Source organism: Motacilla alba, chromosome 22, assembly GCF_015832195.1.
Source record: "Motacilla alba alba isolate MOTALB_02 chromosome 22, Motacilla_alba_V1.0_pri, whole genome shotgun sequence".
NCBI classification, from domain to species: domain Eukaryota; kingdom Metazoa; phylum Chordata; class Aves; order Passeriformes; family Motacillidae; genus Motacilla; species Motacilla alba.
Genome location: NC_052037.1, coordinates 4,723,886 through 4,790,318, shown reverse-complemented (window position 1 = coordinate 4,790,318; position 66,433 = coordinate 4,723,886). Strand labels below are relative to the sequence as shown.

General features: G+C 58.2%; 4 protein-coding genes across 4 annotated transcripts in view; 3 read left to right on the top strand and 1 right to left on the bottom strand.

The window, feature by feature from the left end:
- The first annotated feature begins 6,843 nt into the window (after positions 1-6,843).
- On the top strand, positions 6,844-25,276 carry LZTS1 (leucine zipper tumor suppressor 1). The gene is made up of 4 exons (XM_038160523.1): positions 6,844-6,971; positions 21,529-21,938; positions 22,283-23,107; positions 24,050-25,276. The coding sequence occupies exons 2-4, from the start codon at positions 21,588-21,590 to the stop codon at positions 24,707-24,709; spliced, it is 1,836 nt and encodes a 611-aa protein (XP_038016451.1). The 5' UTR covers positions 6,844-6,971; positions 21,529-21,587; the 3' UTR covers positions 24,710-25,276.
- Positions 25,277-31,729: 6,453 nt separating this feature from the next.
- On the bottom strand, positions 31,730-44,228 carry ATP6V1B2 (ATPase H+ transporting V1 subunit B2). The gene is made up of 14 exons (XM_038160432.1): positions 44,071-44,228; positions 39,758-39,813; positions 39,059-39,157; positions 38,336-38,429; positions 38,163-38,240; positions 37,337-37,476; positions 37,131-37,232; positions 36,559-36,656; positions 35,505-35,628; positions 34,862-35,012; positions 34,037-34,119; positions 33,849-33,953; positions 33,229-33,358; positions 31,730-33,145 (listed from the first exon to the last, which is right to left on the bottom strand). Exons 1-14 carry the CDS (start codon positions 44,177-44,179, stop codon positions 33,009-33,011), a joined length of 1,506 nt encoding a protein of 501 aa, XP_038016360.1. The 5' UTR covers positions 44,180-44,228; the 3' UTR covers positions 31,730-33,008.
- Positions 44,229-51,652: 7,424 nt separating this feature from the next.
- On the top strand, positions 51,653-64,360 carry SLC18A1 (solute carrier family 18 member A1). The gene is made up of 16 exons (XM_038160184.1): positions 51,653-51,791; positions 53,171-53,380; positions 54,072-54,201; positions 55,123-55,181; positions 55,358-55,441; positions 55,622-55,714; positions 56,070-56,159; positions 57,456-57,499; positions 57,609-57,669; positions 57,783-57,878; positions 61,925-62,003; positions 62,099-62,150; positions 62,907-62,970; positions 63,053-63,172; positions 63,258-63,391; positions 63,670-64,360. Exons 1-16 carry the CDS (start codon positions 51,653-51,655, stop codon positions 63,781-63,783), a joined length of 1,569 nt encoding a protein of 522 aa, XP_038016112.1. The 3' UTR covers positions 63,784-64,360.
- A 62-nt stretch (positions 64,361-64,422) lies between these two features.
- Positions 64,423-66,433, top strand: part of MAK16 (MAK16 homolog) — a 5,829-nt gene continuing 3,818 nt past the window's right edge. The window contains exons 1-5 of the mRNA XM_038160426.1: positions 64,423-64,581; positions 64,914-64,963; positions 65,176-65,285; positions 65,553-65,617; positions 65,945-66,096. Coding sequence (XP_038016354.1) covers positions 64,567-64,581; positions 64,914-64,963; positions 65,176-65,285; positions 65,553-65,617; positions 65,945-66,096 — 392 coding nt within the window. The 5' untranslated portion in view covers positions 64,423-64,566. The remainder of the gene's footprint in view (positions 64,582-64,913; positions 64,964-65,175; positions 65,286-65,552; positions 65,618-65,944; positions 66,097-66,433) is intronic.

Below are 66,433 nucleotides of genomic sequence, written 5' to 3'. Positions count from 1 at the left end.
AATCACCCCCGTGGGACATTTTAACCCAATTCCAGCATCCTGTGGTGGAGCTGGGATAAATCCTCATTTCCTGAGCTCTCCTCCAGTGGAAAAAGGATTTCATCCAGCATGGAGAGGGCAGGGAATCCTGAAGTGGGGTGGGAAGGGCCTCAAAGCTCATCCAGCTGCAGCCCGGGGCCACCTCCCGCTGTCCCAGGGCGATGGGAGCACATCTCCAGCTCCAGGATGAATTATTCAGTCCCCGAGTGCAGCAGCTCTGCTGAATTATTGAGGAGGATTTGGATCTGGAGGCCGACGGAGCAGAAGCACTGAACACCCATGGGGAAATCCAGGCCCTTTTCCTGCTGTTTTCTTTTCCCTGGAAAGCAGCAGGAGAACAGCCTGAGCCATCCTGGGGTGAATCCGGGCAGGCAGAGCCGGGCAGGCTGGGCTCCTGCCAGCGGAACGGGATAAGAATTGCATAAGTGGTGAGTAATGAGGGGGGGAGGAGGAGGAGGAGGAGGAGGAGGAGCAGGAGGAGGAGCAGGAAAAGGCTGAGAAGGAAAAGGAGAGAAAACTTTCCTTCTGAAAAGGAGAGAAAATTTCTGCTCCAGAGCCCCTGGAGTGGGATGGCAGTGGGGTCGGGATATCTCACCCTGCGATATTCCCATTTCTGACCCAAATGTGACACCTGGATTGGGATGAGAGTCTGGGATATCTCACCCACTGATATTCCTATTTCTCACCCCAGATGTGACACCTGGATTGGGATGAGAGTCTGGAATAGCTCATCCATTGATATTCTCAAATGTGACACCTGGGTTGGGGTGAGAGTTTGGGATATCTCACCCACTGATATCCCCAGATGTGACACCTGGATTGGGATCACAGTTTGGGATATCTCACCCTCCGATATTCCCATTTCTGACCCAAATGTGACACCTGGATTGGGATGAGAGTCTGGGATATCTCACCCTCTGATATCCCCAGATGTGACACCTGGGTTGGGATGAGAGTCTGGGATATCTCACCCTCTGATATCCCCACATGTGACACCTGGATTGGATGACAGAGTTTGGGATATCTCAACCACTGATATCTTCAGATGTGACACCTGGATGGGATGATAGTTTGGGATATCTCACCCTCTGGTATTCCCATTTCTCACCCCAGGCGTGACACCCGACTCAAGCTCCCTCCTGCATTTTGGGATCCCCACTCGCCTTCCCACCTTCCTCCCCTGACATTCTGCCCCTCAGCTTCCTCCCCAGACCAGGAGCCCGGTTTGGAGCCGGGTTTGGAGCAGGATCTGGAGCAGGATCTGGAGCAGGATTTGGAGCAGGATTTGGAGCAGGATCTGGAGCAGGATCTGGAGCAGGATCTGGAGCAGGATTTGGAGCAGGATTTAAAGCAGGATTTGGAGCAGGATCTGGAGCAGGATTTGAAGCAGGTTTTTGGAGCAGGATCTGGAGCAGGATCTGGAGCAGGATTTGGAGCAAGATCTGGAGCAGGATTTGGAGCAGGATTTGGAGCAGGATTTGGAGCAGGATCTGGAGCAGGATTTTGGAGCAGGATTTAAAGCAGGATTTAAAGCAGGATTTGGAGCAGGATTTAAAGCAGGATTTGGAGCAGGATCTGGAGCAGGATTTGAAGCAGGTTTTTGGAGCAGGATTTAGAGCAGGATCTGGAGCAGGATTTAGAGCAGGATTTGGAGCAGGATTTAGAGCAGGATCTGGAGCAGGATTTAAAGCAGGATTTGAAGCAGGTTTTTGGAGCAGGATTTTTTAGAGCAGGATTTGCAGCTGAGGAGCTGCCCAGGAGCTGAGCCCAGCTCTCAGAACTTAATTCTAATGGCAAAGGCAGGGATGAATCCCAGATGTGGAAGAGGAAATATCAATCTGCCTCTGAGCAGGGGATGGGACTGGATTTTCTCTGGATTTTTTCTCACGACCTTTTGAGGGTTTTGTTGGGTTGTTTTCTGGGATTGGAGCCAGAGCTGCTTCTCAGGGCTCCAGGAATGGGAGCTGGGAGCAAAGCCTGGCCTAAGTAGGCTGGAACTCCCTGGGAACGCTGCATGGATTTCCCGGAGGAGCTGTGGCTGCCCCTGGAGCCCCGGCAGGGCCCAAGGCCAGGCTGGACAGATTGGGATTGTGGGAGGTGTCCCTGCCCATGGAATTGGATGTTTAGGGTCCCTTCCAGCCCAAATCATTCTGGGATTGTTCTGGGTCAGGTTTCACCCCGAATTACAGAGGGGATGGTGGGAGTCACCTTTCCTGTGGGAAGGACACGCTCCGAGGGGAGGATTGGGATGGATCGGGATGGATTGGGATGGATTGGGATGGATTGGGATGGTTGGGATGGATTGGGATGGATTGGGATGTTTGGGATGGATTGGGACGGGTTGGGATGGTTGGGATGGACTGGGATGGTTGGGATGGATTGGGATGGTTGGAATGGATTGGGATGAGTTGGGATGGGTTGGGATGGATTCCCTCCTCCACCCCAACCAGAACAAGAATTATCCCACCTTTCCATGGGAAGGGGATGGCTGGAATGGTTGGGATGGATTCCCTTCTCCACCCTGACCCATGGGCCTGGCTGGAAATCCCTTTGAGCAGCACAATGGGGACAAAATCCCGGGACATCAGCTGGGGATGAGCTCATGGATCTTCCCAGCCCCAAAGCTGAGCCCTCAGCAATCCCAAAGACACATCCCGGTCCCAAAGTCCCAAATCCCTGCTCTGACACCTCCAGGAAGGCTCAGGCTTTGGGACCAGCCATTGGGATCAGGCCTTGAGCTCAGGCTTTGGGATCAGGCTGGGAGATCAAACTTTAGGATCAGCCTTTGGAGTCAGGCTTGGGCTCAGGTTTTGGGATCAGCCTTTGGGACCAGCCTTTGGGACCAGGTTTTGGGATCACCCTTTGGGCTCAGGCTTTGGGAGCAGCCTTTGGGATCCCCCTTTGGATCAGGCTTTAGGATCAGCCTTTGGGATCAGTCTTTGGGATCACCCTTTGGGCAGCCCCACAGCCGCTTTCTCCCCCCTTGGAAGGGAAATTCCCATCCCGTGGTTTTGGGAAGCAAACCCCATCCTCCAACCCAGGAGAGCTGGGCCAGCCCCGCGTGACCCCCCTGCCCAGCCCCAGGGGACGCCCCTTCCCCATCCCCAGCCCTTCCCACGCCACATCCCGTGCCCGCATCTGTTGAAAATCCAGGTGGAAAAACCAAGGTAGAATTTCTTTCCCTCCAGCCCCGCGGAGCCTTTGGAGGTTTTGTTTCCTTTTCCAGCCTCTGCCTCACTCCTCCAATCTTCCCTCATGGCTCTGTGGGGGAAAAAGTCATTAAACACACACCTACTCCTTGCTTTTATCACTGATCTGATTATCTTGTAATTCCCTCCCCGAGCAGCCAACGAGTGTGAACCGAGTTCTATCCAATTTCAAGGGATTTGTAAATAATCTGGGAGTAGTAAAAAAATGGGGGGGGAAAAAGGGGGGGAGGGAAAATCCTGTCTTTGTCATTTCTGCTTTTCCTTTGTAGCAAAATATGAGGGATTTTATTCCGTGTAGCCATGCAAATCCACTTAGGGCTGCGTCCAGGGTGATCCCAGGAGGAAGGAGGGGTGGAAGGGAAGAGGGAGGGACTCACTGCCCACCTGAGCCACTCCCGGGGCTGCCAAACCTGAGCGAGGCCCGGGAACTTTTCGCTGCCCAAATTCCCTGCAGGGAAACAAATCACCCATGGTTCACCCCCCGTTTGCAGCCAAAGGACAAAAAGTGGATTATTGTGATTTGATTTTTTTCTTTTTTTTTGTGGTTGGGTTTTGCTGGAGGAATTTTTAAACTTAAAAAGCGGAATGGTTTTGCGGGAGGATTTTCACAACAGGTCAGGTCCCACCACGGGGAAATCCAGGTGGATTCAGGGAGGCGTTTCAGGACCTGGCCTTCACCCCACGCTCCTCAGGAACCCAAAGCTCCACCGGGATCCTTTCCAGTTCCTCTCCAGGGCTCCCTTGCCCCGGGAAGGCTTCCAGGTGAGTCGGCAGGTGAAGCAATGCCGCGGCTCAGAGGCGGCGCCGGGGGAGGCCACGGCACCCGGGGCGAGTTCTGACACGACTGGGATGGGATGGGATGGGATGGGATGGGATGGGATGGGATGGGATGGGATGGGATGGGATGGGATGGGATGGGATGGGATGGGATGGGATGGGGCAGCTGGGCAGGGCAAGATCCAGCCCAGGAACAGCCGAGGAAGGCAAGTTCCAGCCCAGGAGGAGCCGGGCAGGGCGAGTTCCAGCCCAGGAGGAGCCGAGGAAGGCGAATTCCAGCCCAGGAGGAGCCGGGCAGTGCGAATTCCAGCCCAGGAGGAGCCGGGCACACCCTCGGGACAGCCCAGGGACAGCCCCGGGACACCGCGGGGCTCCTTCCCCCCGACCCCCCCCCCACGGTGGTGGAACTGCTGAGCTCCCAGCCCGGAGGATTCCTGGCAGCTCCAGCCGCTGGCCCAGCTGGAGCAGATCCCTCCTGTTTGTGGTTTGCTATAGAAACACCGAGCTGGCTGAAAATGAATCATCACCGTGTTCCTGGGCCTTTTCCCTCGTGGAATCCTGCTAAACCCTCTCTGTGCTCATGTGAATTCGCTTTCTTCTTCCTCACCTTCTCCTTGTTCTCCTGTTTCTACTTCTATTTCTCCCTCTTCTTCTCCTCCTCCTCCCTCTCCCTCTCCTCTTCTTCCTTCTCCTCCTTCTCCTCCTCCTCCTCGTTCTCTTCCTTTCCCTCCTCCTCCTCCTCCTCCTCCCCCTCTCTCTTCTCGCTCCCTTCTCCTCCTCCTTCTCTTTCTCCCTCTCTTCCTCCTCCTCCTCCTTTCTCCTTTTCCTCCTTCTCCTTCTCTCTCTGCCTCCCTTTCTCCCCTCTCCCTCTCCCCTTCTCCTTCCTCCCTTCCCTTCGGAGCTCCCAAGCTCTGGCATTCCAGCCGCCGGCCCTGGCGGCACCGCGGGGCTGCGGGAGCTGCGCGGCGCAGCAGAGGCACCGAGGGAGCTGCCAGGAGACGGCGTCGAAAAAAGCCCGGGGGTGGATCTCGTCTGCCGAGCGGCAGCGCCATAAATCCCGCAAATCCCATAAATCCCGTCAATCCCGTCAATGCCAGCCCCGCTCTCCGTTCCGCTCCTGTCGAACCCCGGGAGGGCAGGGCCGGGGCTGGGGTACCGCCTCCCGCCCGGTCCTGGGGAGCTGGCCTGGCTCCCACCGGGGGATGGAGCAAATCCCGGTGCTGAGATCCCCGGGCCATGCTAGAGGATGGAGATCCAGCCGTGGGACACCATCCCAACCCCGTGGGACACCATCCCAAACTGTGGGACACCATCCCAATCCCATGGGACACCATCCCAAACTGTGGGACACCATCCCAATCCCATGGGACACCATCCCAATCCCATGGGACACCATCCCAACCTGTGGGGCACAATGATCCCAATGTCATGGGACACCCTCCTTACCCCATGGGATCCATCCAAATCCCATGGGACATGATGATCCCAATCCCACAGACACCATCCCTACCCCACAGGACATGATGATCCCATCCCCACGGGACACAATCCCAATCCCATGGGCACCCAGCAGCCCAGTGTGAGACTGAACGGGGATCCTGGGCTGGAATTGGGGATCCTGGGCTGGAATGGGGCACTGTCTGCTGAACGGGAATCCTGTGCTGGAGTGGGATCCCGAGCTGGCGTGGGATCCTATTCTGGAGAGGGGATGCTGGGCTGGAATTGGGGACCCTGGGCTGGAACTGGGGATCCTGGGCTGGAATGGGGGATCCTGGGCTGGAACTGGGGACCCTCGGCTGGAATGGGGGACCCTGGGCTGGAACTGGGGACCCTGGGCTGGAATGGGGGACCCTGGGCTGGAATGGGGGATCCTGGGCTGGAACGGGGGACCCTGGGCTGGAATGGGGGATCCTGTTCTGGCTCGGGCGATCCTCCCTCCCCGCATACTGGACCGGGCCACTCCGTGCCCGGGACAAGCCCAGATGTGGCCGGGACAAGCCCAGATGTGGCTCCAGCTGCCCGGTGGATTCCGGAGCGCTGCGTCAGAGCCCCGGCCCCGCGCGGGGCAGGCGGAAAACTCCGGGCAGGAAAACTCCGGGCAGGAAAACTCCGGGCAGGGAGCGGCTCCCCAGGTGAGGGGGAGGAGGCGAACCCCCCTCCAGGGGCCGGTGGGCAGGGACGGAAGGGACGCGGCAATGTCGCTGCACCTCCAGCCCGGTTCCAGGCTGCCAGCGAGCAGCGGGAAGGACACGGAGCTGGAAAGTCAGGAGCAGGACAGACCTCACCTGCGGCCACGCACAGCCTGCTGCGGCTACAGAAATCGGGGCCCACCGGAATGGATTTAGCAGAGACCTTCGGGGTTTCCTTTAGAGCGTCCATCGCACTCCAGGAGAGGTCAGGCCCCCTCGGCCCGGCAGATCCAGCCCCCCGAGCGGGCTGCCGGCGGTCAGAGGCGCGGGGATCGTGTCCCTGGCGGTGCCACGGGGACCGGCTGCGGCGTGAGCCGGGCACAGCCCAGGCCGGGATTTCGGAGCTCAAAGTCCTCTCTCCGAATGCAGCAGAACAGGAACTTCAGGCCGGACCTTTCCCGGCTCCTGGCTGCTCCCCCGCGCCCTCGGCTCCGCTCCCGCAGCGCTTCCCTCGGCGCCGGACCCAACCGCAGCGCCGGGGAGCCCGGAGCCACCCGCGGGCCCCTCTCCCTCAGCATCCCAGCAGGAACGCCGCTCCTGCCCCAGCCCCGGCCCGGGGCCGGAGGAGGGGCCGGGGGCGCGGAGGAGGGGCCGGGGGCCGGCGCACAAAGCCGGGGGCTGCGCCGGGGCGGGCCCGGTGCGCGGGCGCGGGGTCCAGGCTCCTCCTCCGCCGCCGCGCCGGGGATGCTGCGGCCGGGCCGGCTCCGGGAGCCCCGCGGAGCCCCGCGCCGCGCCGAGGAGCCAGCGGCCACCCGAGGTGGGCACGGGGGGACACCGGGGGGCCGTGCCCGGGGGGCTCCGGGCAGGGCCACGGAGGGAACGCGCGGGGGAAGCGCGGTCGGCACCGGGGGACGCTGCCCGGGGAACTGCGGGGACCCGGACGGGACACCGAGGGGACCCGGAGGGGCTGTGATGCGCGGTAGGGGCTCCCACAGTGCGATGGCTTTAGGGTGACCCCCCCGCCGGGCACGGCGGCCCCGGGGATGCCCGCACCGGCTCTCTCCCGGCCCGGCACCGTGGGGACAGGGCTCGGGCTCGGTCACAAAGAGTCGGGATCGCGCCGGGAGAGCGGCCGGACTCGCCCCCTTTACCGGCTCCCATCCCTTTGGCCGCTCGGAGCCGCCCGCGGCTCCCCCGGGGCTCAGCTCTGGCTTTTCGCTTCCCTCTGAAGTCTGGAAAACTTCTTTTCACACGGCAGCGAGAAAATTCTGCCTGTTCAGCACCTCGGTGCGGGCTGCCTCAGGTTACAGAGCCCCGCGCCGCCCGGGAAGGAGGGGAAGGAAGGGAAGGAGCGGATGCCTTTGGTTTGTTGTCATCGGCTCGGAGCCATCCCGGCGAGGGGCTGCCTGCTCCTGCAGGAATTCTTCGCCGCTGGAGCTGCGCGGGCAGCGCCGGGTGCGTGGGAGGGGAGGAAGGAGCGCGGGGGCCGCGCCTGGCGCGGGCAGCGGGGACCCCTGCGGGAAATGCCACCCGCACCTGGGGACATGCGGCAGCGCCGTCCCGCCGCCCCTGCCGGGGGTCCGGCCTTCCCCGGGGCTCGAGGGGCTGCCCCCGCTCCGGGCCGGGCTCTGCGGCCCGGGGAAGGCGTGGGAGGGAGGGCAGAGCCGCCCCGAGGCCGCGCAGCTCCCGCGGGTGCCAGCGCAGCTCCTGGAAAGCCGGGGATTAACCTCGCCTGGAAAAGCGGCGCTGGAGCGCTGCCGCCGCCGGGCTGTCACCGGGTGAGCGGTGACACCGAGTGCTCGGGGACAGATCCGCGCGGCCCGCTGCTCCCTGGGGGGACCGAGCGCAGGGACAGGTCCTGGCAGGCGACATTCCCGTCCCTGCGGAGCCACCCGAGCCGTGCTCGCTCTGTGACATCTCCGGAGGGGCCTGGGCTCTCCCTCCTGCTTCAGGGGTCTCCCCCACGGGACAGGTCTCCCCCCGTGCGGCAGGAGGGTCCCACCCCCACGAGAGGGCCCGGGGTCGTGTGGGACCCCCGGTGCTGATCCCCCCTCCCCAGGGATGCGCCCCCATCCCTCGGTCCCGCTGCAGGGGTGGCACAGCTGCGTCCCTGCTGAGCAGCCCTGTCTCCCGGGGGCTGGGCTTGCTTTCCCGGGGGCTGGCTTGCCCTTCTGCCACCGCCCCCCGTGGGGGCCCCGTCCGGCAGTGCCCAGCCCTGGGCACCCCCTAGCCCGAGGGGTTTCTGTGTCCTGTGCTCACAGTGGGGCCCGTGATCTTCTCCTCCCCCGTGGGCCTCGGGCAGCCAGGAGGAACCAGCTCCAGCCCCATTTTTGGGAGCAGGAGCTCCACAGGAACCCCCACGGCTGCCCGAACCCTCCCCAGAGCTCCTCTTCTACACCGGAAAACGAGCAGGGGAAAAAACTCCTCCACCATCGAGCGTCAAGCAGACACTGATTTACCTTCCCCGGGAAGCTCTGCCGGGGATCGCTGGCCAGCCCAGCCTCCCACGCCAGTCCTGGCCAGTGTCACCCTCTGTCCCCTCCGTGTGTCCAGCTCACCTCTGTGCGCCCAGCCAGGCTTTTCCAGTGTCACTCAGTGTCCCCTGCGTGTGTCCCGGTGTCCCTAGCCAGGCTTTTCCAGTGTCACCCTCTGTCCCCTCCGTGTGCCCAGCTCACCCCCGCGCCCCCAGCCAGGTTTTCCCGGGGCTGCGGAGCCGCTCCGCTCGGGTCATTAATTACCAGGGCCATTAATGAGCGGCACAAAGAGCTGCAAGTGCGAAACCCGCGCGTTTAGCGATGGGGGCAATTAATGGCAGCTGCAAAAGCGCACTCAGCCGCACAATCGCGGCTCCGGGGATGCTCCCGGCTGCCGCCGCGGGACTCCCCGGCCCGCGGAGCCCCCCGGCTGTGCCCGGCTGAGCCCTCCTGGCACGGCGGGGCCGCTGAGCGGGGCCGGAGCCGCTCCGTCCCTTCCCCCCCGTTAGTCACCGCTCCTGGCAGGCAGCGCTGCGAGGGGGGGAGGCGAAGGCAGGCGAGGCTCAGGCAGCAAAGCGAGAGCTCCGGAGCAGCCCAGCAGAGCCCCAGCAGAGCCCCGGCAGAGCCCCCCGGCCGTGGGGGCTGCCAGGGCTGCGTCCCCGTGCCCGGGTGTGCAGGGCAGGAGGGGCAGCGGGGGATGCTCCGCTGTGGAGGGGACAGGGATCTGTCCCAGGGATCTGTCCCAGCTCCTCCCGCGCTCCTCGGCCCCACATCCCTCCTTCCCCTCTCGGAGAGGCTCTGTCTGCAGCGGGCAGGTCCAGTCATGCTCAGGTGAGGCTCAGGTGAGGCTCAGGTGAGGCATCCGCGGCATGCAGAGATGGGCAGCACAGAGCAGCAGGGCTGGGGCGGGAATCTGATCCTTGGGACCATCCCAGAAATCCCCGAGACCCCGAGCCGAGCTCCAGGGGCCCTTCCCGGGACACGGAGTCACCCAGGGCCACCGGCAGAGCTCGGTGCCTGCGCTGCGTGGCCAAGTGTGAAACCGTAGTAGCACTGCAGCTATTCCGGGAGCTGCTGCTAAACCTGCTGCAAAACCTGCTGCTAAAACTGCTCCTAAAGCTGCTCCTGGAGCAGCCCAGCCTGGCACAGGCACGGCTGTGGCCCTGCACGGCTCCGTGGCAGAGCTGTGGGACTCCATCCCGCAGCGCTCAGGGAAGGCTCAGCCCCGACAGGAAATTTGGAGGGGTTTTTTCCTGCTCCCCCTGACCACGGCCTGGCGTGTTTATAAATATCCTCTCTCCTGGGAGGCCCCAAATCCACCCCCTGCCTGATTTATTCGCTGTTCCTCGCTCGCCAGCTGCCCTTGGGGGGGTTTTTCCAGGAGCTGCCGAGCAGCAGGGAAGGAGCAAGGCCGGGAGCAGCAGCCCCAGGCGGGGTTTCCATTCGGGATTAGTTAAAAATAGCAGGGAATGCACAAAGATTCGGCACGTGGGGCTTTCCCTGCTGCCTGCCGGGGTTTTGTGCTGCTCCCCTGGCTGGGAGAAGCCCCTGTGAGCAGGAAAGTCCAAGGAATTCCTGGGGTTTTTTTTTGTGGGGAGCCCTGAGTGGGGCCAGGCGTGGCCATTCCCTGGATTTGGGGACCCAAATCTTGCACAAGCAGCGCTGGGGTTCCTGCAGCAGCAAATGTGGCGCCCCTGCAGCGTTCCCAGCCAGCCCTTCCTCCTCTTCCTCCTCTTCCTCACATCCAGGACTTCCCCCCCGGGCTGGAATATTCCCGTTTCTCCCCTCAGCGAAGGCAGCTCCTGCCTGCAGGGAGTTTTGATCATTTCTGGGAGAGCCTCAACCCGAGCTCTGCTTTGGGAGCAGGGAGGATCCTCCGAGGCCTGGCAGAGGGAGAGGACGCAGCTGGGAGAGAGATCCTGGGAAAGGAAAACCTCCCCAAAATCCCTGCTGCCATCCCGGGTGTCCCCTCCGAGTTGTCCCGGCTCCCCTGGCTGCAGGGCTGTGGATTTGGCGCCTTGCCCAAGCCAAGATCAGAGGTTCCAGCTGAGGATCCAGGAACATCTGGATCTTTAGCTGCCCCTTTTCCCAGCACCCAGCTCCTCCCGATTTTCAGAACAATTCCGTGACATCTCCGCGAGCCGCTGAGGGAAGAGCTCCTTTAAAGGTTAATTAAATATTCCCTGCAACTTTGATGCACATTTCCCTGTTGGGAGAGCTGCTCTAGTTGGCAGCCAGGCATTAAAGGGGTGGATTTCACCACGGGCCAAGTCTGGAAAAGAGAGGAAAGAGGAAAATAGGAAGCGAGAGCTGAATTTGCCTTTTTTTTCCCCCCCTTCTGCTGCTGCATGGAGCACTGGGATGGGATGTGACACTCTGGGAAGCGGGAGAGGAGCTGGGGATGAGGAGACAGCAGCAGCAGATGCTCCTCGCAGCCGGGACCGAGCTTGGCTGCTCATCAACGAGCAGGAGTTGCTTTTCCTCAGCTCTGAGCGCCAGGCAGGCACAAAAACCCCCAAATTTAGACGAGCTGGGTGTAACCGGTACCACAGACAGCACAGGAGGGATCGCAGCAAAGCCCAGCCTAGGCCTGGCACTGGGTTTAGTTTGGGGCGGATCTTTAGGCCCTGCCTGGGACAGGTTTTGCCTCTGGCTCTGTTTCCTCAGGCTGGGGCAGAGATTTGGGCCTTTCAGCTGCTGCCGGGCCAGTGACTCCCCGTCCTGTTTTCAGGCAGTGTCCAGCCCTTGGCTGTGGGAAAAAGCCCCAAACCAGCCCAGTTCCAGCCCTTGTCCCCCTCCCTGGCTGTCCCCAGGGCGCAGGGACGAGGGGACAGCAGAGGGTGGCCCTGAGCCCCTCACGGTGCCCACCTGAGCCCAGCGAGCCCAAATTTGCTTTCTGGTCCCCAGAGAGGCCGGGAGGTGCCCGAAGTGGCCCCGAGAGGGGCTGAAGGAGCAGAGAGGGCACCCGGGGGGGATGGCCTGGCCGCTGTGGCCACCGGGAGCAGGGGGGCAATGCCAGCGAGGCAGTGCCAGCCCTGCTGCTCCTGGCTGCTTTTCAGCCGCTCGGGAGAGGGGGAGAGACAATAAAAGGCGCGGAGATTGCAAACACAGCCCGGTCTCCATGGCAGCCTGAGCACCGCTGCTAAATTTTGCCTGTGCATGGAGAGGATGCTGCTCCCCTCCTGTGCCCGGGGGAGCTGTGCAGCACAAAGAGCCTCGGCCCAGGTATCGCCTGCAGGTTTTGGGGAGCTGGGTGCCTTGTGGAAGGAGCCCTCGGTGCCACCACCTCGTCGCACCTCGAGGGAAACGGGCTTGCTGCCCCTCATCCCGGTTTTATCCATAATTCAGGGCTGAAGCCACGTGAGCAGCCCGTGGAAGCAGCAGGCTGGGAGGAGAAGTATTTCGAGCTCATGCCGAGTTACACCAAGTTCCTGCTATTTTTAGCCGGACAGACAAAGCCCTCCCGGCAGGCAGAGCCCGGGCGCAGCGCGGGGGAGGCTGCGGGACCCCCAGCCCCGCCAGGGTCGGTGCTGCCCGGGCAGGAATTCAGGGATCCATCCCCGAAGCCTCCCGGGGCAGAGCAGCCCCTGGAGCGGGGAATTTCAGCTCGCACCGCGGCAGATTGTGCGGGGCAGGGTCGGGAAGAGAAGTGTGAGCAGGGGCCTGGCGGCTCCCGAGTGAAAGCCGGGCTCAGCTGCCACCGCCCCGGCACCACCTGCCAGCCCCAGACGGCTCCCAAAATACCCCAAAACACCCCAAAATATCCCGGCCAGTGCCGGGGGGCCGGGCAGGAGGGGCCGCTCCTCACCTGCAGGGATGGCACCTCCAGCGAGGTGTCCCCCACAGCATCCCCAGGAGGCCAAATTGTCCCCAGATTTGGCGCTGTGGGCTCCCCGCGGATCGAGGGTGCCTGGCATGGGAGGGGGGTGAACTCCCCAGGCTGGCCGCGGTGCCACCGTCACCATTCAGGTGTCCCCAAAGCGGAGCAGGGAGCGGCGTTTCTGCCTTGCCAATTAGCGGGGCTCTAATTGCCGTCTCAGTCGCTCATTAGTGCGAAAAGCCAGATGCTGGGAGGAATTACCGGAGCTGAAAGGATCTTTCTCTCCGCCCCAGGAATATTTAACGGTGTCTCACACGCGTTCCCTTTGTAGCCCAGCATGACTGATGTGGCTCGTGTGGGTGCTCCGTGAATCACCGAGCTCCCAAAGCCCGGCGACAGCAGCGGGGACAGAATGGGGAGCTCCGGGTGGCACTGGGAGGCTCTGGCACGTGGTGGAGCCGGGGCTGCCAGCTGCGGGGGGCTGGAGTGGATTTAACCCCAAAAAAAAAAGGGGGAGGAAGAATTCGGGGTCTGCTCTCACAGGCAGGGCTGGGGGCTGCTCACACAAATGTTGGTGTCGGGAGGATGGACAGGACAGGGTTTGGAGGGCAAAACCAGCAGGGTTCGGAGACCCAAATGAGAATTTGGAGGGCAAAAGGAGTAGGATTTGGGGAGCAAAAAGGGCAGGGTTTGGAGAGAAAAAATAGCAGGGTCTGGAGGGCAAGAGGAGCTGGGTTTGGGGAGCCTGGCCCCAGCTGGGCTCAGGCCGAGCCGAGATGGATGGAGCAGGGATCCCCAAGCTCCTGGGATGTTCCCAGGCTGCCCTGAGCTCAGGAGGGAGTGTCCATCCATCCCGGGGGGCCGGCTGGGAGCAGCCCCTGCCCCAGGGACACGGGGCTGTGTCCAGGCCCGATTCTCTGGGCTCTGCGGCTCTCCAAGTGCAGCTGTGTGGGGAGAGCTGAGGGGTTTGGGGCTCCAGGAGTCCCTCCTCGCTCAGGGCACACACACGGGGCAGCTCCAGGGCCGGCCTGGGAGCAGCAGATTCCCAAACTGACTTTGGGGGACGCCGTTCCCGGGCTGGCAGGAGGGAGGTGAAGATGTTCAGTCCCTCATCATCATCACCATCTGGTGGCATCCCAGTTAATTCTGGGATCTCAGAACGTCCCGAGCTGGGAGGGACCCGCAGGGGTCAGAGTCCCAGCCCTGGCCCTGCACGGACCCCCAGCAATCCCATCCCTGGAGCCCTGGCAGCCCCGGGGCCGTGCCCACTCCCTGGGCAGTGCCCGCCACGCTCTGGGGGCAGAGCCTTTGCCCAGCCCAGCCCTCTCCTCAGCGCGGCTTTCCAGGGCCTGTGACCCTGCAGGACCCCAGGGGGTTCCATCCCAGGGGACGCTGGCTGTGGCTGTGGCCTCTCAGGGTTTGTGTCCCCCCCCGCGTCCCTCGGGGGCTGCGGGCGGAGCGGAGAGGAGCAGATCCCCTCTCTGGGCCGGGGATTTGCTGGGCCGAGGCCGCAGAGAGCAAACGGGAGCCGCGGCAAGTCACGGGACGCTGCTGACACCGATTTTCGGCGCGTTGAGCAATCGTCCCCGGGCAGGGCCGGGAGCCTCTCCCCGCTGTGCCCGGGGAGGGTGGGGTGGCACCCCCGGAGCTCGGCCTGGCTGTGAACCAGCGGCACCGCGGAACCCCCGCAGCTCTGCCCCAAGCGCGGCTCGGAGCGCCCGCGTCCCGCCGGGGATGGGCCCCCCCTGCCCGCCCGGCACATCCCGGGCGGGATCCGCGCCTCGGCCTCTCCCTGCCTGTCCGCGGCTCCTGCACAGCCCTTCCCAAAGCTGCTGCTGAATTCAGCGATGATTTTTGGCTTTCTAAGTGACCTTGACCTGAGCCACCATCCCGCAGGGGCTGGGGTGGTGCAAATTGCCCTTTTCTTTTTTTTCCCCTTTTTTTCTTTTCTTTTTTTTTTTTTATTTTGCTGTTGAGCAGTCGCACCTCCACCCGCAGGCCTGCAGCGGGGCGCCCAGCTGCCAGGGGACGGTGGCAGAGCCGCACTGGCACGGAGCCCACCCAGCCCCTGGCACCGGCTCCCCTCAACGAGCGGCGGCTGCGAATTCTCCCGGTGTTCATTGACAGAACATCGAGTGTGATGGACTCCCGGGCCACTCGAGTGCCTGGAACGTGTCACCGAGGCGGGTTATTCTTCTCGACGAGTGTGTCCCCCCCCTCCTCGCTAATGGCAAATCGGGGCGGAACGCATGGAGAGCGCTTTGTGCCGGCCCGCGATCAAAACCAGCCCGGTGGATGTCACTGAATGAGCGGGGACAATGGGTGGCAGTGAATGAAAGCCTTGTTGTGGGGCCCCGAGGCACAAAGCAGCGGCGCCCGCCCGGGCAGGGGCTGAATTCAGCCCCGGCAGCGCCGGGAGGGGCTCGGGCACGGGCTGGGGGCGAGGTCGGCTCAGCCCGGAGCTCGCCAAGCGCTGGATGCTGCTGTTTGTTTGGGGAGCAAAAAGAGCAGGGTTTGGAGGGCAAAAAGAGCAGGGTTTGGAGAGTAAAACCAGCAGGGTTTGGGGAGCAAAAGGAGCAGGGTTTGGAGGGTAAAAGGAGCAGGGTTTGGAGGGCAAAAGGAGCAGGGTTTGGAGGGTAAAAAGAGCAGGGTTTGGAGAGAAATAAAGAGCAATGTTTGGAGGGCAAAAGGAGCACAGTTTGGAGAGAAAAAAGAGCAGGGTTTGGAGGGCTAAAAGAGCAGGGTTTGGGGAGCCTGGCCCCAGCTGGGCACGGGGAGAGCAGCAGGAGCTGCAGCTGAGCCAGGCAGATGCTCTCACACAACCCAGGGGGACTTCGTTGCCTCAGCCCAGGGGGGTTCAGCAGCGTTTGGGCTCCTGGAGGCTCAGTCTGGGTTTGGAGCAGCTCCTAGGCCCAGCTCAGGGGGTTCAGCAGCATTTGGGGCTCCTGGAGGCTCAGTCTGGGTTTGGAGCAGCTCCCAGGCCCAGCTCAGTGCAAATGCTGCGCTCCAAGCTGTGCACGGAGCCATTCTCTTCACTAAAGCCCAACTCAGGTGCTCCAGGCAGCACTTTTCACCATGGAAATTCCCAGTTTTCCCCGCCAGGGCCACATTCCCGGTGTCCCCAAGGCCCAGATGGCCGGGTGGCACAGGGGCACAGCGCCTGGCAGGGCTCGAGGGAAAGGGGAAGGCTCAGGCTGAGCCCCGAGCCGGGCTCCTGGCAGCTGCTCCGTGCTCTCCGAGCATCTCCCAACAAACACCCGAATGTGTGGGAGCATCTGCACGGCGAGGATGAATAATAATCCAGGAGGGAAAAGGCGGGGGCGAGAGCTCGCGGGGAAGAAGGAAGCGCTGGCATTCCAGAGGGGGGGAAGAACAGGATCGGCAGGGAGCGGAGCAGCACCGCGGGGCCGCCAGGAACCCGGGGCTCCTGCCAGGGCAGCCTGCTCGGGAAGGCGCGGGGAAAGCTGCAGCGGGGAAGGGGGAAAGCTTCAAAGGCTGAGGGAGACGAGATTGAGGGAGATAAGACTGAATTCCGGGGGGAAGGAGGCAGGGGAGAGCGGCGCTCCCACGTGCGGGGTAGGCATGACTGCGCTGATGAGATGCCATTCATTTTTTCCCCCCTCTCTCTGCACAAGCCCGAGTGGGTGAATCCACGTGTTTTCCCCCATCCCGGGGTTCAGCCCGCGCTGTTTGTCGGGATCAGCCCCCCGGGACCCCCACGCTCCCAGGAGCTGCTCTGGGTGATCTCCGCCGTGACCATTCCGGGATTCCCCGATCCGGGGGGAGCTGGAAGCCCCTGGAAGGGTCACAGACCTGCTCGGGGAGGGGACACGGGGCTCGTGCTGCTGCCACCGTGGCGGTGCCACAAAAGACCCTTGAGGGGCTCGTTTGCTGCAGGCAGGGAGCGGCAGGGACACCTCTGTCCTTTGTGGCTCTCTGTGCTCGCGTTGATCGGGGTAATCACCTTCACCCTGGGGACAGCCGGGCTGTGCGGTGACATCACGGGACCCACCGAGGACACCGTGACCCCACCCGCAGCTCCAGTCACCCCTCTCACTTTTAGGGGACAGGTTGGACTCCATCTCCAAGGTCTTTCATTTTAATTCTGTGGTTTTGTGGCCTCTGGCCGTGTCACACCCGCAGCCCCCAGTGCTCTCCAGCTGTGCTCCCCCCTCCAGCTGTGCTCCCTCTCTCCAGCTGTGCTCCCCCCCTCCAGCTGTGCTCCCCCTCTCCAGCTGTGCACCCCCCTCCAGCTGTGCTCCCCCTCTCCAGCTGTGCTCCCCCCTCCAGCTGTGCTCCCCTCTCCAGCTGTGCTCTCTGTCTCCAGCTGTGCTCTCTGTCTCCAGCTGTGCTCTCCCTCTCCAGCTGTGCTCCCCCTCTCCAGCTGTGCTCTCTGTCTCCAGCTGTGCTCCCCCTCTCCAGCTGTGCTCTCCCTCTCCAGCTGTGCTCCCCCTCCAGCTGTGCTCCTCCTCTCCAGCTGTGCTCCCCCCTCCAGCAGTGCTCTCTGTCTCCAGCTGTGCTCCCCCTCCAGCTGTGCTCTCCCTCTCCAGCTGTGCTCCCGTCTCCAGCTGTGCTCCCCTCTCCAGTGGTGCTCCCCTCTCCAGCTGTGCTCCCCTCTCCAGCTGTGCTCTCCGTCTCCAGCTGTGCTCTCCCCCTCCATCTGTGCTCCCCCTCCAGCTGTGCTCCCTCTTTCCAGCTGTGCTCCCCTCTCCAGCTGTGCTCTCTGTCTCCAGCTGTGCTCCCCCCTCCAGCTGTGCTCCCCTTCTCCAGCTGTGCTCCCCCTCTCCAGCTGTGCTTCTCCTCTCCAGCTGTGCTCTCCCTCTCCAGCTGTGCTCCCCCTCTCCAGCTGTGCTCCTCCTCCCCAGCTGTGCTCCTCCTCTCCAGCTGTGCTCTCCCCCTCCAGCTGTGCTCCCCCCTCCAGCTGTGCTCCTCCTCCCCAGCTGTGCTCCTCCTCTCCAGCTGTGCTCTCTGTCTCCAGCTGTGCTCTCCCCCTCCAGCTGTGCTCTCCCCCTCCAGCTGTGCTCTCCCCCTCCAGCTGTGCACCCCTCTCCAGCTGTGCACCCCTCTCCAGCTGTGCTCCTCCTCTCCAGCTGTGCTCTCCCCTCTCCAGCTGTGCTCTCCCCCTCCAGCTGTGCTCCCCCCTCCAGCTGTGCTCCCCCCTCCAGCTGTGCTCCCCTCTCCAGCTGTGCTCTCCTCTCCAGCTGTGCTCTCTGTCTCCAGCTGTGCTCTCTGTCTCCAGCTGTGCTCCCCCTCTCCAGCTGTGCTCCTCCTCTCCAGCTGTGCTCCCCCCTCCAGCTGTGCTCCCCCTCCAGCTGTGCTCCCTCTTTCCAGCTGTGCTCCCCCTCTCCAGCTGTGCACCCGCAGCTGCCCGCGGGACACCCCCACTTTCGCTCTCGGCATGGTTTCCGTTCCTTTTTCTCCCTTTTCCCCCCGCTCTGAGCCAGCCCGGCCCCCTCGAACGCCCGGGCCCGATTCATCCCCGCGGGCCTCGTGTGCGGGGGTCCGCAGGGACGGGCTTTGGGGGCTCAGCAAAGCCCTCGGCATCCCCGCGTGTCCCCCAGGGAAGGAGCGAGGAGAGGGGACGGCTCTGACCCCTCCTTGGGCTCCTGGGCCCTGCCAGCTCTGCTGGCTCCTCTTGTTGCTCTGCCCGTGGATTCCGACTCCCCCACAGTTCATTTTGAGAGGGAAGGAGAAGAAAAACGTGCTCAGCCCTCTCGGGCGTGCGTGGGAGGTTTGGGGCTGATGGAAATGCCTCCTGCCAGGAGGCTGGAAAGTCCCAGCGCCGCCTCAACCCCGTCTCCCATCTCCCACGGGCACCCAAAAATCCGCGGGTGCATCTTCCCGGGGGGGCAGCGAGCAGCTCCGGCCTCTGTGGGGGCTCAAAGCCCCGCACCCCGCCGTGCGAGCGCGTGAATCCCCCTGGGTGGAAAATAAATGTACAGGGATGGGCTGGGGGTGCGTGTGAATCCCCCCGGTGGAAAATAAATGTACAGGGACGGGCTGGGGGTGCGTGTGAATCCCCCCGAGTGGAAAATAAATGTAGAAGAATGGGCTGGGGGTGCGTGAATCCCCCTGCGTGGAAAAGAAATGTACAGAAATGGACTGGGGGTGCGTGTGAATCCCCCCGGGTGGAAAATAAATGTACAGGGATGGGCTGGGGGTGCGTGTGAATCCCCTCGAGTGGAAAAGAAACGTACAGGAACGGGCTGGGGGTGCGTGTGAATCCCCCCGTGGAAAATAAATGTACAGGGATGGGCTGGGGGCGCGTGTGAATCCCCCCTGGGTGGAAAATAAATGTACAGGAAGGGGCTGGGGGTGCGTGTAACCCACCCCGGGTGGAAAATAAATGTATAGGATGGGCTGGGGGTGAGTGTGAATCCCCCCGGTGAAAAATAAATGTACAGGGATGGGCTGGGGGTGCGTGTAACCCCCCCTGGTTGGAAAATAAATGTATAGGACGGGCTGGGGGTGCGTGTGAATCCCCCCGAGTGGAAAATAAATGTAGAAGAGTGGGCTGGGGGTGCGTGAATCCCCCGCGTGGAAAAGAAATGTACAGAAACGGACTGGGGGTGAGTGTAACCCCCCCTGGGTGGAAAATAAATGTACAAGAATGGGCTGGGGGTGCATGTGAATCCCCTCGAGTGGAAAAGAAATGTACAGGGATGGGCTGGGGGTGCGTGTAACCCACCCTGGGTGGAAAATAAATGTACAGGGATGGGCTGGGGGTGCGTGTAACCCACCCTAGGTGGAAAATAAATGTACAGGGACGGGCTGGGGGTGCGTGTGAATCCCCCCGGTGGAAAAGAAATGTACAGGGATGGGCTGGGGGTGCGTGTCACCCACCCTGGGTGGAAAATAAATGTACCGGGGCGTGTCACAGCCCGGGGCTGAGCGCCGAGCGCTGCCCGGGGAGAGCGGCCGCAGGTGGCACCTGTGTCATTGTCACAGCGCCTTCCACCCCCCGCAGGCACCGGCACGGGCTATGCGGGGACAATTGCGGGGACAACTGTGGGGACAACATTGGGGACAATTGTGTAGACAATTGCGGGGACAATTGTGACAATTGTGGGGACAATTGTCGCGTCCCCCGCAGCGATCCCTCCCCTCCTGCTCTTCCCGAAGCTGGTGCGGTACCTGCAGCGTCCCGGCAGCCGCTCGGGCCTTTCTCGCTTCTCCTGATCTCCCAAAAATGGCTTTGGGGTTTCTGCGGGCCCGCTGCCCTCCCTCTGCCCTTCAGCCATCCCGGTCCTCGGGCTCAGGAAAACGGATAAGGGGAGGGATGAGAGCGGGTGGAAGGGGAAAAGGGGAGTGGGAAAAGAGAGGAGGGAAAAGAGAGGAGGGGGAAAAGAGGAATGGGAAAAGAGAGGAGAGGGGAAGAGGAATGGGAAAAGAGAGGAGTGGGAAAAGAAAAGAGGAATGGGAAAAGAGAGGAGGGGGAAAAGAGAGGAGTGGGAAAAGAGAGGAGGGGGAAAAGAGAGGAGGGGGGAAGAGGAATAGGAAAAGAGAGGAGTGGGAAAAGAGGAATGGGAAAAGAGGAGTGGGAGAACAGAGGCCTGACTCTGGGATTGAGGACAGGGCACTGAGGCACCCTGGCACAGCGTTCCTGCACCCCCTCCACCCCCCAACCCTCTCCCACCCCCAGACTCCTGCTTGGACCCCCGGAACTCGGCCTGGGGAGCTCCGGAGAGGATTGGAGCAGCCGGTGAGAGCTCTGAGCTGTTCAAACACAGCGCGGAGCAGAAACCTTCCCTCCCTCCCTCCTCCGGTGCAAACAGGACCCAGATCATTTTATTTTCGTGCCTTCCCCCCTCTCCCAGCTCAGCGCTAATTATCGAGCTGGGTCTGCGTCCCCATTGGAGCCGAGTGTCGCGGAGGCCACCAGGAGCTGCGGCTTGATTTCACTGATATTTTCCCCCTCCCAAGAAAGCGGCCGAGGAGAGCCCCGTGCCTCTGAGGGCAGCACTCAGCTCCCGGGGCCTCTCGGCCCCTCCAGTGCCGCGCAGCCATTAGCGCTAATTAAGCCTCGCGCAGCCATTAGCGCTAATTAAGCCTCGCGGAGCCCCTCTTCGGGCAGGTTAAGAGGAGCGCTGGGAAGTGGAGAGGGATGCGGGAGAGGCTGTGGAGCCGGGATCTGTCCAGGAGCGGGCAGGAGATGCGGGGGCCTGTTGGGATTGTGCCTAAAAATCACCACAAATCCCTTTTCCTCCTCTGGGCGTTTTTGGAGAACTTTCCTGGCTTTATCCACGATGGATAAAAATCCACTTCAATTAATGAAATATTTCATAAAAGCCATTTAAATTATTAATAAATTAAAGCCATTTCAAGCGATTTTCTGGCTTTATCCAGGATGCTCCCAAGCACAGCTGGAGCCTGGCCAGTGCCCGGCCACCCTCTGGGGGAAGAAGAGCCTTTCCTTGATGCCCAGCTGGACCTGTGGGAACGTGGGAATGGGATGTGCCTGCCTGGCACAGCGCTCTGGGTGCTGTCCCTGTCACACGGAGCTCTGGGTGCTGTCCCTCGGGACGGGGCTAAGGTCCCCCCCAGCCTCAGTTCCCACCCTCAATGATAAAAACCAGAGCAGCTCCCGGTGCTGAAGTGATTTCAGCTTTTATTATAAAAAGCAAGGCCCAAAGCGAGGGGCCCGCGGGCCGAGCAGCAGCGCTCCCGGCGAGGATGCTGCAGCAGCGATGGCCCCGATGGAGCAGCACAGCTCAGGGGGCCAGGAGCCCCTTTGGATCCTGTTTTTGTCCCTTTGGGTTGGTTTCTGCTCGGATCCTTCATTCGCAGGAAGGTTTGAGGCGCTGGGTTGGCCCATGGCAGCTCTGGCCAGGCCGGCTCGTTCCGCTGGGGGTGCTGCACTTTACTGAGCTGTGCTCGGGTACCTCGAGCACCGGATTGCTTACAACTGCCCTTTAACCCCTGTTACAATAGAATAACCGAACTCACAGCACGTGCTGAACGATCCATCAGCTATTTTACAACCATTTCTAACCCATCTTTAACGCTCAACCCCCAGACCAGGAGCTCTGCCACCCCCCGGGTGGCCTCTCCTGGCTCACGCCGTGTCCCCGTGTCCCCAGGCTCGGCGCTCCCGGCCGCACCGCGGGCTCTGCTATGATCTGGCGGCGCCGGGAGCAGCATGGGCAGCGTCAGCAGCCTCATCTCCGGCCACAGCTTCCACAGCAAGCACTGCCGCGCCTCCCAGTACAAGCTCCGCAAGTCCTCGCACCTGAAAAAGCTCAACCGCTACTCGGACGGGCTGCTCCGCTTCGGCTTCTCGCAGGACTCCGGCCACAAGTCCGGCTCCAAGAGCAGCAAGAATGAGGATTTCTTTTACATCAAGGTCAGCCAGAAGGCGCACGGCTCGCAGCGGCCGGACTACACCGCCCTGGGCGGCGGGGAGCTGGGCGTGCCCGCCGGGACCAGCGGGCTGGACTTCGGGACGCCCACGCCGCAGAAGCTGATGCCCTTCCCCAGCCAGCTGGATGTGGTGAGTGGGGAAAGGCGGCCCCGGGAGCTGGGGGGATGTCCCACTGTCCCCAGAGCGTCTGCAGGCGCCACCACGGGGCTGTGTTGGTTGTGGTCCCTGAGGAAGCTCAGGGAGAGCAGGGGCAGCTGGGGGCACTGTGCCCCCTCAGCTTTGGGGAGTTCGGATGGGCAACACGGCCCGAAGGATTCGGATCCCTTAATTTCCAAACCCAGCAGTTTTAGCCAGCAGCTTCCCCCCGAGCATGCCCCAGCCCTGGGGGGCCTGTCCCACCGCGGGTGGGGCAGAAGCGGGGGGGACACGCGCGGAGCTCTCTCGGTGCTGACGGGCTCTGCTCTCCCCGGCAGGGTGGGGACAAGCCGCTGCCTCGTCCCACGGCCTTCAAGCCGGTGCTGCCGCGCTCCGGGGCCATCCTGCACTCGTCCCCCGAGAGCGGGGGGCCCCTGGCCCAGCAGCTGCACCCCCCGGAGAAGGCCAAGGAGCAGGAGCTGCGGCCGCTGCCGTGCTCGGGAGGCCTGTCCGACTCCGGCCGCAACTCCATGTCCAGCCTGCCCACGCACAGCACCAGCAGCAGCTACCAGCTGGAGCCCCTGGTCACCCCCATGGGCCCCATCAGCCGCTTCGGGGGCTCTGCCCACAACATCCTGCAGTGTGCCATCATCCAGGACAGCAACATGATGAGCCTCAAGGCCATGTCCTTCTCCGACGGCGGCAACAAGATCCTGAACCCCGGCAAGGCGCCCCAGCACCGCCCCGGCGCCGAGAAGAGCGCCTGCGTGCGCTCGCCCATCGCCACGGACGAATCCACCATCCAGGAGCTGGAGCAGAAGCTGCTGGAGAGGGAGGGGGAGCTGCAGGAGCTGCAGTCGAGCTTCGAGGAGAAGGAAATCAGCTCCTGCCAGGCCTACGAGGAGAAGCAGCGGCGCTGCAAGGAGGAGCTGGAGGGGCTGAAGCAGAAATGCAACAGCAAACTCAAGCAAACCTCGCAGAAAACGCAGCGGACGCAGCAGGTGCTGCACCTGCAGGTGTTCCAGCTGCAGCAGGAGAAGCAGCAGCTGCGGGAGGAGCTGGAGAAACTCATGAAGGAGCAGAACCTGCTGGAGACCAAGCTGAGGTCCTACGAGAAGGAGAAGACCAGCTTTGCCCCGGCGCTGGAGGAGACGCAGTGGGAGGTGAGAGGCAAAAGGGGGGATGGCAAGGGGGACGTGGAGGGCGAGAGCTCCAAACCCTCCAGCCCTTCCCATCCCACCCCAGGCTGCAGGAAATGGATGTGAAACCCAGCAGAGCCCCAGGGGAGTGGGACTGAGGCTCTCATTGCCCCTCTGAACCCTTCCCCTCAGCCAAGGGAACCAGCACAGCACAAACCCCCTCAGGCATTAAAATAACTCACATTCCCGGCCTCCAGCTCGGCTTTTCCTGCCCCACAGGAGCTGTAAAACTGCCTTGCCACAAGGAAATAGGAACTGCTTGGGCTTGCCATGGCCGTTTGTTAGGGAGCAGTAAAACCTTCTGCTCTCTGCTTAAGCTTAATTTACTCACTCCTTGGCACGGCCGAGCAAACACCGTTAATCTGCTGGAAATTCCAGCGTTTAGGAAGAGGCACATTAATTATAAATTAATATCAATAACAAATAATAATATGTAATATTATTTAAGGTCATATTAATTATAAATAATCATCGTAACTAAATTATAATTCTAAAAAATAATGGTAAGAAAGTTAAATTCAGGATCTGCACGTGCTGCACCCCAGCTGTGCCTGGCTCACACGGGGTGCCCTGTTCTTCCAAGCCTTCTGATGGTTACATTCTTGTAATGAACTTTCTCACGCACGTTTCCGTAAATAATTACTGTTTTACATTCCTTTCTCAGAGGAAGGGAAATGTAATAGACTGTTGGTTTGCCCAGTGTCATTGGAGAGGTGGCACTGTCCCCCTCCAATCCACTGCCACTTTTGAAAGTCTATAAATGTTGGAGTCAGAAATTAAACTGCCCTTCTTCTTACCCTGGAGGTTCCAGCGTGCGTGTCGGTTTATTTCGTGTCCCAGAGCGACACCCACGGGGTCCCCTGGCCTTTCCCCACGTCCAGCCCTAACTCAGGTGTTCTCCCCCAGGTGTGCCAGAAATCCGGGGAGATCTCGCTGCTGAAGCAGCAGCTGAAGGAGTCGCAGACCGAGCTCACCACCAAGACCACGGAGATCCTGAGCCTGAAGGCGCAGCTGAAGGAGCTGAGGCTGAAGATGGAGGGGCTGGAGATGAAGAGCCAGGAGCTGGAGGTGTCGCTGCGCACCAAGGCCATGGAGCTGGAGGTGTGCGAGAACGAGCTGCAGCGCAAGAAGAACGAGTCGGAGCTGCTGCGGGAGAAGGTGAACCTGCTGGAGCAGGAGATCCTGGAGCTGCGCTCCGAGCTGGCCGCGCTGCGGGAGCAGCTCAGCGAGGCCCGCGAGGGGCCCCGGCCGGCCGGGGACGATGCCCAGGCCCTGCAGGGGCAGCTGGAGAGGCTGCGGGCGGAGCTGAAGGCGGAACGCGACAACAACGAGCAGATGAGCTGCAGCTTCCAGCACGAGCGGCAGACGTGGAAGGAGGAGAAGGAGAAGGTGATCCACTACCAGAAGCAGCTGCAGCAGAGCTACCTGCACATGTACAAGAGGAACCAGAGCCTGGAGAAGATGCTGCAGCAGCTGGCGGCGGGCGAGGACGGCAAGGAGCCCATCGAGCTGGAGATCCCCGGCGCCGACGTCCCCTACGAGGACATCATCGCCACCGAGATCTGAGCCGCTGTCCCCTCCCGAGCCGCTCGGCCCCCCCGTGCAGCCGAGCCGAGCCGTGTCCCCCCGTCCCTCCGCCGCCCGTCGTGTTCCAGAGGTGACCAAGCCACTCGTGCCAATGGTGACGTGCCCGCAGCTCCCCCGCCCCGGCACCGCCCCGGCACTGCCCCCTCTGCCCCCGGGCAGGGATCAGGACTCCAGGGAATTCTCTGCCATCCGTGCCCAGCGCCCAGGGGATGGATGCTCCGGGCTTGGGAAGCCTGGCCTGGCCCCGCTCCGGGGATGGCACAGCTCCAGGGTGGCACAGCTCCAGGGTGGCACAGCTCCAGGGTGGCACAGCACTGTCCTGCCCACTGCCCGTGGCAGGAATCAGCCCCAGCTCCCCGGAGGAAGCTCCCACTCCTCCTCACCCTCCTTCGGCACCGTGGGAGCACAGAGCCACCTCCGGCCACTGCCACATCCACCCCGGCCAGCCCGTGAGGGCCTCAGGAAGGTCCTCACCTGCTCACACCCCCTCAGTACGACCCAATGCCCCAAAATCACCCTGAAATCACCCTGAAATCACCCTGAAATCACCCTGAAATCACCCTGAAATCACCATTCAGTCCGAGCACAGCCCCCCTGCACCGCACCCACAGCACCAGAGCCCTCCCTCTGCCCGGCATTCCCAGCTCCCACGGACAAGGACTCCGTCCCTTCTCCCGGCTGCCAGCCAGCAGCTGGATGTCACAGGAATGTCCCAGCCACGGTCTGACCAGGGGATGGGGTTTGTGTTCACCCCACAGCCCCCTGCACTCACTGGGGCTGTCCCTCCCGGGAGCCCCGGCTGCCTTATCTCCTCCCGTGCCCTGATCCCGCGGGATCCGGCCAAGGGGAGCTGCTGAAACACCCCAAACCAACCACTTCCACCTTAATTTCTACCCCAGCTCTTAAAAGTTCCTCCTGCCACCAGCGAGTGGCTCCACAGATAACGAGGTGGCCCTGCTGGTGACCCTCGTGTCCCCCTGACTGGGGAGGGAACCAGCAGGACCCAGTTTGTGGGGTGGGGGCTCCAGGGGACCCCTCTGTGCCAGTGCAATGATATTTTTGCTGCAATTATTTACCCACTGCCCCGTTCCAGGGCTCTTGGGGGGGGTTCTTGCACAATCCCAGCGCCGCCAATTCGGCCACGGGCTCTGAGCTGTGTGAAATTCCGTGTCCCTCGCGCCACTGCAGCCTGGAAAGGTGACACACAGGAACCAGTCTGTGCCTTCTGCGCCCGGCCCTGAGCACTCCAAACCACTGCCCCAGCTCTCCCGGCTGGGCCTGGCACTGCCCAGCCAGTTCTGGCACTGCCCAGCCACTCCTGGCACTGCCCAGCCACTCCTGGCACTGCGCAGCCAGGTCTGGCACTGCCCAGCCACTCCTGGCACTGCCCAGCCGGGTCTGGCACTGCCCAGCCACTCCTGGCACTGCCCAGCTGGGTCTGGCACTGCCCAGCCACTCCTAGCACTGCCCAGCCACTCCTGGCACAGCCCAGCTGGGTCTGGTACTGCCCATCCAGTCCTGGTACTGCCCAGTCACTCCTGGCACTGCCCAGCCGGGTCTGGCACTGCCCAGCTGGGTCTGGCACTGCCCAGCCAGGTCTGGCACTGCCCAGCTGGTCCTGGCACTGCCCAGCTGGGTCTGGCACTGCCCAGCCACTCCTGGCACTGCCCAGCCACTCCTGGCACTGCCCAGCTGGGTCTGGCACTGCCCAGCCTTTCTTGGCACTGCCCAGCCACTCCTGGCACAGCCCAGCTGGGTCTGGTACTGCCCATCCAGTCCTGGTACTGCCCAGTCACTCCTGGCACTGCCCAGCTGGGTCTGGCACTGCCCAGCTGGGTCTGGTACTGCCCATCCAGTCCTGGTACTGCCCAGCTGGGTCTGGCACTGCCCAGCTGGGTCTGGTACTGCCCATCCAGTCCTGGTACTGCCCAGTCACTTCTGGCACTGTCCAGCCAGTTCTGGCACTGCCCAGCCGGGTCTGGCACTGCCCAGCCGGTCCTGGCACTGCCCAGCCGGGTCTGGCACTGCCCAGCCAGGTCTGGCACTGCCCAGCTGGGTCTGGCACCGCCCAGCCACTCCTGGCACTGCCCAGCCGGGTCTGGCACTGCCCAGCCGGGTCTGGCACTGCCCAGCCACTCCTGGCACTGCCCAGCTGAGTCTGGCCCTGCCCAGCCTTTCTTGGCACTGCCCAGCCACTCCTGGCACTGCCCAGACATTCCTGGCACCGGCACAAACGATGCTCACCCGTGGCCCGCTGGAAAAGCCAACCTCAGGCTCCTGCGGGTGCCCCCCGGGGCCAACCCTGCCCAGCCCCTGCCCATTGTCTGCCCAATCCCTGCCCAATCCCTGTCCAATCCCTGCCCAGTCCCTGCCCAGTCCCTGCCCAGTCCCAGTCCCTGCCCTTGCCCAGCCCCTGTCCCTGCCTGGCCCGTGCCCAGCCCGTGCCCAGCCCGTGCCCAGCCCCTGCCCAGCCGAAGGATGTTTGGAAAGCTGAAGGATCAGGGGCAGCGAGGCCGGGAGGGATTTTGTGCCTCCCCCCAAAATGGGCGCAGCCCCGCCCGGAGCCGAGGGGAGCAGAGCCCGTCCCGACCTCGCCCCATGGCGGCAATTCCCCGCTCCTGCCGGCCTCGGTGGCGCCGTCCCTGTCCCTGTCCCCGTCCCCAGGCTGTCCCCTCGGCCCCGTGTCCCCCAGCTCTGTGATGTGATCTCCAGAGGCCTCGCCGTGCTGCCTTTGCACAACCGCGCTGTGTGTGCCCGTCGCATTCCAGGTGTGTCGCTCCAGGTCCCGGCCTGGACAGAGAATTATTTTTCTGCAGGTTTTTCTTTTTTTTGTTTCGTTTTGTTTATTTTTTTTTGGATGTTATTTCTGGTGACTGATGTAAACTACTGGTTAATTTTATGTTTTTATTTATAAATACATTTTTTAAAACTTCCCCGGCCTCTCTCTGCGGGTGCTCAGTGGTGTTCTGGGGATTCTCCATGCACGAGCCACCAGAATTTATCACAGCCCACCAGAGTCCCCTCTGGGGACATCCCTGCACCTGGCCCTGCTTTTTCCAGCCTGGAGTTATCTCTGCCCTGCAGCTGGGATAACCGAGCATGGAGAAGCAGGGATTGGGTTTGGGCGGATCAGGGAGGCTGGGATTATCCACCCGGCCCCCTCCCAGCCTGAGCCCCCAGACCCTGCAGGTGGGCCTGGATTTCACCCCGAGAAATTGGGGTTTGTTCATGCCCAGCATCCCCGAGCAGGCAGGTGCCGACCCTGAGGAGATCCAGGGAAACAAATCCCGAGGGAGAGGTGGCTGCTGGAACAAACCCGAGGTCATGTTTTGACTATTTCAGCTGTTTTGCTCCAAACCAAATCAACTCCAGGAAAAAACAGCGTGGGGGGAGGCCAAGGGGGAGGTTGGGGAGCAGAAAATGGGGAAAATTCTCCAATTTCAGGAAACTCTGCTCATGCTGGCTGCACCCACGGGGCAGGGGGTGGATCTGGGCACCCCAAAAAGGCACCTGGCAGCTGCTGCTGCTTTCCAGGGAAATTTGGTTGTGCTCCTGCTGCCCTAGGAGTGAGGGAAACTGATTTTTAGAGTTTATTTATTTTAAGTTTATTTTAGAACTGCTGGAGAGGAAAGGGACAGGAAATCCCCGTGAGGGCTCTGTGCCCTGAGGGTCCCTCCTGTCACAGCCACCCCAGCCCGGCCGGGGGTGCAGCCCAGCCCTTCCCAGCCCTGCCTTCCCAGGAATCCAGCCAAGGGAGCAGCAAGGAGAGCCCTGAGCTCCCCGCTCTGCCCGGGGATGTCCCTGTCCCTGTCCCTCGGAGGTCACAGCCCAGCTCAGCAGCACCAGGAGGAGCGAGGGCAGGGCCAGGAGGGACAGCAGCATCCCTGGGGGCACAAACACCCCAGGGAATTCTTAGGAACGCCCAGGGAAGCCAAAACCTCATCCCTGGAGACCCAAAATCCCAGCCCTGAGGGCCCTGGGCTGTCTCTCCCAAAAAGCAGGTGATGATCCTGCCCCTTTTCCAGCAAACCCCTCCTGAAGCTGCAGCTGAGCTGTGCCAGCCGTGGCACAAACCTGGCAGGGGAGAGCCCGGGGTGTGAGCTGCTCCCGGGAGAGCCCCGGGGTGTGAGCTGCTCCCGGGAGAGCCCCGGGGTGTGAGCTGCTCCTGTCCTGGGAGAGCCCCAGGGTGTGAGCTGCTCCCAGGAGAGCCCTAGGGTGTGAAATGCTCCCGGGAGAGCCCCGGGGTGTGAGCTGCTCCTGTCCTGGGAGAGCCCCGAGGTGTGAGCTGCTCCTGGGAGAGCCCGGGGTGTGAGCTGCACCTGGGAGAGCCCCGGGGTGTGAGCTGCTCCTGGGAGAGCCCGGGGTGTGAGCTGCTCCTGTCCTGGGAGAGCCCCGGGGTGTGAGCTGCTCCCAGGAGAGCCCCAGGGTGTGAGCTGCTCCCGGGAGAGCCCGGGGTGTGAGCTGCTCCCGGGAGAGCTCCGGGGTGTGAGCTGCTCCTGGGAGAGCTCCGGGGTGTGAGCTGCTCCTGGGAGAGGCCCGGGGTGTGAGCTGCTCCCGGGAGAGCCCCGGGGTGTGAGCTGCTCCCGTCCTGGGAGAGCCCCAGGGTGTGAGCTGCTCCCGGGAGAGCCCCGGGGTGTGAGCTGCTCCCGGGAGAGCCCCGGGGTGTGAGCTGCTCCTGGGAGAGCTCCGGGGTGTGAGCTGCTCCCGGGAGAGCCCCGGGGTGTGAGCTGCTCCTGTGCTGGGAGAGCCCCGGGGTGTGAGCTGCTCCTGTGCTGGGAGAGCCCCGGGGTGTGAGCTGCTCCTGTCCTGGGAGAGCCCGGGGTGTGAGCTGCTCCCGGGAGAGCCCCGGGGTGTGAGCTGCTCCTGGGAGAGCCCGGGGTGTGAGCTGCTCCTGTCCTGGGAGAGCCCGGGGTGTGAGCTGCTCCTGTGCTGGGAGAGCCCCAGGACAGCCGGGACCCTGCTCCTGCAGGAGCCAGAGCGGGAAGGAGCAGCACGGCCGGATAATCCCAGGGGAAAATCATTTGGTGACAGCCAGAGCACCTTCGGGGACAGGCTCGGCACGACCAGGGGCTGAGGCAGCCAGGCTGGTTTTGGGGGGCAGAAGGGAGAAGGAGCCCAGGCGGAGCCGGGCCGGGGGTCGCTGCTCGGCTCCAGCCCGCTCCAGCTGCCGCGGGAGCAGCTCGGTCGTTGGGTTGGTTAATGAGCGCATGCAAATCAGCCCGGCGCGGAGAAAAGCCGATTTGCATCTCCTTGAAACGGGCTGGGGGCTCCGCACGCGTGTCTGGCTGTGTGCAGGGCAGAGCCAGCCCCAGACCAAACCCGACCCCAACCCCAAACCCGACCCCAACCCCAAACCCGACCCCGCTGCCTCCTTCGCGGCGCTGCCTGGGACGCGGAACGGGACGGAGCCACCTCGCGCTGCCAGGGCCGGGTCTGGGGAGCGAGAAGCCGCTTTTGATGTGCAAATGAGCCCCGGCCGCTCTGCCCACCAGCCTGGTGCTGGCCCTGCCTCGCATCTGCCACCGGCCCGGAGCCCCCGGGGCAGGAGGGACCCTCCCCTCCCCAGCCAGGGGACAGCTGGCGTGTGCCCGTGGCAGGGACCGGCTGCCATCCCTCGGCGAGCGGCTGAGCCCCCGGGCGGTGCTCGTTACTCATTATGGGGTCAAAAATCTGAATGGAAAAAGCAGCCGGCCTGGAAAGGCCCGGCAGCGGCAGCTGGGAGAGCAGCACGGCCCTTTGAGCCGGTACCTGCTGTCCCCTGTCCCCAGCCGCGCCAGAGCCGTGCCAGGAGCTGTCACAGCACTGCCAGGGACAGACGGACAGCCGCAACGCCTTTGTTCATCCCACAGCACCGAGCAGCTCGGGGGAAACGCTGTGCTGAGCCCCAGGGGCTGTGGAGAGAAGAAACCTGTGCAGATTCGCCGTTCCTGGGTTCGCCATTCCTGGATTTGGTTTGGCCATTCCTGGCTTTGCCATTCCTGGGGCTGGGTTGTTGATTCCTGGGTTTGCCATTCCCAGTTTTGGTTTGGCCATTCCTGGCTTTGCCCGTTCCTGGGTTTGGATTGTTCATTTCTGGGTTTGCCATTCCTGGGGGTGGGCTGTTGATTCCTGGGTTTGCCATGGCCATTCCTGAGTTTGGGTTGTTGATTTCTGGCCTTGCCCAGTCTCAGGTTTGCCATTCTTGGGTTTCCTTTGGTCATTCCTGCTTTTGTTCGTTCCTGCTTTTGCCCATTCTCAGGTTGCTTCATTCCCACATTTGCCATTCCTGGGTTGGGGTTGCTCATTCCTGGTTTTGTTCATTTCCAGGTTTGACTTGGTCATTCCTGGTTTGGTGATTCCTACTTTTGCCCATTCCAGGTTTCCCCATTCCTGAGTTTGCCCATTCCTGGGTTTGGTTTGCTCATTCCAGGTTTGCTCATTCCTGGGTTTGGTTTGGTTATTCCAGGTTTCCCCATTCCTGAGTTTGCCCATTCCAGGTTTGCTCATTCCTGGGTTTGGTTTGCTCATTCCAGGTTTCCCCATTCCCGGGTTTGCCCATTCCTGGGTTTCCAGGGCCCTGGGCAGGCTCAGGCTGTCCCCACCTGGGACAGGGTCTGTCCTAAGCCTGGCTGCTGCCCAGCCAGGGCTGATGAAGGGGCTGGGGTCACCAACTGACCCCCATCCCCCTGCTGATCACATCCAGAATCCCAGCCAGAGTGGGGCCTGAAGCTCATTTTCCAGGAGTTTAAGGTTTCCAAGCCTCCCCCAGCAGAGGGAGGGAGGTGAGGACAGAGGGATCACATTCCCTGCACATTCCTGCAAAGCCTTTCCCCGTGACTGAGGCTGAAGGTCAGACCCTCCTCCTCCTCCTCAGCCACCAGCTCCAGGGACAATGTTGTGGGGGCAGCTCCAGTGACCCTTAGTCCACACTGAAGCTGCTCCATTCCCATTCCCAGGGACAGGAACACGCTGCTGCCCAGCCCAAGTGAATTTTCACCCCCAGAACCACCGAAGCTCCCGTTTTGTTCAACACCTTCCATATTTAATTTATTTAGAGATTCTCTACATTTAAAGTGTTTTCATGCCAACGCTTCCACCCTCCCACACCCTGACCTCAGGAAAAAGAGACTGGACACAGCTTTGGGTGGAATGCACTGGAATAAAGTCGCTGCTGCAGCCACAGAGAACACGGAACAAACCAGAGAACTGCACATGGAGACGTCAGGGAAAGCTGGAATTAGCACATTCCAGTCATGTTAGCACCTTCCCAGACACTGCAGGGAGGTGCAACATGCCCTGCTGAGCCAGCCCAGAGCTCAGACTACAGGAAAGCCTGGAAAAAGCATGGAATTGTGCCAGCAGCAGCAGCGGGCCCGGAGCCTCGGCTGAACCCGTTGGAAAAGGAACAACACGGAATTGCCCAGCCAGGACTGCAGAGTTTGGGAATGCTGAGCTCAGGGCTGAGGCAAATCTGTGCCTGGAGTGCAAACCACAACAGCTCCAGCCATGGCACGGGCCCAGCACACCCGGAGCAGGTTGGAAATATCCTTTCTCCCATGAAAGCTGCCTTTTTTACCAACTCCTGTTGCCTTGTGCGTACAGGCCACAGTTTAACAGCTGAGCTCACACCAGCACACCTGGGCCACGTTTTAGGGTGGTTTTCATCTCTCAGGATCCCTCTCAACAGCTGTGGTGACACTGAGCCCAGACTGAGCTGCTGGTTCTGTTTGGCATCTCCAGAATCCAACCAAAAAAGGGTGAAGGAGGGAATTTACTCTGCAAACTTCAATTTAAAACCCGCAATTCAATAATTAAGCTGTATCCCGCTACTTTCAGGTAGCACCTCACTGGCCTTTGTCCTCTGAAAGGACAAGGACTTTTCCACCTTTGCTGGTGGGGAAGTCCCCAGTGTCACCTCCACATCCTTCAGAATGTGCAGCCCTGGTTAAAAACCTGCATTTTTCACCAAGGAATGTTGTCCTGCAAGTCACATTTCCTCTCTGATGTTTTCTAACCCACGGTTTCGAAGTGAAGGTTGGCAATTCCTGGTCATGCTCAGCCTTGAGAACCCCACAAAAGGCTCGTTTCAAAGCCCAAACCTCGTGGTGGCTATTGCACATTTTCAGAGCACCCTCCTGGAGATGCAGGCTGTGGGAGAAGGGATATTTTCCAAACTGCTCTCAGTGGGAACACCGCCACAAGCGTCACCTGCTGCTGGGTGGAGCTGGGAGGGCGACGGGGAAACACCAACACATGGAAAAGGAAACCAAACCACGGAGCAGGGGCACAGGGAGCCGGGCTAGTGCTTGGCATCCCGAGGGTAGAACTCGGCCAGTGTGCTCTGGGGGATCCTCTTGAGCATCTCCTTGGGGAAGATCCTGAGCAGCTGCCAGCCGATGTCCAGGGTCTCGAACACCGTGCGGTTCTCGTAGGGCCCTGCGGGGACAGCCCGGGGGCACGTGGGGCAGGGAACGCCCTGGCACGAGCCCTGCCCCGCTGGGAGCTGCTGCCAGCCTTACCCTGAGCAATGAAGTTCTTCTCAAACTTCTGCAGGAACTCCAGGTACAGGAGGTCGTCCGAAGTCAGGGCTTCCTCGCCCACCACGGCCTTCATGGCCTGCACGTCCTTGCCGATGGCGTAGCAGGCGTACTGGGAGGGGAGCGGGGCTCAGGGAGCCTGGCGTGGCTGACAGGCCCTCAAACACCACCTCATCCCAGCCCTGCCACGGCAGGGACACCTCCCACTGTCCCAGCTTATCCCAACCTGGCGCTGCAGGGATCCAGGAGCAGCCACGGCTCCTCTGGGAGTTTCCAGCCCAGCCCCTGGCAGCCAGGAATTCCTTCCCAATATCCCATTCATTACTGTCCTCTGGCAGTGTGCTGTCCCTCCATCCCTCACCCCCAGTCCCTCCCCAGCTCTCCTGGAGCCCCTTTAGGCCCTCTCCAGGTGAACACCCCCAGCTCAGCTGTTCCCTCTCTACTCATCCACAATTCCTCTTCAACCTCAAAACCTCTCACTGAACACTCAACCAAGGCATTAAAGCAGCCTCAGGAATGTTCTGGATCCCAAGTGATCCAGGCTGGGCAGCCAAGGGTGTGCTGGGGAGCAGCCCCTGTTCCCAGGGGGGGTTTGTACCCACCAGCTGGTTGGACACATCTGCGTGGTCCTTCCTGGTCATCCCCTCGCCGATGGCCGACTTCATCAGCCGGGACAGGGAGGGCAGGACGTTGATGGGAGGGTAAATCTGGGGGGAAAACACCCAGAATTAACAGGAATCCTTAAAAATCAGAATAACCCTAAGCACCTTGAGGGGAGTGAGGCACACACCTGCCTGTTGTGCAGCTGCCTGTCCACGTAGATCTGTCCCTCAGTGATGTATCCAGTCAAGTCAGGGATGGGATGAGTAATATCTGTGGAAAAAAAAAAAAAGGTTTGAAAGTTCTCAGCCTTTTTATATCCATTTCAGCAGTGAGCTGCAGCTTTTTGTTGCCAGGTGACTTCAGCAATTATTCCCTTCACAAATCCCAAGTGGCCCTGGATGGGCACCAGGCCTGAGCCCTCAAAGGGCAAAGGGTTTTTATCAGAAAGCAGCCGAAACCTGGAACAGGAAGGAAACCTAAAGGCCACAGGACTGCTGAGCTGCTGTGTGCCCCCGAGGCTGCTCTGGGAAGGCCCCTGGCTGTGACTCGGAATAGAAGCCTCCCCCAGCAAGGTCTCATAAGCTCTTGGAGATCTGTTTCACACCCGGGATAGCTCAGCTGCCTCAGAAGGCATCAAATCAGCAGGATGGCTGCTGTGGGAGCGCTGGAAACAAAAAGGTTTTAATAAAAAAGCAAAATAACAAAACTCTTTACAGAGAGAAACCATTCAGGTGCAAGAGGCCCTCCCGCCCCTGGTGAAACTCCTCCCAAAAGCAATTTAGTTTCTTTGTTCTCTTCTTTTTCTAGTAAATTGCCCAGGCAGACTTTTTGGCTCCGGTTTAATTAGCTATCCTTAAGTTTGAGGTGAAGCCCCCCCAAGCCTATGAGATGCCTTTTATCACCTAATCGAGGAAAGAAACTTCTAGGCTTCTTAAGCTTCTTTCCTTTTTAAGGGGACAAAGGATAGTTTTGTCACTCCATCAACAATCTGCCCGTTCCTGCGGGGACTCACCGTCGTTGGGCATGGTGAGGATGGGGATCTGGGTGATGGAGCCGTTCCTGCCCTCCACGCGGCCCGCGCGCTCGTAGATGGTGGCCAGGTCAGTGTACATGTAGCCAGGGAAGCCACGGCGCCCGGGCACCTCCTCCCGAGCTGCTGACACCTGGGGCAGCCACAAAAACACCCCCGAGGAGTCAGAGCCAGCCCAGGGAGCTGCTGTCTGCACTGGGCACTGCAGGTGCAGCCACACAAACCCCCCTCAGGTGTTTGTCAGCACAGCCGCGTGTGACAGGACAAGGCGAATCCACAATCAGGGTATCAAACTGCTGATTCATGGAATTATGGGGTGCTTTGGGTTGGAAAGAAACTTAAACATCATCCAGTGCCACCCCTGCCATGGCAGGAACACCTCCCACTGTCCCAGGTTGCTCCAAGCCCTGTCCAACCTGGCCTTGGACACGTCCAGGGGTGGAACTGCCACCAGTGAAATAAATCCCAGCCAACGAAGGATCAGCTGCAACCCTCACTGGCTGCTCCCAGCCATCCCAATGGATATTAATTCCAACAGCTCGAGCAGCAGCTCGGCTCCTCACTCCACAGCACCCTTTTCTGCCAACGAAGACATGAATTAATGAACACCTTGAGGAGCACACACCTCTCGGAGAGCCTCGGCGTAGGAGCTCATGTCTGTCAGGATGACCAGCACGTGCTTCTCACACTGGTAGGCCAGGAACTCGGCCGTGGTCAGCGCCAGCCGGGGCGTGATGATGCGCTCGATGCTGCAACACAAGCTGCTGTCACCTGCCAGGGACACCTGGGAGCCACACGGAGCTGCCAGGCACCACCCACAGCCCCAGCACTGCACCCGCAGCTCCTGCACTGCACCTGGAGCAGCATTGGAGCTTCCAGGCACCACCCGCAGCTCCAGCACTGCACCTACAGCTCCAGCACTGCACCTGGAGCAGCATTTGAGCTGCAGCTGCAGCACCAGCTGTGCACCAGCACTGCACCCGCAGCTCCAGCACTGCACCCGCAGCTCCAGCACTGCACCTGGAGCAGCATTTGAGCTGCAGCTCCAGCACAGCACCTGGAGCTGCCCCAACACTGCACCTGCAGCATCAGCATTGCACCTGGAGCAGCATTTGAGCTGCAGCTGCAGCACCAGCTGTGCACCAGCACTGCACCTGGAGCTGCACCAGCACTGCACGTGGAGCAGTATTTTAGCTGCAGCTGCAGCACAGCACCTGGAGCTGCATCAGCACTGCACCTGCAGCACAAGCATTGCACCTGGGGCAGTATTTTAGCTGCAGCTCCACCAGCACCATTGCATCTGGAGCTCCACCAGCACCTTTGCACCTGCAGCTCCAGCAGCACCACTGCCCCTGCAGCTCCAGCAGCATTTCACCCAGAGCCCCAGCACCACTGCACCTGCAGCTCCAGCAGCATTTCACCTACAGCTCCAGCACCACTGCACCTGCAGCTCCAGCAGCATTTCACCCAGAGCTCCAGCACCACTGCACCTGCAGCTCCAGCAGCAGCACTGCACCTGCAGCTCCAGCAGCACCAGTGCACCTGCAGCTCCAGCAGCATTTCACTTGCAGCGCTGCTGCCACAAAACCCCACCCCACAAGTGGCACCTGCACAAAAGCCCCCCCAGGCTGCATCCCCCCAGCTGGCGTGTCCTGCCCCCCTCAGGGGGTGCCACTCACGTGGGGTCGTTGGCCAGGTTCAGGAACAGGCACACGTTGTCCATGGAGCCGTTCTCCTCGAAGTCCGACTTGAAGAAGCGAGCGGTTTCCATGTTCACCTACGGCACAGTTCTGGGTTTAACCTGGCACATTCCCCACCCAATTAAGGGCTGATGAGCTCATTAATAGCCCGCAGCAAAGATCTCCATCCATCAGGTTCCTCTACACTGCCAGAGTGAGCAGCTTCTGGAATTCCAGGCTGGAGATCAAGTCTGAGGTTCTTTATCCTGATCAGCCACGCCTCCTTAGAATCATGGAATGGTTTGGGTGGGAAGGGACCCCAAAAACCCCTCCAGTGCCATGGGCAGGGACACCTCCCACTAACCCAGGGTGCTCCAAGCCTCATCCAGCCTTGGACACTTCCAGGGATGGTGCAGCCACAGCTCCTCTGGGCAGCCTGTGCCAGAGGCAGATTCCAGCCTTTGGGATTTCCACCCATTCTTTAATTCCACACACACAAAAGCTCAGGCCTCAGCCGCTCTCAAAACCTCTGATTCCCCCAGCCCCAGCTTCCCCCAGCACTGTGGGCTCACCCCCATGGCAGCAAAGACGATGGCAAAGTTCTCCTCACTGTAATCCATCACATCTTTGGATTTCTTCACCAAGCCAGCCTGGCGACAGATCTGAGCTGCAATCTAGGCAAGAAATATTCCAGGGTTCGCACCTGATGCCGTCCCACAGCTCAGAATTAAATTTAATTTTGGCTCCCACCAGGTTTAGAGCAGCCCTGAGGCCTCACCTCGTTGTGGGGCAGCCCAGCAGCTGAGAAAATGGGGATTTTCTGGCCCCTGGCAATGCTGTTCATGCCATCTATGGCAGAAATCCCAGTCTGGATCATTTCCTCTGGATAAATCCGACACTGGGGGTTGATTGGCTGGCCTGTGGGATTTTTGGAGAGAACACAATGTTACTCCCTGGACGTGCTGGGAGCTTTATCAAACACCCTGATAAATGGGGACAAATCCCACTGCGACACCAACAGACCTTTAGCTGCACCTGGTCACACCTGAGCTTGCAGAGCCCAAAACTCTGCTGTTAAATGCTCATGCCAGTGGTAAGAATGATTTAAAACTCTGCCAGGTTATCAGCATTTCACCTTTAGGTGTTGTAGAATTAAGCCTACAAATAACAAAGAGCATCTTTCAAACGCTGCAGAAAATTTTCTGCTCCCTCATCTCCCTGCACTTGGGTGATTTAATTAGAATTCGGTGCCATACACAGACTCAAAAATGAGATGAAGCTCCTCCCAAGTTAGATCTTGTGTTCCAATATATAATACATAGAGTTCTTGTGTTCTAATATATACATTCAGAAAGCTGAAACACACCAGGTTTGAAATGTATAAATTCAGAAAGCTGAAACACACCAGGTTTGAAATCTATAAATTCGGAAAGCTGAAACACACCAGGTTTAAGTATATAAATTCAAAAAGCTGAAACACACCAGGTTAGAAATCTATAAATTCAGAAAGCTGAAACACACCAGGTTTGAAATGTATACATTCAGAAAGCTGAAACACACCAGGTTTGACTTTCCTCCCCCTCAGAAAAGGATTAAGAACAAACCCATAATGTCCAGGAAATCCTCAGCCAAGACAATGGGACCTCTGTCTATGGGTTTTCCTGACCCATTGAACACTCTGCCTATAGGAAACAGCAACAAAAATGAGAATTACTGTGAGAAGCAGGTAATTTTGGATAAACCTGTTCATTGCTCACATCCACAGGTAAATCCTCACCAAGCATGTCCTCCGAGACCGGGGTTCGCAGGATGTCCCCGGTGAACTCGCACGAGGTTTTCTTGGCATCAATCCCTGAAGTGCCTTCAAATACCTGCAAATGCAGCAGGAAAAATCAACATAAACCACGGGCCAGGAGTTTTGTGCTTCACAAAGTAACTCCAGAATGCTGCTTCACCTGCAGCCTCAGGGAACAAAGCAGGAGCTGCTCTGGAAAGGGCTTCAAGAGCTGGTAGGAAACACCACAAAACCCTGCTTGGAAAAAAAATCCTGAATTCTATCAGCAACAAGCACCAAACCCGGTGCAACTCCTTTGTTTTCAAGTGTTTCCCCCTGCCAAGTTCTTCAGATGCAATCAGGTGAACAAGAAACAGCTTTTTAGGAGAAGTACCAGCACCCACGGGGTGGGTGAAATACCCTTTTAGGAGAAATACCCTCGGCACGGGGCTGATCTGGAATCCAACACTGCAAATTCCAGGGGATTCCTTGAATCCAGCAGCAAAGGAATCCAGTGGGGTGGAAATACAGCCAGTGGGGGTGGAAACAAAAATGTCACTGTTCATGGTCAGAAATCTCCTCAAATTATTTCTGCCACCTGCACTGGGAACAAGCAGGCGATTTTGTTGTTTCCACTGAAAAAGAACACGACTCCAGACAGGTTTGATTTGGTTTGGAGCTCATCCTGATGAATCAGTGGTGGGAAAAGAGCTTCCTGCTCCTTACCTGAACCACAGCTTTGGAGCCACTGACTTCCAGCACCTGCCCGCTCCTCCTGGTGCCGTCGGGCAGGGTCAGGTGCACGATCTCGGCGTACCTGGGGAACTGAGGGGCAGAGGGAGGAGGGAAGGCATTAAACTCCAGCCAGCAAACAAAAATCACCAGCTCCCAACCTGGAAACTACTCGGTATTAAGAATAATTTTATCATCTGAACCAAACTCCTGCCCAGGATATTAAGTCTCTCAAGTTAAAGCCAATTTTATGGGGAGATTTGGATGGTTGGAGCTGTCAGAATCAGTTCTAAAATCTCCAAATAAAATCTCCAAATTCTCTGCACAAGAAGAAAAACCTGCAGCAGCTTTGCCCCTAAGAGCAGCCTGAAAAGAAGCCAGGAGTGTCCACAGCTTCCTTTTCCAGAGCACTGATGTGGAAACAGGCTGGGAACAAAGCAAACAGGTTCATTTCAGCGTGGAATTTCATCAGCATTCCCGGGGTTTGGTAAAACTCAAACTCTGCTTCCTTTCTTTCCCCAAGAACTCTCCCTTTCCTCCTGCCTTAGAGGAATTTCCCACTCCCATTCATCCCAGCAGTCAGAAATGCACCAAAACGGCTCTGGGGAACTTCCCAGCAGGCTGGATTTTACCTTTCCCAGCTTTTCCTGGCAACTCTCCCTCCAAAATCTCCATGAAGAGCTGAGAACTTACCTTCACCTGGTCCAGGATAACCAGGGGCCCGTTCACACCTGACACGGTCTTGTAAGCTGCAAAAAACACAGGGCAGGGGTCAGGCACTTCCTCAGGAACATCCCACGTCCCACTCCATCCCTTCCCACATCCCATGTCCCATGTCCCACTCCATCCCTTCCCACATCCCATGTCCCACTCCATCCCTCCCACCAGGCTCAGATTTGGGGCCCCATTTCTGTTCATTAGGAACTCCACAGGAAGGATTAGGGACAGGATTGGGTGTCCAGCATTTTTCCTGCTCCCTGGAGGAGATCCCAGTGTTCATTCTCCATGACAGGAATTCATGGAGCATTTTTCCTGCTCCCTGAGGGTGCCACTGACACAATCCCAATGTTTTCCTCTCCATGACAGGAATTCATGGAGCATTTCTCCTGCTCCTGGAGGTGTTCCCAGTGTTTATTCTCCAGGACACGAGTTCATGGACCATTTCTCCTGCTCCTGAGGGTGACACTGACACAATCCCAGTGTTTATTCCCCACTACAGGAATTCATGGAGCATTTCTCCTGCTCCTGGAGGTGATCCCAGTGTTCATTCTCCAGGACACAAATTCATGGAGCATTTTTCCTACTTCTTGAGGTGACACTGACACAATTCCAGTGTTCATTCTCCAGGACACAAATTCATGGAGCATTTCTCCTGCTCCTGGAGGTGATCCCAGTGTTTATTCTCCAGGACACGAGTTCATGGACCATTTCTCCTGCTCCTGGAGGTGACACTGACACAATTCCAGTGTTCATTCTCCAGGACACAAATTCATGGAGCATTTCTCCTGCTCCTGGAGGTGACCCTAACCCAATCCCGGTGTTTATTCCCCACTGCAGGAATTCACGGAGCATTTTTCCTGCTCCTGGAGGTGATCCCAGTGTTCATTCTCCAGGACACGAATTCATGGAGCATTTCTCCTGCTCCTGGAGGTGACCCTGACCCAATCCCAGTGTTTATTCCCCACTGCAGGAATTCACGGAGCATTTTCCCTGCTCCTGGGGGTGATCCCAGGGTTTATTCTCCATGACAGGAATTCACAGAGCACTTTTCCTGCTCCCTGGATCTGACACAATCACGGTGTTTATTCTCCATGACAGGAATTCCCTGCTCAGGCTGGAGGGGGCTTGGGGCACCCTGGCACAGCAGAAGGTGTCCCCATGGCAGGGGTGGCACTGGCTGGGCTTTGGGTCCCTTCCAACCCAAACCATTCCGTGATTCTGGGATTCCAAGGGAGGATTTTGGTGTCAAGCTCAGGGAAGAAGCATCAGCTGACCCCCAGGCAGGGAAATCCTGAGTCAGAGCTGCCTCAGGGTCACGAGGAGCCGCTGGGGCTGTTCCTCAGCGCTCCCCAGGAGGGGACACGGGACAGTGGGGCCACCCAGAGCCCAGCCATGCCGGGGAAGATGAAACAGGAAAGCCTTCTAAATGTGATTGCCTGGCAGAAGATGTTGAGAATGTGGAAACTAAAAGCGAGATTGAAATGAAAGCAAGCTTTGAGACACCTTAGTTACTGAACAACTGGGAAACAATGGTGTGGCTGGCTGAAGGTAATCCCCTTTGGATGAAATAAAACAGCAGCCTCTGCTTCAGCCAGGTCCCGGGGTCAGAGCAGACCCTGCCAGCTTGGCAGAAGGGGCCCAAAGAGCACTTTTTAGGGTTTAAAATGTAACACAGCGTGGTAATGCAGTGATTGTTACAGGCTGCATGTAAATGCTGTAGGATTTGTATCTCGTGTTAGACTGGTCAGTGAGAATCAGAATATTCAGCACGGAAGAAGATTTATGGTATTGTAACGGGAACCTCGCTCTCTCTTCCTCTTTACCCCACTCTTGCCTTCTCTGTCTTTACATCTCCTTCTTCGGGGCTGCTCCGAGCTGTGCCTGGCAGCTCCCAGCAGAGCCCTGCACCAGGCCCTTGGCAATGAACCCCAAGTTCCCAGACCAGAAGAAGATTTATTGTATTGTAACGGGAACCTCGCCCTCTGATCCTCTTTTACTCTCATTCTCTCTTTGCCTCTCTCTCCCTCTCTGGGGCTGCTCCGAGCTGTGCCTGGCAGCTCCCAGCAGGGCCCTGCACCCCAAGTTCCCAGACCTGGCTCCAGAGATCTCTCGCCTCCATCTGTCCCGACCGTGCCGCCCCCACTGCTCCTGCTCAGCCCGGATCCCAAATCCCAGCAGGGACCCAGCAGGGCCTCCCCAGGCCTGGCAGCTCCCCGTGCTGAGCCCTGCTGCCCGCGCTGAGCCCTGCTGCCCGTGCTGAGCCCTGCTGCCCGTGCCTTACCCCTCGGACCCTCAGCTCAGCTCAGCCGGGCTCAGACCCCCAAGCCCAGCCTTACCCCTCAGACCCCCAGCTCAGCTCAGCCAGGCTCAAACCCCCAAGCCCAGCCTTACCCCTCGGACCCCCGTGAGCGCCCCGAGACAGAGCCCCGGCCCCGCCTCTGCTGGGCTGCCCCGGGCCGGAGCAGGGAGAGGCAGCCGGGAGCAGGAAACAGCTCAGGGAACGAGGGGGGAATGGGAACGGGGAAAGGGAACCGAGATATATGGAATGGGAACGGGTAATGGGAACCGGGATATATGGAATGGGAACGGGAACCGGGATATATGGAATGGGAATGGGGAATGGGAACCGGGATATATGGAATGGGAACGGGAATGGGAACGGAAACCAGGATATATGGAATGGGAACGGAAACCGGATATATGGAATGGGAACGGGAAACGGGATATATGGAATGGGAACGGGAAACGGGATATATGGAATGGGAACGGGAAACGGGATATATGGAATGGGAACGGGGAATGGGAAACGGGAACCAGGATATATGGAATGGGAACGGGAACCAGGATACATGGAACGGGAACCAGGAACCAGGATGTATGGAATAGGAACGGGAACCAGGATATATGGAAGGGAACGGGGAATGGGAAACGGGAACAGGGAATGAAGAATAGGGAATGGGGACCAGGATATATGGAAGGGAACGGGACCAGGATATAGGGAATGGGACTGGGAACAGGGAATGGGAAACAGAAACCAGGATATAAGGAATGGGACTGGGAATGGGGAACGGTACAGGGAATGGGACTGGAAACCAGGATATAGGGAATGGGGAATGGAAACCGGGAACAGGAACAGGGAATGGGAACTGGGAACCACGATATAGGGAATGGAAACTGGGAATGGGGAACAGCACTGGGAACAGGGAATGGGAACTGGTACAGGAACGGGACTGGGAACTAGGATATAGGGAATGGGAACAGGGAAAGGGATTGGAAACGGCATTGGGAATGGCAACAGGGAATAGGACTGGGATACAGGGAATGGGAACTGGGAATGGGATGGGGATACAGGGAATGGGATTGGGATACAGGGAATGGGATTAGTAACAGGGAATGGTATTGGGATAGAGGATAGGGGATATAGGAGATGGGGCTGGGATAACCAGGAATGCAGCTGAGAACCGGGATTTGGGAATGGGATTGGAAACAGGAGTGTGATATAGGGAATAGGGACCAGGAATGGGATTGGCATAATCAGGAATGGGACTGGGATAATCAGGAATGGGACCGGGATATAGGGCATGGAAAGGCTGACCCTGAGTGAGGCATTTCACGTGGAAAAGCTGACCCTGAGTGAGGCATTTCACCCGTGACTGTCTCATGAGCTCTCCTTCCTCAATCCGCCTCTCACGGCAAACCAAAAGCAGCCCGGAACATTTCCCATTTCAGGGAAAATCCAGAATCTCCATGGAAAACGCTGCTGTCACCCTGGCTCCAGCCCTGGCAGAGGCCACAGGGCAGAGACCTGGCACTGCAGTGATGGGTTTGGCTTCCAAACCTGACGGAGATTCCCGAAGGATCGGGGACCCAGGAGCCGCTGGGCAGCCCCCGGCAGGTCCCGGCGCTATTTAGGGCACGGGGAAAGCCATTTTATGTAATTGCAGCCAGAAAAACACCCTCACGCACTCTGATTCCTCCCACCGCGCTGCCCTAAAGCGATTTCACCAGAGCCCCGCATTTCCCCTTTCTGCCCCGATTTCTCAATTCAGCGTTAAAGACACACTCCGTCCCACTTCCAGCTCCCGCAACAAACCCCGGCTTTTCGGGAGGGCCACGGGACGGGCCGTGCCCGCAGCGGGCCGGGCTGCCCGCGTTAATTACGGTGTTAATTACAGGGTGGGCGATCCGCCGCTGCGGCCTGCCCGGGCCCGGCGCCGCGGCCCCCGAGGCGGGCGGATCCCCCCATGCCGCGGCCCCCCGGGCTCCCCCGCACGCCCCGCACTCACTGAGGCGCGGCTGGGACAGGAAGTCGCGGGTCAGCGCCGCCGCCTGCTCGCGGGGCCCGCCGGGCCCGCCGCCGTTCACGGCCCCGCGCAGCGCCCGCACCGCCGCCATCTTGGACCGGCTGCTGAGGGGCGGCCGCGCATGCGCTGTTATAGCGGGGATGGGGACACGCCCAGTGACGCACGGGGCACGCCCAGGCACGCACGGGACACGCCCAGGCACGCACGGGGCACGCCCAGCGGCGGCGAGGGGCGGGGCCGGAGCTGTCCCAGGTCCTGAAAGGGGAAAGGAAAAGGAAAAGGGGAGAGGAAGAGGAAGAGGAAGAGGAAGAGGAAGAGGAAGAGGAAGAGGAAGAGGAAGAGGAAGAGGAAGAGGAAGAGGAAGAGGAAGAGGAAGAGGAAGAGGAAGAGGAAGAGGGGAGAGGGAGAGGAAGAGGAAGAGGGGAGAGGGGAGAGGAAGAGGGGAGAGGAAGAGGGGAGAGGGAGAGGAAGAGAGGAAAGGAAGAGGAAGAGGGAAGAGGAAGAGGAAGAGGAAGAGGAATGGGGGAGAGGAAGAGGAAGAGGGGAGAGGAAGAGGAAGAGGAAGAGGAAGAGGAAGAGGAAGAGGAAGAGGAAGAGGGGAGAGGAAGAGAAAAGAGGGAGAGGAAGAGAGGAAGAGGAAGAGTAAAGGGGAAGAGGAAGATAGAGGAAAAGGGAAAAGGGAAGAGGAAGAGGAGGAGGAGAAGGGACGAGGAAGAGGAAGGAAAGGGGTTAATGAATAAGAATAAAAAATTGAGAAGTCCAAAGGGGAAAGGAATGAGGAAAAAAGGCACAAGAAAAGAGAAAGAGGAAAATAAGGAAAAGGAAGGAAAATTTAAAAAAGCATTAAAATAATAAGAGACAGAAAAACAGCAAAAAAGAAGAATAAACAGCAAGAGGAAGGAAAAGGGAAGCAAAGCGAGGAAGGTGGAGCAGTGAGACAGAACGGATCGGGGTTCTAAATCAATCCTTCCCCCCGCTGGCTCAGAACTGGGAATATTTGGGGGAAATATCTGCAAAGAGATCTGGGTGACTCTGCCTGGGGCAGCAAGGGGGCAGAGGGAAGGAACCCTCCCCGGGAGGCAGCAAACAGAACCCATAACGCCACAGAAAGGGTTAAATTCAGAAAAGGAGCAGGGGAAAAGGGAAAAAAGGGAAGGTGGAGGAGAATCGGGAGCCTTCTGTTGAGTTTGCAGGGTGCCCAGGACGAAGGAGGAGCTGAGAATCTGACCCCGTGTTCTCAGAAGGCCGATTCATTATTTTATTATATGTATTATATTAAAATACTGCACTGAAACTGCACTAAAGAACAGGGAAAGGATACCGACAGAAGCTACAAAGAATGAGAATGAAAACTCGTGACTCTCCAGGGTCCTGGCACTGCCACCCTGATCTTTAAGACTTTGCTAAGCCTTCTGATGTTTACATTCCTGTAACAAACTTCCTCACACACGGTTCTGTAAATAATGTTTTGTGTTCTTTGATGGAAGAGAACTGAGGGGCTGTTGGTCTGGCCAGTGTCACTGCAGAGGTGGCGCCGTCACCCTCCAATCCCTGTCACCTTTGGGAATCCATAAATGTTGGAGTGAGAAATGAAACTTCCCTTCTTTTGTTCACCGTGAGAGCAGCAGCGTCCGCGTCGTCATTTCGTGTCCTGCTGTGACGTGACACAGCTTGGACAGTGATCAATCATTACATAAAAACAATTCACACGCTGGATAAACAATCCCCAGCCACATCCCGGCAGCAAAACACGGCAGAAGCAACGAGATAAAATTGTTTTCCTGTTTCCCTGAGGCTTCTCAGCTTCCCAGGAGAAAACCCTGGGCAAAGAGGATTTTCCCGCAGTGCCAGCGGTCCCGGCCCGGCAGCTCGGTTTAAGTTGTCACAGCGTCCACCAGTTCTCATTAAGGACCCAGAAACCTGGGAAGTCAAGGGTCCTTATGAGCTCATCACCTGGTGTGGGGTTTCACCCCCGGATTGGGATAACCCCGAAAGATGGAAAAGTCCCTCCTCCAACCCGTGCCTTCGAAGAAAGACTCAGCAGTCCTCTGTTGTCTGTTCTCAAGGTTGTTTATTGTTGGTTATCTAAAAGATTCTTCTCCCTGAGCTGCTGTGGCCCGTTCAGCAGCTCAGACAAAGGCACACTGCCCTCCCAGGGGCTGCTGCCATCTTTGATATCACACATTCCGTGTTCCATGTTTATATTTTTCCCCAATGCCTCCTGTCTATATTGAATGGTGACTTTCTACTCTAAACCAATCTGTGAGTGCCAACATCACCAAAGACATGGAGGCTGGGAAGGAGAAAGAAAGAGGACAGGGCACACCCAAATCCCTCCATCTTAGAACCCCTGACCCCCATGTACAAAACTTGGACCCCTGGGTACAAGGCTTAAAACCCCCCTGTACAGCACTCAGAAATCCTTCCTTCACTTCGGGACAACTTCTGCTACAATATCTAAACTTGTGTGACTTCTTGTTCTTCCTGCAAAGTTGGTAAACTGTTCCATGGGTCAGATTCAAAGCCACAGGGGTCTCTGGCTGCATGCCAGGGTCTCAGATGCTTCTGACCTGGGTCTGGAACATCCGAGAATGTCTGTGGGACATTCCGAGTTCCGACAACCTGGGGGTGTGGTTACGCATGCGTGTCCACCCCCTCAGGCCCCCGATGGATACCCCAAAAGTGGGTAAAACCTTTCATTCCCAAAAATCCAGCTCCAGCAGACACCGAGGAGAAACAAGCAGCTGTCGCCTCAAAGAGAAGACGCCGCCGGAAAGAGAAAGAAACTTCCTAAAAGAACTGGCTGCATTCCGGTAGACCCATGAACTTAAGGACGCTCTTGAAAAATAAGTATATTTCTTTTTCCCTTATAGAGAAGAGGATCCACCTCCCACCTACCCTCGCGATGAACCCTGTCCAAGTTGTCATCCAGCTGGACTGTTCAAAGACTGGGGACTCTCGGGGTGGTGGACTTCTATAATTAGGTCAATTCTGTTGATTTTTGTTGTTCTTTTTTCTGGTCATATTAGCATTTGGAATTCTACGGCGCATCCTTTTGAAGGCTGCCTCAGCAGAGGGTGCTGCTGCCCCGCTCATCCCCGCCTCGGCTCCCGGCACCGGCAGAGCGATCTCCAGCCCCCGGCCGCTCCTAAATCCATGTAAAGCTTCAGTCCCGCTCTCATCTCGCCCAGGGAATTCCCGGCGGGATGTTCCCACCTGCCCGAATCCGCGGTTTGGAGGCAGACAGACGGCACCAGAGCGGATTGATGTGGCGGCGCAGGGAAGGGGAATGTATTCCGGATTTATTCCCTCTCCCCGCAGTGAATCTCCGTGTCCTGGATGAAGGACGGCGTCGGTTTGGGCTTTGAAAGGGAAATCACGGAGCCGAGTGGCAGAAGTTTGGGAAAACAGGAATGATGGGAGGAGAGAGAGAGCCCCAGGGCAAAGCCCCGCAGGCCGGGGCGTTTTCCATCCAGCTCTGCCGGGAAGGAGCTGGAAAAGCCAGGGAGAGCATCCCGGGGCAGGAGGCAGCCCTGAGGGCAGGAGGGACCGAAACCTCTTGGTGCCAACATCCCCCGAGCTCGGAAATCCCGAGACAGGTGCCCTGATCCAGGCGGGAAGGCCGGGGCTCCAAAATCCCGGGAATCCCGGGCCGGGTGCCCCCATCCTGGCAGGAATCCTTGCCCAGGTGCCCCATCCCGGCGGGATTCCCGGTGCCCCATCCCGGCGGGACTCCCGGTGCCTCAACCCAGCAGGATTCCCGGTGCCCGGGCGCCCAATCCCAGCGGGATTCCCGGTGCCCAGGTGTCCCACCCCGGCGGGATTCCCGGTGCCCGGGTGCCCCATCCTGGCAGGATTCCCGGTGCCCCATCCCTGCAGGATTCCCGGTGTCTGGGAATTCCCGGTGCCCCATCCCGGCGGGATTCCCGGTGTCTGGGAAATCCCGGTGCCCCATCTCGGGGGGTTCCCGGTATTTGGGAATTCCCGGTGCCCCATCCCGGGGGGATTCCCGGTGTCTGGGAATTCCGGGTGCCCCATCCCGGGAGGTTCCCGGTGCCCGGTGAGGGCTCACCCGCGGGAGGCCGGGGCTCGGATCTCCGTCCCTGCCCCCGGAGCTCCCGGCCCGGCCGAGGCTCCGGTGCCCGCGGCCGCTCCTCCCCTCGCTGCCGCCGCGGCCGCGGGTCCCGGGGAGCAGAGCTCGGCGGAGCGGCAGCGGGGTAAGAACAGCTCCCTCTTCATTGCCTCTGCTCCCTCTGCCCTAAACTGATCCATAAATTTATATATTTTATGTATGTGTTTATTTTAATTTATTTAATTTAATTAATTTAATTTATTTCTGTATATTTATCTATAATATATAGAATCTATTATATATACTATAAATAATAATTATAATTAATTATAATCTATATATCTATAGTATCTATAATATCTATTTATTATCTATATTTCTATAATATCTATTTATTATCTAAATTTATTCATCTATAACATATATAATCTATATTATAAGTCATAATAATTCATATAATTAATTATAAGTAATCTATATTCATATCTATTATCTACAATATCTTTCTCTATATATTTATCAATATTTGTTTATGTGTATTTATTTATCTACAATATAAATAACCCATTATATATTATAACTAATAAGAATTAATTATAATTATTTTATCATCGCTATATCTATATAATCTACAATATATCTATTTATCTATACTTACTTATATTTATTTATCTATAATACATATAATCCATTATATATTATAATTAATAATAAATAATAATTAGTTTATAATCACTATATCTATATTATCTACAATATATCTATTTATCAATACTTACTTATATTTATATATCTATAATAAATATAATCTAATAGATAATAATTAATAATAAATAATAATTATTTATAATCTATATATCTATATTATCTACAATATATCTATTTATCAATACTTATATTTATATATCTATAATACATATAATCAATATATAATAATTAATAATAAATAATAATTAATTATTAATATATATCTATATTATCTACAATATATCTATTTATCAATACTTTCTTATATTTATTTATCTATAATACATATAACCCATTATACATGATCATTAATAATAAATAATAATTAGTTTATAATCACTATATCTATATTATCTACAATATATCTATTTATCTATACTTATATTTATTTATCTATAATACATATAACCCATTATACATTATAATTAATAATAAATAATAATTAGTTTATAGTCTATATATCTATATTATCTACAATATATCTATATATTTATCTATACTTTCTTATATTTATTTATCTATAATACATATAATCCATTATATATTATAATTAATACTAAATAATAATTAGTTTATAATCACTATATCTATATTATCTACAATATATCTATTTATCAATACTTACTTATATTTATATATCTATAATAAATATAATCCAATATATAATAATTAATAATAAATAATAATTAGTTTATAATCACTATATCTATATTATCTACACTATATCTATACACTTACTTATATTTATATATCTATAATACATATAATCCAATATATAATAATTAATAATAAATAATAATTACTTTATAATCTATATATCTATATTATCTACAATATATCTATTTATCTATACTTATATTTATTTATCTATAATACATATAATCCATTATAATTAATAATAAATAATAAATAAGAATTAATTTACAATCTATATTATCTACAATATTTCTATTTCTCTCTATTTCTTTGTTGACATTTCTTTCTCTTTGCCTGGCCCTGACATTCCGATCAGGAAACACTCGGAAGGTGCAGGAGCTTCCTTTGGGGCCCAATTGAATCTGTGCAGGACAATCGGGGAATTAAAGACGAGATCACCCCGGATAAGCTGAGCCTTGGCCTGGGCTCAGACTAAAACCCAGCCTTGGAGCAGGCACGAGAGGCCTCTGGGGAGTGGGAACGGGTGGGGAACTGCAGCTGGGAATTGGAGCACAGGATTGGGAAAACGGCATTTGGTCAGGAAAGGTCCTGGGGAAAGCATCCAGATCCTGGGGAAAGCTCCCAGATCCTGGGAACAGCAGCCAGATCCTGGGGACAGCATCCAGATCCTGGGGACAGCAGCCAGATCCTGGGGACAGCAGCCAGATCCTGGGAACAGCAGCCAGATTTCTAGGAGAGCACCCAGACCCTGGGGAATGCTCCCAGATCCTGGGAACAGCACCCAGACCCTGGGGAATGCTCCCAGATCCTGGGAACAGCACCCAGATCCTGGGAAATGCTCCCAGATCCTGGGAACAGCACCCAGATCCTGGGGACAGCAGCCAGATCCTGGGGACAGTAGCCGGATTTCCAGGAGAGCACCCAGATCCTGGGAACAGCACCCAGACCCTGGGAACAGCACCCAGACCCTGGGAAAAGCAGCCAGATCCTGGGAACAGCACCCAGACCCTGGGAACAGCACCCAGACCCTGGGAACAGCACCCAGATCCTGGGAAATGCTCCCAGATCCTGGGAACAGCACCCAGATCCTGGGAAATGCTCCCAGATCCTGGGAAATGCTCCCAGCTCCTGGGAACAGCAGCCAGATTTCCAGGAGAGAACCCAGATCCTGGGAGAAGCACCCAGATCCTGGGAAATGCTCCCAGACCCTGGGAAATGCTCCCAGATCCTGGGAAAAGCACCCAGCTCCTGGGAATAGCAGCCAGATCCTGGGAAAAGCTCCCAGATCCTGGGAAATGCTCCCAGATCCTGGGAAATGCTCCCAAACCCTGGGAACAGCACCCAGATCCTGGGAAAAGCTCCCAGATCCTGGGAAATGCTCCCAGATCCTGGGAAATGCTCCCAGATCCTGGGAAAAGCTCCCAGCTCCCATAAAAAACCTCTCAGCTCTTGAGAAATGCAGGCACATCCTAAATCTCCCCGCTCCTGGGGATGGCACAGAGATCTTGGGATTGGCACTGAGAGCCTGGGGACAGCACAGAGATCCTGGGAATGTTCCCTAGCCCCTGGGAATGTCCCCCAGCTCCTGGGGACAGCACAGAGATCCTGGGAATGTCCCCCAGCCCTGGGAATGTCCCCCAGCTCCTGGGGACAGCACAGAGATCCTGGGAATGTCCCCCAGCCCCTGGGAATGTCCCCCAGCTCCTGGGAACGGCACAGAGATCCTGGGAATGTCCCCCAGCCCCTGGGAATGTCCCCCAGCTCCTGGGGACAGCACAGAGATCCTGGGAATGTCCCCCAGCCCTGGGAATGTCCCCCAGCTCCTGGGGACAGCACAGAGATCCTGGGAATGTCCCCCAGCCCCTGGGAATGTCCCCCAGCTCCTGGGAATGGCACAGAGATCCTGGGAATGTCCCCCAGCCCTGGGAATGTCCCCCAGCCCCTGGGGACACACTGAGTGACCCCAGGAGTTGCCTTCCCACGGGAGAAGCCACGGCCCGTGGGAGGTTTGACCTGGAACGTTCTCTTGGCAGGTTTGTTGAGGAGGCCTTGACCCTTGAGCGCAGGAGCCTGGCCGTGTCCCCAGCCATGTCCCCAGCCGTGTCCCCGGCCGTGTCCCCAGGCGGGTCCCAGCCCTGGCTGGCCGCGGGCAGGGCCTCGCCCCGCCTGGTGCTGGGGGTGGTGTTCGTGGCGCTGCTGCTGGACAACGTCCTGCTCACCGTCGTGGGTACGGCCGCGCTGCCTGGGGGCTGCGGGTCCTGGGACACTGGGGGGTCCTTGGGGACACTGGGGGGACCTTGGGGACACTGTGGGGACCTTGGGGACACTGGGGGGACCTTGGGGACAGACTGTGGAGTCCTTTGGGGCCACCTGGGCACACTGTGGGATTCTTTGGGGCTGTCTCAGGGGCACAGTGTGGGTGTTTTTGGGGCTGTCTCAGGGGCACAGGGTGGGTGTTTTTGGGGCTGTCTCATGGGTACATTGTGAGGTTCTTTGGGGCACATTGTGGGGTCCTTTGGGGTTGTCTCAGGGGTACAGCATGGGGTTCTTTGGGGCTGTCTGATTGACACATTGTGGGGTTCTTTGAGGCTGTCTCATGGGTACATTGTGGGGTTCTTTGGGGTTGTTTCATTGTTGTGGGGTTCTATGGGGCTCCCATTGGTACAATGTGGGGTTCTTTAGGACTGTCTCATGAGTACATTGTGAGGTTCTTTGGGGTTGTCTCATGGGTACAATGTGGGGTTTTTGGGGGCTCTCAGAATGCACTGTGGGGTTCTTTGGGGCTCTCAGAATGCACTGTGGGGTTTTTGGGGGCTCTCAGAATGCACTGTGGGGTTTTTGGGGGCTCTCAGAATGCACTGTGGGGTTCTTTGGGGCTCTCTCAGAATGCACTGTGGGGTTCTTTGGGGCTCTCAGAATGCACTGTGGGATTTTTGGGGGCTCTCAGAATGCACTGTGGGGTTTTTGGGGGCTCTCAGAATGCACTGTGGGGTTCTTTGGGGCTCTCTCAGAATGCACTGTGGGGTTCTTTGGGGCTCTCAGAATGCACTGTGGGGTTTTTGGGGGCTCTCAGAATGCACTGTGGGGCTCTTTGGTGCTCTCAGAATGCACTGTGGGGTTCTTTGGGGCTCTCAGAATGCACTGTGGGGCTCTTTGGGGCTCTCAGAATACATTGTGGGATTTTTGGGGGCTCTCAGAATGCACTGTGGGGCTCTTTGGTGCTCTCAGAATGCACTGTGGGGTTCTTTGGGGCTCTCAGAATGCGTTGTGGGGCTCTTTGGGGCTGTTTGTGGGTACAGAGCAGGGCTCTTTGGGGGCTGCCTCAGGGGTACATTGTGGGGCTCTTTGGGGCTGCCACTCTGGGGACACAGAGTGGGTTTGTTTGGGGCCCTGTCTCAGGGCACAGTGTGAGGGTCTTTGGGGCTCTTCAGGGCTGCCCTGGTACCCCGCTCCATCGGTCCCGGGGCGATGCCAGCAGCTCCTGCCCAGGTGACCTTCCAGGACCCCTCACCTGGCCAGCGCCGCTCAGCTCAGCTTCGTGCCGAGCCAGGAACTGCAGCAAAATCCCTCAATCCCTCACTAATCCCTTCCCCGGCTTCTTTCCAGTCCCCATCGTCCCCACCTTCCTCTACACGACCGAGTACGAGGGTGCCACGAGCTCCGCGAGCCCGGCGCTGCCCGAGCCGAGCCCCGCAGCCCCCGGGGCCGCTCCCTTCTCCTCCGGGCTCTCCTACTTCCACAACACCCCCGAGCCCGTCCGGGGCTTCAGCAGCGCCGTGGGGCCGCCGAACGGGACGGGGAGCGGCCCCCCGGGACACCCCCCGAGCAGCTCCCCGGGACACCTTCTGAGCAGCTCCCAGGGACACCCCCCGAGCAGCTCCCAGGGACACCCCCCGAACAACCCCCTGGGACACCCCCCGAACAGCTCCCAGGGACACCCCCTGAACAGCTCCCCGGGACACCCCCCCGAGAGTTCCCCCGGGACACCCCCCGAGCGGCTCCCAGGGACACCCCCCGAGCAGCCCCCCGAGGCACCCCCCGAGCAGCTCCCAGGGACACCCCCCGAGCAGCTCCCCGGGACACCCCCCGAGCGGCCCCCCGGGACACCCCCCGAGCAGCCCCCCGGGACACCTTCTGAGCAGCTCCCAGGGACACCCCCCGAGAAGCTCCCCGGGACACCCCCCGAGCAGCTCCCAGGGACACCCCCCGAGCAGCTCCCCGGGACACCCCCTGAGCAGCCCCCCGGGACACCCCCCGAGCAGCTCCCAGGGACACCCCCCGAGCAGCTCCCCGGGACACCCCCGCAGCTCCCAGGGACACCCCCCGAGCAGCTCCCCGGGACACCCCCCGAGCAGCCCCCCGGGACACCCCCCGAACAGCTCCCCGGGACACCCCCCGAGCAGCCCCCCGGGACACCCCCTGAACAGCTCCCAGGGACACCCCCCGAGCAGCTCCCAGGGAGACCCCCCGAGCAGCCCCCCGGGACGCCCCCCCAGGGCCCCCCCAGCCGCCGGCCGGAGCTGCCCGCAGGGAGGGGAGTTCCTGGCGCAGGAGAACACCCGCGTGGGGCTGCTCTTCGCCTCCAAGGCTCTGGTGCAGCTGCTGGTCAACCCCTGGGTGGGGCTGCTGACCAACAGGTAGGTCAGAAATGGGGCTCCTGCGATTGAGCGGGTGAGAAATGGCACCCGCTTTCAAACACGTGAAAGGTTTATTGAAACCTTATCAAAAATACAACAGAAGACTGGGCAGAGCACTGGGAACTGAGGACTTTTCCCACCGTGGGCTCGCCCACACAGTGGCGGTTCTGCCTTTTAACCCTTTAACCCCTCCCAAAGCTCTGCCAGTGGTGGAGGTCACTTCCTGGCACCTTGATTGTGGTCAAGGTAACGAGCCGACCCTCCCAAATGTCCCAAACCCGGGCCACCCCATAATGACAACTCAAGGGGCGTAAAACACAACTATAAACCCATAAAACTTCCCCTAACGTGCATCCGTGGTGTTTGCCCTTGAACCCTGAGAGCCAGCCACGGCACTGCTCGTCTGTCACACGCGATTCCTCGGCTCCTGCCCGCTGCTGGGACCACCAGGAGCCGAGGAATCGCCTGGAGCTGCAGGGACTGCCGGGAGGGAAACAGCAAGAGGTAAAAACATCTCCATCCAAAAGGCTGCAGTGATGCCTTTCCTAACAGCCTGCAGGTGCCTGGTGAGTTTATGTCCCAGCATAAAGCTGGCTGGTGCTCTCCTCAGGTGCTGGTTAATACCAGCGAGCAGGGGATAAACAAACACAGCCTCCCAGCCCGCTGGGGATGGATAAAATGTTATTTTCAGGTTTTTCTGCCCCTCCGGCAGACGTTGAGCTGGGCTGGGCTGGGCACAAGGGCTGGGGAGCAGAGCTGTGGCGCTGGGGGGCTTTGCAGAGTTATTGGGGGGCACTGGGGACTCTCTGAGCAGCACTTGTGGGGACACCACCCCCTCAGGAGCTGCTTCCCAGCCCCAGACATTCCCCAGGGGGAAACGAGGAGCCCTCGTGAGCTGGAGCCTCTTTTTTCCCATTCCAGGATCGGGTACCACATCCCCATGTTCCTGGGCTTCACCATCATGTTCCTCTCCACAGTCAGTGAGTACCGCCCTCCCCACCACCTGCTCCGTGTGAGAAAGGATGGAGGAGAGCCCCCAGGCCCAGGAAAGGGTGACAAGGATGATCTGTCTGCCCTCACACCCGTTCCACAGGCAGCCGGGGCCAGCCTTGCCGTGTGCCGCAGGTCTGAGCCCAGCTCTGCCCTCCCTCTGCAGTGTTTGCTTTCTCCGGCACCTACACCCTGCTGCTCATCGCCAGAGCCCTCCAGGGCCTCGGCTCCTCCTTCTCCTCGGTGGCAGGTGAAGGTTCTGGCTACCCCTCAGTCCCTGCATCAGCTCCCCCTGGCTGGGTTCTCCTCCTCCTCCTCAGTGCACCCACCCCCAGCCGGGGAGCAGCTGAACCCCCCAAATCCCAGCTGCTCCCAGAGAGGAGCCCCCAGGCACCAGCCAGGCTGAGGCGGGCTCTGTGTGTGCCCCCAGGCCTGGGGCTGCTGGCCAGCGTGTACCCGGACGACTCGGAGAGGGGCAGCGCCATGGGCATCGCCCTGGGAGGCCTGGCCTTGGGAGTGCTGAGTACGGAGCCCCTGTCCCCAACGGGACACGGCCACAACGTCACCTGTTGCTGCAATGCCACCTTCCGTGGGCTGCGTGCTCCCCTCCCTCCCCCTGCCCCTTCCCTGGGCACTGCTGGGTGCTCCCTGCCCCCTCCATGGGCACTGCTGGGTGCTCCTCTCCCTCCCTCTGCCCCCTCCATGGGCTGGGTGCTCCCCTCCTTCCCCTGTCACCTCCCTGGCACTGCCTGTGGGACTGACACCTCCCCAAACACCCAGCAGGGACTCAGAGCAGCCCCAGGCTCTGGGCACAGTGGCACTGCCAGGCTCTGGGCACGGTGGCACTGCCAGGGTGTGACCCAGCCCTGCCCTCGCAGTCGGGGCACCCTTCGGCAGCATCATGTACGAATTCGTGGGGAAAGCGTCGCCCTTCCTGGTCCTGGCCTGCCTCGCCCTCCTGGATGGAGGTGAGAAACCAAAGGGCTGAGCCCTGGAAATGAAGGAAATGACTGAAATGTGGGTGTGGGGAGGAAGGGCACACCAACACGGGTGGGTGACACCAGCAGCACCGGTTATTCCATCATCATCATGCAATGAATATTAAATCCTATTTTTGCCATCTCCGGATGATTGACACAACAACAGAGCAGGAATGAGCCCCTCATTACTAAATAACGAAATAACCCCCTGATTGCTCTGATGGCTCCAACAGCCCGTTCAGTGAGGCTCTCTGAGCTGTGAATTCTTTGGCACGGCGCCCTTGTCCGCAGCCTCCTGCTGCCACGAAGGAGTCAGGCTTTGCCAGCAGACGTGGCACCTTGCTCTTGCTCCCAGACAGAGGCCACGGGAGCTTCCCGAGCGCCACAGCAAAGTTCCAGCCGGCAGGAGCTGCATTTGCAGTGGGAAGCAGGGAGCTGATTAAATTACAGCCCCAGTTACCGTCCTGCTCTGGCTGTAAAGCGAGATATCCCTAATGAAGCGTGTGAGAGCCGCTGGAAATGAAACACGGGCCTGGTGCCTGTCAACCTTCCTGCTTTAACCCTTTTCTGCTCCTCATCCCAACCCTGTCGCGCTCCAGCTCCCCAGCTGGCAGCCCCATGGGAGCATTCAGGGCCTGACAAATCCCTTCCAAACCTCTGCGGGCGGTTTTGGGGCTCCCTCCCTCCCGCCTTGCCTGCTCCAAGCAGGTCCTGGAAGGAAGGAAGGAAGGGGCGGAAGGAAGGGGCGGAAGGAAGGGGCGGAAGGAAGGGGCGGAAGGAAGGAAGGAAGGAAGGAAGGAAGGAAGGAAGGAAGGAAGGAAGGAAGGAAGGAAGGAAGGAAGGAAGGAAGGAAGGAAGGGGCGGAAGGAAGGAAGGAAGGAAGGAAGGAAGGAAGGAAGGAAGGAAGGGGCGGAAGGAAGGAAGGAAGGAAGGAAGGAAGGAAGGAAGGAAGGAAGGAAGGAAGGAAGGAAGGAAGAGTCAGAAGGGTCGGAAGGAAGGAAGGGAAGGAAGGAAGGAAGGAAGGAAGGAAGGAAGGAAGGAAGGAAGGAAGGAAGGAAGGAAGGAAGGAAGGAAGGAAGGAAGGAAGGAAGGAAGGAAGGAAGGAAGGAAGGAAGGAAGGAAGGAAGGAAGGAAGGAAGGAAGGAAGGAAGGGGTGGAAGGAAGGAAGGAAGGAAGGAAGGAAGGAAGGAAGGAAGGAAGGAAGGAAGGAAGGAAGGAAGGAAGGAAGGAAGGAAGGAAGGAGTGGTGCTGCAGGGAGGAGCCCCAGCGGTGTTCTGTCCCCAGCTCTGCAGCTGTGCATCCTGCAGCCCTCGCGGATCTCCCCGGAGGTGAGCACGGTGCGGGCTGTTGGAGGTGGGCACTGCCCGGGGCTGGGGGCTGTGCCAGGGGCCAGCTGAGGGCACGCACAGCCCCCAGCCCATGTCACGCCCTCTGCAGAGCACCAAAGCCACCCCGATGTCCACCCTGCTGCGAGACCCCTACATCCTGGTGGCTGCAGGTAAAGGTGGAGCCTTAAATTTGTCCCCTGCTTAAAGATTCCCTCACGCCTGCTTGAGACAGCAGCAAAAGGGGGCTAAACCAGAGCTTTCCTCCCCTTTCTCCCTTTTGCAGGAGCCCTCTGCTTGTCCAACATGGGTGTGGCCATGCTGGAGCCCACGCTGCCCATCTGGATGCTGCAGACCATGTGCTCCCCGCAGTGGCAGCTCGGTAGGTCCCGTTCTCTGCAGCCTCCTCCCCGAGCTCCAGAGAGGTCAGAACCCCAGAAAAACCCTCCAAGGGCCATCGAGCCCAGCCTGTGACTGATCCCAGCCCTGACACTGAGTGCCACGTCCTTGGACACTTCCAGGGACCTGCCTGGGCACTGCAGGAGGGGTTGAATCATCTTTTCTATCGCTCCAAAAAAAGAAGGAAACATCTGCCCTGCTGCCCACACAGCGAGCGGTCCCAGGCTGGGCACGGCTCCAATCCCAGCTGGAAATGTCCTCAGTGGTGGCTGCTCTGCTCTGTTATTGAAAACATGGTGTGGGGTTTGCTGCCCAGCAGAGCAATGACAGGGTGGGGAGGTGGCAAAATTTATTAGTAATTGCACCCCGTTTGCTAGAGGAGGAGCAGGGAATGAGCCTTGCCTTTTTCCTTCCTTTTCCCTTTTCCTTTTTCCTTTTCCTTTTCCCTTTTCCTTCCTTCCTTTTCCCTTTTCCTTTCCTTTCCTTTCCTTTCCTTTCCTTTCCTTTCCTTTCCTTTCCTTTCCTTTCCTTTCCTTTCCTTTCCTTTCCTTTCCTTTCCTTTCCTTTCCTTTCCTTTCCTTTCCTTTCCTTTTCCTTTCCTTTCCTTTCCTTTCCTTTCCTTTCCTTTCCTTTCCTTTCCTTTCCTTTCCTTTCCTTTCCTTTCCTTTCCTTTCCTTTCCTTTCCTTTCCTCTCCTCTCCTCTCCTCTCCTCTCCTCTCCTCTCCTCTCCTCTCCTCTCCTCTCCTCTCCTCTCCTCCTCTGAATCTGTTATGTCACTTTTTGAGAATGCTCAGTTTCCCCTGAATGTCAGAGTCCATCTTGCTGGTGTTTAACCTGGTGAGCTTCCTCTGCAGTCTGCAGCTTCTCCAGAATGAGGGCTGAGATGTCCAGAGGGGCTGATGAGACCCCTGAGCCAGGAGTAGACCCGGGCGTGGAAAATCCTGAGTAGGGTGGGAAATGGGAAAATGGGCCAAACCCTGAAGGAATTTCCTGACCCTGTAGACCGGGATTTTCCACGTGAACAAATTCAGAACCCAGCTGAGGTGGGGAAATACCCAAAAGAGAAGTGCCATGATGACTCTAAAGAGAAAAAGCTCACTGCAGTGAGCTGGGCCCTGGTTATGGCACACGGCTAGATTCTGTAGGGCAGCAGACAGGGGCAGGGGCTGGGAGATAAATCAGCAGCTGCCCCAGTCACTCAGGCTGCAGCCACTGTTGTGAACAGGCTCAAAAAAAATTACATTTCTTTAAAAAAAGAAGAGGCTTGTTGCATTAAAAAAGATAAGCCTGTTTATTGTAAAACAGAACAACTGGAAGCAAAGCCCCTGGATAAGGCAGAGACTTGAATCAACAGCTCAGTAACTGGTAACTGTAATACAGGGCTGCTTCCAGGGAAACCGGCTCCAGGAAAGACCGGGGTGTCTGGCACCTCAGGCCTTCCAGAGCCCCTCAGGCCTTCCAGAGACCCTCAGGCCTCCCAGAGCCCCTCAGCTCAGCTGATTGGGGCGCTCAGGAGGAAAGAGCTGGGTGTCTGGCACCTCAGGCCTCCCAGAGACCCTCAGGCCTTCCAGAGCCCCTCAGGCCTCCCGGAGACCCTCAGCTCAGCTGATTGGGGCGCTCAGGAGGAAAGAGCTGGGTGTCTGGCACCTCAAGCCTTTCAGGGCACCTCAGCTCAGCTGATTGGGGCGCTCAGGAGGAAAGAGTTGGGTGTCTGGCACCTCAAGCCTTTCAGGGCACCTCAGCTCAGCTGATTGGGGCACTCAGGAGGAAAGAGCTGGGTGTCTGGCACCTCAAGCCTTTCAGCGCCCCTCAGCTCAGCTGATTGGGGTGCTCAGGAGGAAAGAGTTGGGTGTCTGGCACCTCAGGCTTTCCAGAGCCCCTCACTCAGCTGATTGGGGCGCTCAGGATCCGCGTTGTGATTGTGACAGGCCCGTTCTTTCTGTCCTCGGCTGGTTCATAGCTTGGATCGTTCTGAACCAGTCATTTTGGTATTCTCTTTTCATTGGTTGATTCTTCCTCCAGTCTTGGCCCGAGCTAAGGCTGTGCTCCATGAGGTAATGCTTCTAGGAAGTTCCTTGTCATCTTCCAGTGATTGCCACCTTATCTTCTCTCGGGTTCCACTCCCCCTCCATAAATACACAACAGTGTTGGTTTCTCATACAACCAGTTACAATTAGTTACTTGTGTTAACAACATCTGACTTTACACACGCACTTCACAATTTAATTAACTGCTTTATCCCGAAAAGTTCCAGTGTTATTTCACTCAAATTGATTTCATTCACGACAGCCAGCACTGGCAGTTAGCTGAGGCAGGCAGTGAGCCTCAGCTGCTGGCAGCTGCTGCAGGAGGGAAGCACACAAACAAAACCAATCAGCCAGAGACCCACGGTGATGGTGGGGGAAGGACCCTCAGCACCAATTACTGACACAAAAGGCAAATTAAAGCAGCTGACACCATCTTGTGCAGGGCACAGAATGGGCAGCTCTTCAGATTACTATAAAATCCACTTGGAATCGATGGGAACCCATTTGGGATGATAATGGCTGTAATGCCTGTTCTTTGCCATTGACCTAAAATCAGATATTCTTTATGAGTTAACTGCTTTCCATGGCAAGCAACACTGGCATGGCATCCTCGTCACATGCGAGTAGTGTGAGAAACTCTTACATTGCTATAACACAGAAATTGATTTTTAAAGGAATATTCTCATAAGCAAAGGAATTGTAAGCTGCAAAGACAGCTTTTCTGCATTTTTCATGCATCTGATTTGTAGATACCTCGGCCAAGACTCCACGTGAATTCTGTTTGGCCAGTTCTTGAGAAGCTCTGCGACTATCCCAACCTTAGGCCTGCTTCAACTGACAGAAAGTTTATCTTAGGCTGATTACTCCTAAAATAATGATGATCAATACTAATGCAAAAGAAAAAAAAATGACATCTTACCTTGTATTCCAAAGGCAAAAACCATGAGACATGGAAATTTTCCAATATTTTAGGACAGATATATCCACTCAGGGGCTGAGGCCGTGCCCAGCACCCCAGCAGGCCAGGATGGGCTCTGCTGATTGCCAGCTGCCTGGAAAGTGGGAGATAACAGCGCCTGTGCTCGCTGCAGAAAGAGCCAGAAACGCTGATAAAACCCAGGCGGGGCAGGAATCACCCCGGGGGTGCCCCGGGCTGCACTTAGATCCCAAATTGGATTGCAGGCTGCGAGCAGGAATTGCTCCTGATCGAGTTATCCTCGGTGACAGCGGGCACTGAAAGCTCCTCTGGAGCGAGGAGGGGCGAGGGGAAAGCGGCACCCCAGGGATCCTGGCACCGGGAGAAGGGGCAGAACCCAGGGAAAAAGCACTCAGGGCTCCCCTGTCGCCACGGGAAATGAACCTGAACATCTTAGGGGATATATTTGGGATTTTCTCAAAGTCACCTCAAAGTGATTTAACAGAAGAAAATCCCAAATATATTCCCTAAGATGTTCAGGTACCGGAGATTTGAGAGCAGTTTGGATTCAGGATTCAACACCTCCCTCTCACGAGCTGTTCTAAGCTCAAGGGGCTTCTTTATTTTGTCTCTTTCTCCCATAATTCTGGGAAAATAACCCAGAAGGGCTCGGGCTAAACCTGCAGGATTAACCACGTTGTGTACCGTTAGAGGAGAGGAAATTAAACACAAATCAGCGTGCTCCAATAAGGAAGCTGTCCCAGGGAAATGCAGCTGATCACTTTTATTTATTGTCAGCAGGAGAGGATATGAAAAATAAACAAGTGGTAAAGCAGCAGGGAGAGCAAATATTTAATTGTGAGCTACATAATGATCCCCCAGCTTTTCACTTAAGCAGCTTTATTCCTCTTTATTGAGTGAGGGAAAAGGTGGAAAGGCGGAAGAGGGAGAAATTGTGACAGGAGATGTTCACGTGCCTGGCCTAGCTCATGATATTCTCCAGATGAGGCTGCTGGGGAGTGAAAAGTTGTGCAAATCTGTGTTTTCTTGGGCACAAGACACTTTAAAATCCTTTCTGTCTCCCAGGGATGGCGTTCCTGCCTGCCAGCATCTCCTACCTCATTGGCACCAACCTCTTTGGGATTCTGGCCAACAGGATGGGCAGGCAAGTGGGACATTCAAGATCTGGGCTCAGCCCAGGCCAAATTTCAGCATGTTCTGCTCGAGGCTGAGGTCTCCTGCCCTGCGCTCACGTTGCAGGTGGCTGTGCTCCATGATTGGAATGGCCGTGGTGGGAATCAGCCTCCTCTGTGTGAGTAGCACGGGGGAATCCGAGGGAATCCGAGGTGGGATCCCCACAGCCCTGCCCCACGGGGGATCCCAGGTGTCCCTGCTGGGGAATCCGCCGGCGTTTTCACCCTGCTGGCACAGCAAATGCTCAGGGCTTGCACCCCTGGATGGGTTTTGCAGATTTCCAGAGCTTCAGGCTGAGATTTGGGATTGTTCAGCCTGGGAAGGGCTGTGGGGTGACCTGTGGCTGGCCAGGATCTGAGGGGAGCCTGCAGGGAGGACGGGGAGAGAGGATTCACAAGGCATGGAGGGACAGGACGAGGGGAAATGGCTTCAAAGTGACACAGGGCAGGGTTAGAGGGGATATTGGGAAGGAATTCCTCCCTGTGAGGATGGTGAGGGGCTGGGAAGGTGTTAAAGTTCTAAATACTAAAAATTTTAAACTCTCTATACTAACAAACTCTAACTCCCAAGAGAACACTACATTTAACCTAAACCCATTAAAAACCCTTCCAAAATTAAGTAATAACACTAAAACTACAAGTGTCTAGTTAATTAGAAGTGTGTAATATCCCAGAGGAGCTGTGGCTGCCCTGGATCCCTGGAAGTGCCCAAGGCCAGGCTGGAACACCCTGGGACAGTGGAAGCTGTCCCTGCCCATGGCAGGGGTGGGACAGAAAGAGCTTTAAGGTCCCATTCCACCATTCCACGGCCTGTGTCCCACCTTCCCCAATCCCACAGCTCCCCTGGCCTCACACCTCCTCTCTCTCCTCCCCAGGTCCCTCTGGCCACCAACATTTACGGGCTGATCGGCCCCAACGCCGGCCTGGGCTTTGCCATAGGTAAGCTGGGGGTGCTGTGGCTGCTCCGGGGCAGCTCCCCCGGGGCAGGGGGACTGAGGAGAGCCCCTCACGCCCCGGGCAGGAATGGTGGACTCCTCCATGATGCCCATCATGGCCTACCTGGTGGACCTGCGCCACACCTCGGCCTACGGCACCGTCTACGCCATCGCCGACGTGGCCTTCTGCACGGGCTTTGCCGTCGGTAGGAGAGCTTTTGCTCGCCGTGCAGCTGCTCGGGGTGCACCTCCCTGCAGTTCTGCCGCTGTTTTTTTGACAAAAATGTGCAGGTCCGTCGGCGGGCGGGGCGATTGTGCGGGCGCTGGGCTTCCCCTGGCTGATGGCGATGGCGGGCGTGCTGAACGTGGCCTACGCGCCGCTCTGCTGGCTCCTGCGCAGCCCCCCGGCCGCGGAGGAGAAGATGGTCAGTCAGGGATGCTCTGCTGGGGTTCCGCGTCCCAGGGATCTGAGGGAATTGAGAATAGATATGCCAGGGGGTTGCGTCTTCCCTGTTGGGCCCCTCAAAAATGGACAAAAAAGCTGAGATAAAAGCAGGGGAGCTTAGAGGGTCCTTCCTTGCACTCACAGCTTGTATTCCCTGGGGAAAAGTCGGCTTTGGCTTTTTCCCAATGCGATAACACTCCTGTTAACTGTTCAAAGTAATCGTTACTTTTAATAAAACATGATTTCTGCTTCACCCAGGCCATCCTGGGCCAGGAGTGCGCCATGAAACCCAAAAGCTACACCCCGAAGGAATCCCAGCGGGAATCGCCCCTCACGGAGGAGAGCGACGGGGAGGCAGAAAACGTGGAATAGCCAAGGAATGCGTGTCCTGCTTTGGAATTAGAATTCCGGTCACAGAACACGGATGTGAGGGCAGCCGCTGCCAGCTTAGCCTGCCCCAGACTCGTGAATCTCCAACCTCTACTCCAGGATTTGGAGGCTCCATCCATTCCGTGAAGCCACTGTGGGACTCAGCCTATAGTGAAGACGTCACTGCAATGTCACCGCTCCTCTGAGGACACTAAAAACCCTTCGCTTGTGTTGTGGTGTAGTCTGATGTATTGCGCTATGTCTGTGCTGCTCGTGTGTCCTTCCCAACATGCATTAAATGAATTTATTCGTTTGAAGAGCTCTAAAGAAATTGAGGTGGGAATAAGGTTTAGACGCAACAAAGCCAGTTAGATCACTGTATTTAATGTGGCTTTGTCAGGGGCTGCAGCCGAGGGGGGGGGGGTCTCACAAGCTCTGAGGGAAGAGCTTGGCAGGGAATCTGCATTTTCTCCCACTGTGGCAGAGTGCAGATTTAACCTGCTCCAAACACATCGTTCGGGGCCCCTCAGCGTGTGTTTGAGCGAGGCACTGTGTGATGTCCGCCCTGAGGGGGCGCGGCCGCCATGACAGCGCGGCCCTCCCTCCTTCCCCCGCCCTCAGGGCCGCCGCTCTCGCGAGACTTCGCGCGCCCCGCCCCTTCCTGTAATGGCGGCGCCCTAGACCGCGCGGCCGGCGCTCCCAGCCCCGTCAGTGCTCGCTGTCACCGCCGCCGCTGTCACCGCCACCGCCGTCTGTGTCACCGCCGCCACCTCTGTCACCGCCGCCATGCATTCGGACGATGTGAGTCCGACCCTTCTTTCGGCCCCGTGTCAAACGCCCGCCGCGCCGCCGGGCCCAGCCGTGCGCCGCCGCACGTGGCCGGGTGTCCCCGCTGTGTCCCCAGCGCGGCTGTGGCTCCGGGGGCACCGGGGGCGGGAATGGGGACTTGGCAGCAGCACATGTGCTGTGGCTGCTCTTCTTGGGGCGCCGCGCTCTCCCTGCCGGGGGCACCAAAAAACCCCAATGTTTGTGGGGTCTCCCCCGCCGGAGCCGCCCCGCAGCTGCCGGAGCCGGCGGGGACATGCGGGTGAGGGGTGTCGCGGTGTGTCACCCGCTGTTTGTCCCCCCCGCAGGTTGTCTGGAGCATGCTGGGGAACAGGCAGTTCTGCTCCTACAAGATGACGTGAGTTTGGGGGACAGGATGGGCTGAGCCCAGGGGGGCTCTGGGGGATCCAGCAGGGACAGGAGCGGGAGGGACATGCTCGGGTACCCCCTAAAGTGTCCCCTCTGTGCTACCACGGCCACACGAGAGAGTCCCAGAGGATGGGGTGAGCTGCGGGAGCGGTGGGGTCTTCCTGCCCTCCCCTCGTGAATTCCCTGTCCCGTTTTTTGCAGCACCAAAACGCAGAATTTCTGCCGGAACGAGTACAACCTGACAGGGCTGTGCAACCGCTCCTCCTGCCCGCTGGCCAACAGCCAGTACGCCACGGTCCGGGAGGAGAAAGGTGGGAGCGGGGACTCCTGAAGGGAGAGGGGTTCAGGCCTTGGAAGGGGCCCCCGGGGGGGTTTGGAGTCCCCATCCCTGGAGGTGCCATGGGAATGGCTGGGTGTGGCACTGGGGATCAAAGGTTGGATTTGTTCTTGGAAACCTTTTCCAGCCGGGATGGTTCTGGGATGCAGTGGGCACGGAGGGGTGGGTGGCACTGCCTGAGGGCAGCCTGGCTCTGGGGAGGGGCTCAGGGGGTTCGTTCCCCGTTGTTTCCCCTTCCCAGGTCGCTGTTATCTCTACATGAAGACCATCGAGCGGGCGGCGTTTCCCCGGCGCCTCTGGGAGCGGGTGAGCTCGGGGACACGGCAGGGACAGCGGCCCTGGTGTCCCCACAGAGGGCAGGGAGGCTGTTCCAGGGGAGGGACAGGGTGAACAGCAGCAGGAGTTTCTCCATGGAAAGGCTGCTCAGGCATGGAGCTGCCCAGGGAGGTCTGGGATGCCCATCCTGGAGGTGTCCAGGGAAGGCTGGGGGTGGCACTCGGGGCTGGGGACAAAGTGGGGACCACCTTGGACAACTTTTCCTTGATGATTCCGTGACTCTGGGGCCCTGCAGCCCTTCCCAAAGGTCCCTTTTTTGTCCTGCTCTGTCACCCAGCCCTTCCCCTGTCCCCGCAGGTGCTGCTGAGCAAGAACTACGAGAAGGCTCTGGAGGAGATCGACGAGAACCTCATCTACTGGCCCCGCTTCATCCGGCACAAGTGCAAGCAGAGGTTCACCAAGATCACGCAGTACCTGATCCGCATCCGCAAGCTGACCCTCAAGAGACAGTAAGGGACACGGGCGTGACCATGGGAGTGACCTCTGGTGGCTTCTGGAGCCACTGCCCCTCTCCTGAGCCGCTGGTGCTGCTGGGACATGGAGCTGGTTGAGGGGTTGAGATGGATCTGACATGGATGAGCTGCAGGAATGCAGTGTGTAAATCACTGAGGGAATGTCCTGAACTGGGGGGACCCACAGGGGACATTGATCCCAACTCCTGGCCCTGCACAGACCCCCCAACATCCCCACCTGTGCATCCCTGGCTGCAGGGATCCAGTGTGTAAATCACTGAGGGAATGTCCTGAGCTGGAGGGACACAAAGGGGACATTGATCCCAACTCCTGT

What these genes read in the sequence shown, in the direction of transcription:
- LZTS1 (XM_038160523.1), top strand. Translation starts at nt 21,588, where the DNA reads ATGGGCAGCGTCAGCAGCCTCATCTCCGGCCACAGCTTCCACAGCAAG. An exon ending in TCCCCAGCCAGCTGGATGTG is followed by an intron (nt 21,939 to 22,282) that starts GTGAGTGGGGAA and finishes TCTCCCCGGCAG; the next exon opens with GGTGGGGACAAGCCGCTGCC. An exon ending in TGGAGGAGACGCAGTGGGAG is followed by an intron (nt 23,108 to 24,049) that starts GTGAGAGGCAAA and finishes GTTCTCCCCCAG; the next exon opens with GTGTGCCAGAAATCCGGGGA.
- ATP6V1B2 (XM_038160432.1), bottom strand. Translation starts at nt 44,179, where the DNA reads ATGGCGGCGGTGCGGGCGCTGCGCGGGGCCGTGAACGGCGGCGGGCCC. An exon ending in TTATCCTGGACCAGGTGAAG is followed by an intron (nt 39,158 to 39,757) that starts GTAAGTTCTCAG and finishes TCTGCCCCTCAG; the next exon opens with TTCCCCAGGTACGCCGAGAT. An exon ending in CCTCACCATGCCCAACGACG is followed by an intron (nt 34,120 to 34,861) that starts GTGAGTCCCCGC and finishes TTTTTTCCACAG; the next exon opens with ATATTACTCATCCCATCCCT.
- SLC18A1 (XM_038160184.1), top strand. Translation starts at nt 51,653, where the DNA reads ATGTCCCCAGCCGTGTCCCCGGCCGTGTCCCCAGGCGGGTCCCAGCCC. An exon ending in CGTCCTGCTCACCGTCGTGG is followed by an intron (nt 51,792 to 53,170) that starts GTACGGCCGCGC and finishes GCTTCTTTCCAG; the next exon opens with TCCCCATCGTCCCCACCTTC. An exon ending in CCTGGCCTTGGGAGTGCTGA is followed by an intron (nt 55,715 to 56,069) that starts GTACGGAGCCCC and finishes CTGCCCTCGCAG; the next exon opens with TCGGGGCACCCTTCGGCAGC.